Source organism: Coptis chinensis, chromosome 6, assembly GCF_015680905.1.
Source record: "Coptis chinensis isolate HL-2020 chromosome 6, ASM1568090v1, whole genome shotgun sequence".
Classification (NCBI taxonomy): Eukaryota; Viridiplantae; Streptophyta; class Magnoliopsida; order Ranunculales; family Ranunculaceae; genus Coptis; species Coptis chinensis.
The window spans coordinates 42,513,308-42,585,396 of NC_141461.1; the positions used below are offsets into that span (position 1 = coordinate 42,513,308).

General features: G+C 38.2%; 5 protein-coding genes and 1 pseudogene across 11 annotated transcripts; 3 read left to right on the forward strand and 3 right to left on the reverse strand.

Moving 5' to 3' along the window:
• The first annotated feature begins 9,464 nt into the window (after positions 1 to 9,464).
• LOC147493059 (uncharacterized) lies at positions 9,465 to 13,529 on the forward strand. 3 transcript variants are annotated; one of them, XM_086564967.1, is made up of 4 exons: positions 9,465 to 9,886; positions 9,970 to 10,034; positions 10,133 to 10,245; positions 11,185 to 13,529. In XM_086564967.1, the coding sequence occupies exons 1-4, from the start codon at positions 9,798 to 9,800 to the stop codon at positions 13,336 to 13,338; spliced, it is 2,421 nt and encodes an 806-aa protein (XP_086421093.1). In that variant the 5' UTR covers positions 9,465 to 9,797; the 3' UTR covers positions 13,339 to 13,529. The 3 variants fall into 3 exon arrangements, with proteins under 3 accessions (XP_086421093.1, XP_086421094.1, XP_086421095.1); XM_086564968.1 differs by having other exon boundaries at positions 9,767 to 9,861; XM_086564969.1 differs by having other exon boundaries at positions 9,782 to 9,886; positions 10,133 to 10,570.
• Positions 13,530 to 13,856: 327 nt separating this feature from the next.
• Positions 13,857 to 28,364, forward strand: LOC147493060 (transmembrane and coiled-coil domain-containing protein STS1-like). 4 transcript variants are annotated; one of them, XM_086564972.1, is made up of 16 exons: positions 13,859 to 14,223; positions 14,330 to 14,411; positions 15,289 to 15,786; positions 16,294 to 16,462; positions 16,582 to 16,734; positions 18,406 to 18,503; positions 18,655 to 18,746; positions 25,685 to 25,755; positions 25,845 to 25,980; positions 26,244 to 26,303; positions 26,409 to 26,491; positions 26,580 to 26,656; positions 26,738 to 26,808; positions 27,407 to 27,464; positions 27,553 to 27,577; positions 27,676 to 28,364. In XM_086564972.1, the coding sequence occupies exons 1-16, from the start codon at positions 13,997 to 13,999 to the stop codon at positions 27,684 to 27,686; spliced, it is 1,911 nt and encodes a 636-aa protein (XP_086421098.1). In that variant the 5' UTR covers positions 13,859 to 13,996; the 3' UTR covers positions 27,687 to 28,364. The 4 variants fall into 4 exon arrangements, with proteins under 4 accessions (XP_086421099.1, XP_086421098.1, XP_086421097.1 ...); XM_086564971.1 differs by having other exon boundaries at positions 27,655 to 27,881; XM_086564973.1 differs by having other exon boundaries at positions 13,857 to 14,223; positions 15,276 to 15,786; positions 27,553 to 28,364.
• A 10,061-nt stretch (positions 28,365 to 38,425) lies between these two features.
• LOC147493061 (uncharacterized) lies at positions 38,426 to 43,546 on the reverse strand. The gene is made up of 2 exons (XM_086565959.1): positions 42,258 to 43,546; positions 38,426 to 38,839 (listed from the first exon to the last, which is right to left on the reverse strand). The coding sequence occupies exon 1, from the start codon at positions 43,544 to 43,546 to the stop codon at positions 42,824 to 42,826; it is 723 nt and encodes a 240-aa protein (XP_086422085.1). The 3' UTR covers positions 38,426 to 38,839; positions 42,258 to 42,823.
• LOC147493062 (uncharacterized) lies at positions 38,713 to 42,494 on the reverse strand. The gene is made up of 5 exons (XM_086567732.1): positions 42,265 to 42,494; positions 41,502 to 42,181; positions 41,093 to 41,250; positions 39,182 to 40,533; positions 38,713 to 38,839 (listed from the first exon to the last, which is right to left on the reverse strand). Exons 1-5 carry the CDS (start codon positions 42,492 to 42,494, stop codon positions 38,713 to 38,715), a joined length of 2,547 nt encoding a protein of 848 aa, XP_086423858.1.
• Positions 43,547 to 46,459: 2,913 nt separating the features above from the next.
• Positions 46,460 to 48,485, forward strand: LOC147493063 (polygalacturonase non-catalytic subunit AroGP2-like; annotated as a pseudogene). The gene is made up of 3 exons (XR_015199495.1): positions 46,460 to 46,574; positions 46,653 to 47,507; positions 47,722 to 48,485. The product of XR_015199495.1 is annotated as a polygalacturonase non-catalytic subunit AroGP2-like (transcript).
• A 424-nt stretch (positions 48,486 to 48,909) lies between these two features.
• LOC147493064 (uncharacterized) lies at positions 48,910 to 49,620 on the reverse strand. The gene has a single exon (XM_086567733.1). It carries the CDS (start codon positions 49,618 to 49,620, stop codon positions 48,910 to 48,912), a length of 711 nt encoding a protein of 236 aa, XP_086423859.1.
• Between the last annotated feature and the right edge of the window lie 22,469 nt (positions 49,621 to 72,089).

The window sequence follows — 72,089 nt, forward strand, 5'->3', positions numbered from 1 at the left end:
ACCAATATATACACAAACCATACGGCAGTTAGTTCCTCCACCGAGGCGCCTTAACTTTCAATAACTAATACAACATCCTTAAGTACAATAATCTCGGCAGGTAGTTCCTCCACCGAGGCACCTTAACTTCCAACAACTAATACAACATACTATACACATCATAAATAAGGCATGTAGTTCCTCCATCGAGGCGCCTTAAGTTCTAACTAAACAAATAACCAACCAAACATATTACCATAATTAGATTATTTAAGGCTTTCCTTGAGTGTCCCTAAAATTCACGTCGTATCTATGTCTTACCTAGTTTCCCTGGCTACTACAATCGCTACCCAACGCCGAACATGTACATCCACATGCCTCCCCTTACATAATGAATCATTCCGTGCGTAACCACCCTGAGCGGGATGCCGCACACCAGGTAAATCCTCACACGGAAGCAATTATGTAAGTAATGCCACTATTCGACATAAAATATTGCGCGTCATCGTTCTATTTTGCGAACGGAATAATCAAGCCACTATTCGGCTACGCCAGGAGGGCCATTCAGCTTTACTGAAACGCCAGGAGGGCCAATCACATTACTTACGCCCGAAGGCCATTCAGATTAACGAAGCGCCCGGAAGGGCCAATCACATGAGTTGTGGTAGCTAGGTTCTAGGATTTTCGTTACGTAATTTATTCAAGTGTCATACATTAATGACTCATAATAAATCCACTATATCACGTGCAGGTCAATTGCCTTATTGCACTAAGCCACAATATATAGAAATACCTCAATATATCTCATAACCATTTTCATACTTTCACGTGCCAATAAAATACATTTTTAATTGATTTTTACACTATGGTTAAATGTGCATGGTTTCTATCACCGTGGAAAATATGAGGTATTTTCCATTGTTAATTTATTTTTTTTGTTAAAAATATTTTAGACTCAACTTTATTAGTTATTAAGCTAAAGGATTTTTGGGATTTTTTGTACTTCTTATTGTGGACATTGAATATCTAAAAATTTCTCATTTGGAGTCTAAAAGGAGGGATAAAATACATTTTTAATTGATTTTTACACTATGGTTAAATGTGCATGGTTTCTATCACTGTGGAAAATATGGGGTATTTTCCATTGTTAATTTATTTTTTTTGTTAAAAATATTTTAGACATAACTTTATTCGTTATTAAGCTAAGGGATTTTTGGGATTTTTTGTACTTCTTATTGTGGACATTGAATGTCTAAAAATTTCTCATTTGGAGTCAAAGAGAATAGAGGATTTAATTTAATATTGAGATGTTTTATTATGTTCTTAAAGTTATATTTTCCACTAATTCTAGAACTAGCATTTAAGATTTAGTGAAGTTTAGGAAAAATTAACAAGAGGTATAAAAATGAAATACAAGAATTGTTGGTGAGTTAGTAACTTTCTACCAAGGGTTTTGATAAATTGATCTTTGAAAATTAATTGTTTTAGTTAGTCATTATTTCCTACAAGTTACTTTTATTTTAGTTTAGATAAGAAATTAGAAATTCTCAACAATTGTTTTAATATTAATCACCAAGTTACCTATTGGTTTATCAAATATCTTTTCCCCCGTTTATTCACTTCAAGATGTGGATTGACACCTCACTTACCATTATTCTAATCATATTTTATTGATTATTTTGCAGTTTTTGAGATTTTTGTTGATTAACAAGTTCTAGATGACAGAATTAGATATTCAAAGAATTCGTCCAAATTAGTAGTCATTCCCAAAAATTATACAAGCTTCAGCAAAATAGGGAAACATCCTCCCTCTTAGGTGCCTCGCTACAGGATATGCTTATAACAATAAACAATTTCTAATAAGCACGCTATGGCTATAAACATAGTAATAATTTGTTACAAGATAGTCAAGTAAATTACCATGAAATATGCATCCCATGTTTGACGATCAACGTCAATACACTTGGTTTGTTAGTTGTATAAAAAACCAAAGTCAATACTCTCGACAAGTTCTTTGATAGCTATGTAATCTCTTTTCAATGTTTTCATCCTAGAACGTACATTGTCATCCCCAACTAGGGGTGGGAATTTGGCCCTAACGACCCTAACCCGGCCCTGACCGACCCGACCCTAAGCCCTATAAAGCCCTCACAACTAAAGCCCTCACAGAGTTTAGGGCGGGCGGACCTAATGCCCCTAAGAGGGCAGGGCTAGGGCTAAGATTCTAAAACATAGGCCCGACCCTAACCAAGCCCTAACCAAGCCCTAACCGGCCCTGTTTCATACTTTCACTATAAATACACATACCATAATTGTCCAACTCTTTATTAAATATTTTCAATTAAAAAATAACATTGTCCTTTGTAATTTATCACTTACACCCAAGGGTACTTCCAATAACTTGTTTTATATAACAAAACTTGTCAACTTAGCAGCCATGAAGAACAATGAGCACTAGCCTAATAAAAATAAAACTTTATTCTTTTTGATCATCAAGTCAAAGTCCATAGCTTATTATTCTCAATTTCTTTTTCTCACTTATTTCTTATAAATTATATTTTTATTCACATCCAAGTCAAGTCTAAAACTAAAGGTTTCCTTCCACACCATTAAAGCAAAATCTGAGCGGACATTTGTAACATAGAAACCAAAAAACACCCTTTGTCAGAAAAATGACATTTGTAATCTCAAACCTTTCTCCATCACTTGTTCAAAAGCCAATATTTTCATTTCCATATACAAAGCTTGAATCACTTTTAAATTAGAAGAAAGGTAATATTATATTTGTTTGAATCTATTATAGAAATAATTTATGATATTACAAATAGTTTAACAACTTCCATGACCCTTAACCAAAACTATTATGTTTCTTTTTTATATCTATTACTTCTTCCTTTAAAATGATAATATAATTATTTGTCTATGTATTTCAATGTTAAATGTAATTTTAGTGAGGTTTGAGTACAAGGAAGAACAAATTCGAACTCGATGTACTTATTCATTAGATTGTGGATGTGCATTTTAAATTTTGGACTTATACATGATTATTACTAGATTGGTTGGACTTTGAGTTTGTAGATTATTGTACATTTTGTAATATAAATGAGTTTTAAAACTGATGTAGTAAAAAAAAAAAATATATAGGCCGCCCTAAAAAAGCCCGCCCCTAAAGCCCGACCCAAAGCCCTTAAAAGAGGGCTAAAGTCGGTCGTGGCTTGAGATTTAGACTTGTGACCCGGCCCGACCGGCCCCTATATTTGACTTTAGGGCCGGGCCGACCCGGCCCTAATATCTGAAGGGCTTTAAATGTTTAGGGCCGGGCTAGCCCGACCCGGCCCATTGCCCACCCCTATCCCCAACTGACAAGTTCAATCGTTGATTCAACTCCCTAGCCGCCTCTTTAACGGTCTCAATCTCCCACCCATTCTTTGACATTCTGCCAGTACCATTTAGAGTATGATCCAACAACAACTTAACTAGGATCTCGTCCATCATGGGAGACCAACGGGTTTGTTGCCTACTCGCCATAACTACGAGAAAAGAAACTTAAAGGTGAATTAATCAAACTACGTATTTAACAAGTAATCAAAATAACACTTATAACCATTTTATATATACACTAAACAACATTGTGTATAAAGAATGATAATTACTCTTACAACAAACACTTCGTTCAATTCTGACCCTAATCCTTGCTAATAATTAATTAATAATCCATTAAAATATAAGCCACATTCACACATTTTGTTAAACAGCAACTTTGCATAAATTTCATGAATCATTGTGAATGTATTAGAATCCGGAAAATTATTCATAGTTATAAAATATAGCTCTCTTATAAGTCGAAAATCGTATTTCCGGACAACAATGAATACCAGTGACTATACACACTAGAAGTTCAAGCAATCAATAAACAACATGGAATATTTGAAAAAGGAGGATCTACTCACAGGTTTCCAACAAAGATGTTTTGACTTCAAATACCACGCAATCCTGTGATCTCTGAAGCTAGCTCAAAATTACCAATCACAGCTGAGAGACAAAACAATATTAGTATTTCACCTAAAATCTCAAAGGTGACGGAAATTCCTAAAACTTAAAGATCGAACTGATAAATCTTAAACAGACCCTGACAGATAAGCTCCTATTTAAGTAGCCTACAGATTCTATAAAGCATAGAAAAGATGCTAGCGAAAAGGATAGAAACACTAGTGGTGGCAGGAAAAGAGCAAGCAAATAATACCACCTGTGCAACTCAAATTACACATTGTATTGTGGGCATGAGCTCTAATTAACGAACTAACTAGCTGAAGTAAGTATGCACCAAACTTAGCAATATAGATTAATTCACTTGAAGAGATTACTTCACTAGAGCTAACTAAACCAAAAAAAATCTTAACCTCCTAACCAAGAAAAAAGTTTGGTTACTATGAATTAAGAACAAATATAGTTCTTGCACATATGATATGGACTGTCACCTTAACATAATACAACTTCCAAAAAACGAATCATTTCTTAGACCATATTCACTTTCTAGGTACATAAAATCAGAAATTCCACATCTTAACCAACAGGTGAACAAATTCCAGAACTTATATCTACTGACAATAATTCAAGACAAAAGAAAATGATGTCTAAAACACACTCAAACAATTAAGCTGGATAGTGAAAGAGGAAGGGCTAACCTTGCTTGCAAAGAGAAGTACGTTCTGGAGTGTGAGAGACTCGACTAGAATTCAGAAAGGGAGAGAGAATTGAAGTGGCTAACCTTGACAGAGAGAGAGTGAGAGAAACGAATGATCAAAACTGGTGTTGAAATTAATCAAAAATTATTTTTGCCGAATTTGCCGATGGCAAAAATTGTGTTATTCAAGTAGCGGCTAGCTAGGTAGTTTGCCGCAAATTTTTAAGTGGGAAATTGTTTTCTCTTTACATATTTGAAAAACAAGCGGGAATTTTTATCAAGAAGGCCCCTTAACTTAGGGGTTTACTTTGAAAGAGCCTACCCGCTTCAACTATTGATAGAACCCCTTCCTATTCAAAACACGTTTCCAACTTAATTATTAGTGAGAACGAGTTACCTTTATGTCTTTTGGGAAATGCTTCCAAGTAACTAGCGCGTGACAAGTATTTAATAAGTTGTTTTTTTTTCCAATAACAAATCAATTCACTTTTCCCTCCAAAATGCACGACCACCCCTCCCCCCCCCAAAGCACGTTTCCACTTAAGCTTCTTTCTTACAATATGAGTCTTAAGTTACCCAATTTTCTTCACTGCTTTCATCATTTGAATTTTTCTCACTTTTATTTTAAGATTAACTTTTCAATGGAAAATTTCGACAATTTATACTCATTTGAAAAGCATTTGTGGGATCTTAACTTAGACATAGTTGAAACTCAAGAAACGATTGATATCGACGATGAAGAAGGTACAAATTATTAGAACGATTGTCAAGGCGCAACTGAAAATGAAGAAGCTATTGGTATGGACGAGGAAGAAAATGCCGAAAATTCAATTGATTGTCAAGACTCCATTCCTAAAATTGGTATGATTTTCAACAGTGAAAGTGAAGCTTATAGCTCTTATAATCAATATGCTTGGATTGCAGGTTTTAGTGTTAGAAGATCTCATCAAAAGAAGATAAAAAATGGGCAGATTCGAAGATGCCAATATGTTTGTTCAAAAGAAGGTGTTCGAGCAAACCATCCTAGAGGTCCCGCAAAGCATCCACGAGAAAATACATGAATTGGTTGCATGGTCAAAATATTGTTCAAAGTGCAAGAAAATGAAAATCGGGTTGTGATCAAGTTTGTAGAAGAGCATAATCATCTTCTAGCAAGTAGTGAAGAAGCACACCTCTTGAGATCACAACGGAAAATTGACAATGTGCAAGGCACTTATATGGATTCCTTGTATTCAGCAGGGTGTGGCCCAACTCAAGCTTATTCAGTCATGAGTTCTGAACATGGAGGTCCCCAAAATGTAAATTTCACACTAAAAGATTCCTATAACTACTATCAAAGAAGGCGGAGAGATATATATAAAGATAGGGACGCTCAAGTGGCTCTGAATCATCTTAGGCGTATGCAAAGAGAGAATCCAACATTTTCTTATGCTACAACTAGATCGTGAAAGCCAGCTGTGCAACTTGTTTTGGGAAGATGCCAAGTCGAAGATTGACTATGACTTCTTTGGTGATGTAGTTTGCTTCGATACGATATTTCAAATGAACAAATATAACATGCCTTGTGTACCGTTTGTTGGGGTGAACCACCATGAGATGACTGTTATCTTTGGGTGTGCATTACTCTTGGATGAATCGGCTAAATCTTTCGAATGGGCGTTTGAATCATTTTTGAATGCAATGTCAGGAAAAAAACCCAAGACAATTCTCACCGATCAATCAAGCCCCATCAATTGCAAAAGCTATAGAAAATGTTATGCCAGAACCAGAAACTCATCATTGCCTTTGCTTGTGGCATATTTTTAAAAATGCTGCCAACACCTTTCCCATGTTTATGAATGTGATAAGGAATTCAAGACAGAATTTCAAAGCTGTATTTATGATACTGAGACTAAAGAAGAATTTCAATCGAAATGGACAGCTATGCTTGAACGATTTAATTTGACTAAGAATGAATGGTTGGGAACTCTGTATGGGCTGCAACACAAGTGGGCTGCTGCTTATGGTCGAGAACATTTTTGTGCAGGGATGACCACTACGCACCGAAATGAAAGCGTAAATAGTTTATTTAAGGGTTTTGTGAAGGGCACAATTTGCAATTCAGAATTTATCATACAATATGATAAAGCAGTGTAGGCGTGCGAAAGAGGCTGAGGAAGATTTCTAGTGTAAGCAAGCCAACCCAGTCTTAACGTCCATGTCATCTTTCGAAAGACGAGCATCAAAAGTATATACAAGACACGTGTTTAATATATTTCAAGATGGATTTAAAAACTTTGCTTGTTATCTTGATCATGTTGAACGCGAAAGTGGAACAACTTATATTCACAGGGTTGAATTGGTGGATAAGATATGGCGTGATAGAGATCGATATGTGACTTTTGATTCTAAGGAAAACACATTGGAGTGTAGTTGCAAAAGTTTTGAATTTACAGGAATCTTATGTGTGCATGCACTGAAAGTATTACTATCTAGACGAGTTTTTCAAATTCCGTCACAATATATTTTGAGGAGGTGGACAAAAGATGCGAAGGTGGGTGTTGTAGTGGGTGAAAATGTCGTGTCTCCAAATTATACAGGTTTGAGGTACAGCAATTTGGCCCTGCAGTTAAGGGGGCCGCAGATGAAGGTTCCGAAGAAATAGTATAAAAAAAAGGCGAGTACGACTACCATTCCTACTGAAGAACATAGTATATCAAACGGAAGAGACGAAAGTTGTCGTGTTGATGATCATATTACTATAAGAGATCCGCCGACACAAAGGAAAAAAGGTGAACCGAGCAAAAGGATAAAGGATGCACTGGAGAAAAATTCAGTCAACAAAAGAGCAAAAAAACAAGTGAATTTAGGTACCAACGATGCCCTCGCACAGCCAGAAAACATGGATAGTAGGGGCCATTTGTTTTTGCCTCTTATAAGACCTTGAGGTCTTATAACCTCTTATAAGATGTGGCCCAGTGATTTTGGACATTTTTTTGGTTTGTTTTTTGCCTCTTATAAGAGGCATTCTACTAGAAATGTCTTATAAGAGGCTCCAATTCTATAAGTACCAAAAATTAGATCTACTTCAATTCTATAAGTCTTATAACTTGAAAAATGACTCAAACACCCCCGTCCATATACCCCTAGCCTCATTTCTCTCTTCTTCCCTTTTCATTATCTTATTTTCCAAATAACTCCATTACCCTAGCCACCACCACCACCACCACTGCCGCCATTACCACCACCACCATCACCACCATCATTACCTCCACCACCACTACCATCGTACTATTAAGACTATCACCACCACTACTGTGCTATTAAAATCACCACCACCACCACTACCACCGTACTATTAAGACCAATATCATCACCTTCACTACCACCACCACCGTACTATTAAGACTATCACCACCACCACCACCGTGCTATTAAGACATCCACCACTTCTACCACCACCACCATCACCGTGCTATTAAAACCAATAGCATCACCTCCACTACCACCACCACCACCACCACCACCACCACCACCGTGCTATTAAGACCACTACCACTACTACCGCCAATTAAGGTAGTTTTCTAAAATCGATATTCTAATTATCAAAATTGATTTGAAACCGAAAATCAAACTATACATTTATTTCAAATTAATATATTCAAGTTAAATGTGATGTAAAGTAGGATTATATTTGTCAAATAACCATCTATAAGATGTTATGTATTTGTTTTTTCTATTTTTAAAAGTGCTTATAAGAGGAACTTAAAATTAAAAACAAACCACTTTATAAGACCATATTATAAGACCCTCTTATAACTTAACTCAAAAAAACAAATAGCCCTTAGTGTTTGTCATCTGTTGTCAGTACCTAGTTACATATATCATTTGGCATGCTGTAGTACTTTTCCATTCATCTCTAACTACTAGTTTTTCGTTGTAATTGACTCTTTTCTTATCTCAAGTGTCATTTGTTCTTAGCATTTATCAGATTATATAGATATATAACCTTGTTCATTTCAGAACATACACATAATCTTGGTGGATTTGAACCACCACCTCTCAAGTGCTCTTCCTATTTGAGCTAAAGATCCAGATGTAATTTAATAAATAGTTCTGTCAAACTTATATCTATCTGTCTTTTATTAAAACACTTGGTATGAATATACAACCACAAAAGCTTTTCTAGTTTCTAATAAACAGTTGAACTGTTCTTCCTCTTTAATAATTTGTTAAAATTGCTAATTAGTAAGAATCATTTAGTCGAGTAACTTTGAAATGTAAACAAAGAAGACAAATTAAATATGTAATATATAGCATGAAAACGAAAATAGCCCCAACTCTTGTCTTCTTGCTTGGTATGTTACTGAAAAGAGCAAGGAAGAAAACGGCTTCGCCAGACAGAAGAAGTCAAGTCACAAAGTCTCACTTTAGGAATAGTTTTAAATCCCAAAAGACAAAAAGGTACTAAGAGCATCTCTAGGTGGACGTATCCGTGGTCGCATTCTTCAAATTTGAAGAAATGCGTCGGAATTTCTCGGAATTCCAACTCTAGGTGGTCGATTAGGTGGTCGTGATAACCCAATGCGTTTCAGATTCTTGTTCGCAAATCACGGAGGTTTGGATGCGGATCGCGAGGCGACAATAGTAATGTCGCGCGCCAATACTAATGTCGCCCCAAGTTTTTTTTTGACTTTGACCAACACCACGCCGAAGATACTAATGTAAGCCCCAAGTTTTTTTGACTTTGACCAACACCACCACGCCATGAAATCTTGGCTAGCGCCACTACTAATGTCGCACAAATTATTTTTTTGAACTTGGGGGCGACAGTTGTAATGTCGCTACGACATCTTGATCTTGGCCAGCACTAATGTCGTAGCGGGGTCATCTCCAATAAATTTTGCGACCACGAATTTGCGACCACCTAGAGTTGGTCGAAATTTGCTATCAGATTATGTGGTAGCATTCTTCAAATTTGAAGAGTATGCTACCACCACCTAGAGATGCTCTAATAATTAAGTTGGAAATGTGTTTTGAATAGGAAGGGGTTCTATCAATAGTTGAAGCGGGTAACGGGCTTAACTTATGTGAAGATATTTGGTGTATGTCCGAAGCTATACAAAAACAAGAACGCTCAATTCAAAGATAAAAAATGACGGTGGGTGTAAGTAGTAGTACGAGGTTTAAAGGCAACGGAGAACGGAATAAAGATTATGGTGACCTTATTGTCTGTAACATAAAGTAGGACTTTTTTTTCTTTCTCCCCCACTCATTTTTCTTTTTTCTAATTTTTAACCATTCTTTTTATTTGTTTGTTTTTTCAGGTCATGTCACAAGCCTTACCATAGAGGTTGTATGGATGAATCTTTATTAAAGGGATGGAGATGCGGTAATTTTTCATTTTTTCATTTTTTTTTTGTCTTAGTGTCACTGTCATCCTATAATTTGTCCCTAATTAGAATGTATATGTTTCTGTATTTTGGTCAGATCGGCATACTTGTACATATTCCTTGTGCAAAGGATGCATCCAAGAAGCTGAGTTTACACAAGGTTTTTGCAGAAGATGCATGGAAAAGAATGAGCATGGAAACAAAGAAATGGTATTTAAAACTCTTCTCTTTTCGTTTAGTTGGGTTACGTCTTCTTTAACAAATGTACATATGATTCAAATAACAACTGCTTTTGTAGAACGCTATATGTTTCTATTAATCCAAAATCCAAGATAGATGATATTGAAATGTGGTTAGTAGTGGACTAGTGCCATATTCCTATATTACTTGACCTCTCTGGCTTCACGCCTTCATGGAGGTATGGATAGTGTCCGAGATCGATGCTATGCTCCTTCTATAGTGGGAGACCAAACAACTGGCTGGGTTGAATTACTAGTCGAGTGAATCTGTTAACAACAATATGACCTATTTTCAGGTATCATTTCATTATTTTAATTTTGTTAGTATAACAAAATTACAAAGTAGTTGAGGGAAATCAGTCTAATCACAATGAAAACAAGAAGTATAGGTTATAGGATATCAGCGTATTCAGGCTTTTTATGAGCATCCAGGTCCCAGAGGTACACCTCTTTCACGTCATTGAACAATTCACGACTTGGCAACTCGGCAAGTATTGCATTTGGCTGTATCTCACTCCATCCATGGCTTCATTATTTTTTTAAAGGCCAGTTATCATATGCTTTTGGTGTCATATAAAAATATTTCTTTTCTGAAAAGTTAATGTCGCTCATCTTATAGATTTATTTCATTGAGAAGTTAATGCACTTTTGAGATTGCATGTGTAGTTAAATTCTGTTTTCTTATTGAGAAGAAAGAAAGATGAAAATGTTGAGAAGGAGAGAGAAAGAGAATACGGACGTAAGCCCTATATAAAGGAGAATACGGACAACATGGGGACAATTACCCTAGGCTGGGGCTTTGGCCCTTTGGATGCCTTCTGGAAATGCCCATTAAAAAAGAATTCTAACATGTGTTGTATTCTTTTAACCCATGCACTGTATATTTCTGATGCATGTCCTTTTCTTGAAGGATACCGGGGAATATTTCAATGTTATTCACAAAGAGGAGCCTGCTGATCGACTGTTTGAGGCTTATGCTGATCAGGTCTCCAATTCCAGGAGCTACTCTGAGCAACATGAAGTAATTAGCTCTGCAACAAAAAAAGCCAGAAGACAGGAGGGTTCTTCCATTGAGGCAATACCTCGTACTGATGAAGGGATGCCTGTATCAAATGGTACAGAGTGGGCTAGTAATGAGCTCTTGGAGTTTGTTTCTCACATGAAACATGGTGATACATCTGTTCTATCTTACTTTGATGTTCAGGCTCTCTTGGTAGAATATATAGCACGAAACAATCTTTTTGTTCCTCATCAGAAAAGTCGAATCCTGTGTGATTCAAGGTTGCAAAGGTTGTTTGGGAAAACATGCATGGGACAGTTTGAAATGTTTAAGCTTTTGCACTCGCATCTCATGAAAAAGGATAATCATGCAGATCATATTCAAGGGAGATTATTCGATGCAAATCGTAGTCAGATAGAGGTCAGCAGTGAACCCCTAAGGAAAGTTATTCCTGATAAATTAGCTAAAATTATCAAAACTGGTGGGCACGCATTACCAGAAACTAACTATGATGATTGTGCAGCCATTGTCATACAGTTGGAGACTCAGTGTTTCTTGGACAATGGAGATATTGCTAATGGTTCTGGTGAGAGGACAGATGGATCATCATGGAATCGAGAAATAGATGATCCCCAAATCAACAATTGGGATAAAGTTAGAAACCAGGTGCCTGCATCTGAAACTGTGCAGGCATCTCTTGTCAGTACGAGAGACAGATTGTGGTGTTACCAGGATCCATCTGGGAAAATTCAAGGACCTTTTTCTATATTGCAGCTATGCAAGTGGAGTACAACTGCATCCTTCCCTGCCAATCTGAGAATATGGAGAACAATGGAAATGCAAGAAGACTCCATTCTGTTGATTGATGCATTGAATACCACTTTTTCACGGGCTCAAAAAGTTGCTGCTGCATATGAGGATGAGAGTGTAAATGGTTGCAAAGGAATAGATAGTAGCTTAACAAGAACAGACAACCAGCAAATTGACTTAACCTGGGATTCAGATTTGAAGGGTGCTATTGGTCTTGCTAGTTGTAACTTGGAAGCAGGTAAAAGTGATGGGTTGAGCTCTGAACCATCTGGTTGGACTGCAGAAACAGTAGAGTTGAAAGTGGTGTTTTCTGGAAACTCATCACTTGATTGGGGATTATTGAATGGTAGTGATACTGTGTCGGCTTGTCAAGAAAGGATCTCTAAATCTACTCTGGCAGATGCTTCACATGCTGTCTTACAGGATGCTCTTGATCCTCAAACAACGTCTGAAACATGTTTTCCTACAATGTCTGAATTCGATGGCGAAAAGAGTCGGGATATGTCGACAATCATTTCAGTTGAAATCCAAGGTTTTGCAGAGCCTCCTCAACCTGCCTTATATGAAGCCTTGATGGATGTAGGTGTGAATTCGGAAACTTTACCATCTGAACTTGCTAGTTCGAGTGGCTTGATTGGAAACTCATCTGGGAATTGTGATAATCTTCCAAAAGAGAATCAAGGATGGGATTTTTCAGATAAGAAATCAGAACAGGGTCCTATAATTAAGTCAGAATCACTCGAATGGAGCAATGAATTACCAGTTAACCAAAAAATGCGTTTTGGTTCTATCGCTGCATTTGCTGCTGAAAAACCTGTGTTACCTTTTGAAAAATGGAGAAATGATCCATGTGTTGTTAACAGTTCTGCTGCATATGTAAGTACACATACTATCTCGGAATATAATCTGGATCCAGACTCAAAACCTTCTTGTGGCTCAGCCAACCCCCCAAAGTTGAGTTGTGGAGGACCAGCACAAGAAACAGTGACCATGGATTTGGTAACAGCATCAGAGGGAAATGAAGCAACTAATTGGGGAATGTCGCAGCTGGGAAATGTCAATAATGGGTTGGGTACACCAGCTGGAAACACTGCCATGCGGCGAAACTATCAGGAGATTTATGAAAACAGGTATTCTAGACATCAGAATAGGGTTACTATGTTGGTATCACCGTACTGGAAACCTTACAGAAACCAACTGTGCTGGTATCACCAGAGGGGTTATTGCAAAGAAGGAGGTTTCTGTCGTTTTTGACATCCATCGTTGTGAGAGTACAGAACTAAACAGAAGAATTGATTGAATGGTATCCGATTTATTGGTATCATTTTAGTTAAATTTTTATGTTATTATCCGTTTTTCTAATGATTTGTTGTCAACTCAATAATTTTAGTCTACGAAATAGAAAACCTTGCTATTCCACAGAAATAAAGGATCACATTTTGTTCGTTTTTGGTACTAATATAAGGAAATTGTAACTCGATACGATTGTATATTATGATGGCGTATTTCAGGATGTTATTTGTTGCACCAAATGTACCAAGAGCCATATATTGACACTTATGTTGTTATGATCGCGCCAATATAATGACTATCTAACTGCAAATTGTCGTTCACTGCTTGTTCACAAAATGTTCCGGGAAAAACAGTCCCCGGATGCAGTTTGGTCCATCACTCCCCAGTAAAGTGACTAAAGTCATAAAGAGACTAGCACTCCAGTTGCTAAATAAAAGAAACTGCAGCATAAGAATCCACATGTTGTGATGTTGCTGTACAACGTGTCAAATGAAGACTCATAAAACATGGCAACCTAGTAGGCTAACACCATGCATCTTGTCCTGCGTCATGCATTTTTTTCCTAAGAAAAATTTCTTTGGTTGGATTCTCAATCTCAGAACTTCAGAAGTTAAAAAACATGTCAATATTGACGAGTACACAGAGATATGCAGCGGGAGGTTTATTTGCGCTGGCTCTTCACCAGTCTCAAATTCACCAAACTCGTTCAGGAACTTCTTCTATATTGCCAACTGATGAAGATTTATGTAAAGACAAATTAGTTGAAGTAAGCAATTGTGATTCCATCACTCAGAATTCTCAACTATGGATCCATGAGGACTCCGGTTTGCTTCGCCCCATTTTCAGGTACTACAGTTGGAATTAGTTTTGCACAATTTTTTTAGTTTTCGAATGATGGGCATTTTTTAATAATGTGTCTAGTCATGATTATTAGCTTTGTGGTTTTATGCAGAGTCTTGGAGATAGATTCGAAAGCGTGGCATGGGCTTGAGGAAACTGGTGGGACATCTTCAGCAAAGGAGCATATTGGAGCTGTATGTCTTTGATGTTATTAGTCTTTGATGTTATGAATGTATGTTTATATTTAATTGTTGATGAAATTGGTATGAAGTTTTCTAGATTTAACAAGCATTATTCTTCTTCGTTCCCCGATTTTAGTGGGAAGAGCCAAAGAGGTGTTAGGAAACTAGGAAGACCCTTTAGTATATCATATAAACAAAGAAGTATACTTGGTAAACAAAATGCGGTTATCCACTCACTCCTTAGAGATGCAATAATAGTTGCCATCTAAATGCATGCATAATAGACGGCGCACAGTAATAAATGCCTAGCTACCTAGCTATGTGCATTCGAGCAATGGATGTAAAGTATCTGCCCCTAACTTTTGGGCAAAAACCATGGTGGTCCTTGACCGCCCCATGAAATTGTTAAGAAATAATGCCTTCACCAATCAACGCCGAAAGTCAAGTGGCCTGCATAAGTTTTGACTGTCCAGGACAGCTAAAAGTTCTGAAGTTGTAGTTGATCCATGCACAAAGTGAGAAGCAAAAGCTTTACCAAAGTAACTTTTGTTTGGATTGGAAAATGATGACTCATCTGTTGAAGCTTAGACTAACAAGGATGCTTCAACTTTGATCTTCAATATATATAATCCCTCAGCTAGCTACTGATATTATCTTTGCCATGTACATTTGGTTCTGTCTCTTCGAGGTATATCTATAGTGCTGAATCATCATTGAAATGATTACGCTTGGAGGAAGTTAGCCCTTAGTAATTAATATTCATCATGTGATTGATAAGAGATTTATTATGATGATTTCTAGCAATCTTTTTAATCATAGTTTAAGTCAGCATCAATGTTTTTCTTCTATCCTAGAACTCATCATTTTCCTTACTAGTGTTTCTATACAGTTTTTGACTGTACTTTCGGAAGAAAGTGATGAAAATGCTTCAGAAAGAATGGATAAGGAAGTTGCTCTTATGAAAGCTGTCGATGCTATGTTAATGAGCGTGGAAACTGATCCTGTTTCTTCAGAATCTGTTAGGAAAAAGGAGTGTGAATATGATCATGAATGTCGTGAGAAGCTATCCATTGGTGATATTCAGTCTACATCTGAAGTGCCAGATGCTCCCTCTGAAACCTTTCCTCGCACAAATTATAAGATATCGAGTGAAGGGAAAGCGGTCAATGAGTCTTGTAGCAAATTTGAAGAAGAACTCGTGGAAGAGGTTACACTACTCAACTATCAGAGGAAAGTGGTAGTTCTATATGAGCTTCTTTCTGCTTGCTTAGCAAATACTCCTGAAGATTACAAGAAAGGTTCTCGGCATAGACAAGGATATGATGCTAGACATCGGATGGCTCTTCGTTTGCTGGCAACATGGCTTGATGTCAAGTGGATGAAAATGGTTTGTCTACCAATTATTTTGTTGTTGTTGTTGTTGGTGGCTCTTCATCATTTTTTTGAAATTGAGTCACGGTTTTGGTAAGTATTTTGTCGTTTTCAAGGTAAAACAATGATATATAGCTGTTTGGACCAAGTTCGTAGTTCTCCCTGCCCTATAGAGTAGCAGTAGTACACTGTCATGTTTTTCATTCATAAACATGTGGATTTCTGAGTTGAATGTGCATGACATACTTGCAAAATATTTAGGATCAAACCAGTGACCCAAAGGCAAGAACTTGGAATACTCTTTAACTGATAATCTTTATGCCTATATCTTTATATTAGGTACAGGATTTATTACTTTCATCTATGATCATTAATGGATTCTACTTGAATGTGTGCTAGGAGTGGAATCTACTTATAGATGGAGTGACTGCAGTTGACAGCTGAAAATGCTGAACAAATTTATGCTCAGTTCACTTGAATAGAAAGTCACGTTCTATAACTAATAAATATTTGTACCTTGTAGGAAGCAATGGAGGTAATAGTTGCTTGCTCTGCTATGGCTTTAGTGCAAAGTGAGGAAGGAAAGGAGGAAGAAATTAAATCATCAGAAAGCTCATGGTCCAATTGGAAACGAGGAGGTATAATTAGCGGTGCAGCATTAGCTGGAGGAACCTTGATGGCCATCACGGGTGGTATGTCATCCCTGATATTTGTACCTTAATATTTGGAGGAATAAAAAGATATCCTGAAATAAAGTGTCTGATGACTGTATTGTTTTTGATCTTTCAGTCTATATTCCATTCTTGAACAGGTCTGGCTGCTCCAGCAATTGCTGCAGGAGTTAGTGCTCTAGCACCTACCTTGGGCACTCTTGTCCCTGTCATTGGAGCAAGTGGGTTTGCCGCTGCAGCAAGTGCTGCTGGATCAGTTGCTGGCTCCATTGCTGTTGCTGCATCATTTGGAGGTGAATGCATTTCTTTTACACAAAATTTGGCCCAAAGCCCGTTTATAGTTTAAACCTGTAGGACAAAGTCAAACTTGCAATATCGGTAATAGCCTAATAGGACAATTTTGAAAAATCAATTTAGAGGGAGGGAATGCTGCTGAACCAAAACTACTGACTACTGGTGCAAGCACAGGAGCACGCTCAATTAAGACTCTGCACCTACAATCAGTTCGGTCATCTATAAAAGCATAAATAAAAAAGCTATAGAGTTTGATAACTTAAGATTTTTCCATATCTTCTTTTACCATTTAGGCATCATCACGTCAGCGACGCTGTCATTCATGGCCAATATGACTATGTTCACATCTGATTGTTTTCCTCTTGCTAAAGTTGTAACATCCATGTTGCTGTTCGTCCCTTCTCTTCCTCTCATCTGTTGTTCAAAACTTATCTCTTTATGGTTTCAATGCAAACTTTTATTCCACTTAGATTTGTGAAGGAGAAGTTGAAACTAAGGTTGTTTAAGGATAAAACAGGCACACAGGAAATTGTGAAAGCAATTTTTCGTTGAATGGAGAGAATAAATATAGCTACCATGCATCAGCTATAAATTATATTTGTGACTCCTTGGTACGCATGAAATTTCCCTTGGCTCCAAGAGGCCTACAGTAGCAAAGCCAAGAATTGATTTTAAAATCCAATCCTCTTCTTGTATGTGTAGATGATGCCAACAACAGCAACAAAAGGATGAAGAGTAATAGAATATGGATCAAAAAGCAATCCCAGAGTGCAGTACTCTATTAAGTTTAGAAATCACTAAGAGTCCCACTGGTCCATGGTGAAATGGTGATCATACTATATTCTTGAATATTAAACTTAGTTCATGCCTTAAAAATCTTTGTGATTCAATTTAGACACATAAATGAATCCTTTGTGTTATTGAGTTGACCTAGTCGCTTTTCCACCTTCCTATGCATTGGCAATGGTTTGGCACGTGACTTGTTCTTCTTCAGTACTTTGTAGTATATTAGAAGTAGAGGTATTCCTGAGTTTCCTTGTATTTTTCTCTTAGTTTTACCATGAATTCACTAGAATTCTTCTACACGTCACTGCTACCATATTCTAATGTCATGTATACGAATAGCCAATAGCTCAATAGGAAATGTTCACATATCTATTTTATGTTTTCCCTGATATTCCCTATGAGTTATCCATGATGAAAGGCATCTTTTGTCTTCCTTATTCCTCCAAGCAGCTACAGAGTTGCACCTTATACAAAGATGTTCCAGAATTTCTATGTTTGCATCCGTATACAGTTAAGTCAGTGGTTTCTTGGCTGGGTTCAAAAATCTCATCCTAGACCCTAGCTTAAGCTCGATATGTATCAGTCCAATCCCGACACAGTGTCACGTTGACCCATTGGGTTGGACACATTCCTACTGACGTTCTGATTATACTCTGTCCTCTCCATCAAGTCTACTTTTACACGTCTGTAGTTGTCCCTTTTCTCTATGTGAAGATTCCTATGAAACAATTTGAATGATGGACTAGAAATTGAATTTGTCTTATATTAGAGTAGAATGTACAGCAGCAATTATGAATGTAATTGGGCACTTACAATAATTTTTTGTGTTGAACTTTATAAATTATCTACCATACTTCACATTTACTATTACTTTGTGAATCCAGCTGCTGGAGCTGGGCTTACAGGGACTAAAATGGCTAGAAGAGTTGCGGACGTTGAAGAATTTGAATTCAGAGCTGTTGGGGAAAACCATAACCAAGGCGTGAGTCATATTTTAATATTAGTATTTCATGGTGGTAGAAAAGAATCGTTATATGATAGCCATAATTACCCGAAGCTTTCTACAATATGGCTGTTTGTTTTTAAGATAAAAAAACTCATGTATCTTCTCTCAAAAAAGTCTTCCTTTTCAGCGATTGGCAGTTGGTATCTTCGTCTCTGGATTAGTTTTTGAGGAGGAAGATTTTGTAATGCCTTGGGAAGGACAAGATTATGATTTGGAGAGGTAAATACAAAATCTAACTTCTTAGAAGATTTATGTATTGTTTGTTTCCCTTTTTATCATACAGTAAAAATTGGTGATTGAGTACTCATATTGAGGCATTTTGCTCTTTAAGAGGATCTCTAGGTGGGTAGCAAAAAAATTCAAACTCTGTTACCAAGTTGAAGAATTCCTCATGCCAAAAATTCCATCTTTATATGAAATCTCAAATGGTAGCAATTAGGGACTCACAAATTGAGAAAATCTAATAAAAGTTGTTAAAGTAAGCCCCCTTTTCTTTTTTAATTATTGTAAGTACCCTCCGTTCTCAGGCATATCACTACAGCACATGTGTCTACAATCTAGGTCGTATCTTCACAGCTCGTACATCACCAACTCGTACCACGCCACCATTAGTTAACAACGACCCAGACTCAGGTTGACCCAATCATCAGTTACAACCATATATGGAAGCAAATGATCTAGCGCGATCCTGGAGCTCAGTCAATGCACCAATCAAGGAGACATTTACTTTGTAACATCAAGAGTAATGACGAATCATCAAGATAGCACAAAATATGGATCTCCGCTTGGCAACGGCCCGGAGCAAATAAGGAAGGTCAGCTCAAATATCTATTAGTAGAGAGAGATGAACTATGTGAGGCTTGATTCAAGTTTGACCCAAGGAACTTGATACGTAGGCAACTCTTATCTCAAGAAAGAGTGCAGCCATTCCCAACCATCTTGCACTCGCTAGCCGAACTGAGACATCAAAGTATCAGGTAATACACCAATGCCTGGGTTAAGCACGACTCAACTACAACTACCACGCAGTGGTCAATTATCAATCACATCCAATCCAGGGTCCCCCAAAAGGACCACAAATTAACTTAACACCAACGCCAGGGTTAAGCTTGATTTAACTATAATTGCCGAGCAAAGGCCAATTATCAGTCAAATACAATCCCAGGGACCCCCAAAAGGCTCCAAGTCAACTTAAGGCCTTTGAAAGAGTTAAGTTTGGTTCAACTATAATTGCTATTCAAAGGCTAATTATCTGTCAATAAGGAGTTTCCCCAAAATGAGCGACTCAATCAATACACATATCTAAGGACACGAGAAAACCTAGGTGCCAACTACGCACATCTATCAGGTCGTACACAAACACTTACAAGCATCAGACTCTAGCAAAGTGTTAGACAATCTACAAGCATCTGCTACTATGCAGCACAGGTCGTCAAATAACAAATCACAAAGTAGGAGAAGCAGTCACATTCATACAAAATTCAAACACAATCTCAATGCAAGACAAATAAGTAATTTAAATATTTTTACTTAATACAAATTCGGTTAGATACTAGAGGCCCCCAGGTTACTCTGGGAAAATGACCTCAACATCCCCATAAAAAATATGAGTTATCAGTATCAGAAGGAAATATAGTTCAAAAATTCATCCATCATCATTCAAAATCACAAGAAGACACAATCAGGCAACACGGGGAAGATTCTCCACATTCAAAGGGTCCAGTGGGCAGCCCTCTTCACCAACAGGTCCACTAGCTGGATTACCACTTGTATTCAAAGACATCCGTGGGCGATATCTTGATGGTCCGAGTAGCCGGAGCAAAGACACCAGTCGGATGGTAGATCAGGTTGTCTACTAGCATCTACAACAACACTTTCCACAGCTACTGCTATAGCCCCACTTTCGACCGACCTCTTGAGGGTTTTGTACTTACGTTCTAGTTCCATATAATCATCCACTAGAACGTAGACATCCCCACCCTCTACCAGATCGACTAGGTCGTTATATTCAGCTTAAGCTCGTTCAGTAACGTCCTGCGCTTGTTTGCTCTCAGCAATCCAATGTTGAACCTCCACTCTTGAAGCATCAAGTGATGGTTGGAACAAGGCCACCTTCCCAGCCAAATCCCCGACCTGCGACCTCAGCCCCGACACTTCAGCCCTTTCCACCTCTTGCACAGCTAGCAGCTTGTCATAGGCCTCCATGGTAGCATCCAGCTCCTTCTTATACAGGTCGGAGATAGTTGTCATCTCCCTCAACTTCCTGTACATGGCCAGAACCTGACAAACCAACAAAATAAGTCAAAAAACAAAAGCAGTGACACAGATCACAAAACAAAGCTCAGATTGGAAGGACACTTACAAAGCAGATGGAGTAATCCATATTTTTCAGGTTCGCCTCCAAATTTTTGCCAGTCTCTAGTTGGTGTCTATCTCCATCCAAGGCAATACTCTCCAGCAGCCCCCCAGCAACTAGTGAAGACTTAAAGCTGCAGTCTCTATTCTTCACTAGCTTTGTCAACCCACTCACTGGGTCGTAGTAGGTGGCCATCCTATCCAGGACGTCAGACTCAGCAGCCTTATCACCTGGGGTCGCACTCCCCGACCACTTACACTTTTGGGCCCACTGGCTCAGCCTCACCAGCCTTCTTCTTACCCCGGGCATCAGCCACCCTCACATCAATAGCCAACTCCTTCAGATTCATCCTCTTCAAAGGAGCCTAACCTGAAGCAATACAACCTTCCTCCATACTAGGTTGTTCCTCGGACTCAGTTCGGGTTCTCTTTGCCCCCTCTGACTCAACCACCTCAGAGCGCCTCTTCAGATTAGGCCTCCTAAACTGAGCGGGAGCATCACCACCTCCCAAAGCACTCCCACCTTCACGAGCTGCCCTATCAACTTCACCTCCCTCAGGTCGTCCAGAAGCAGAACGGCTACTAGAACCTCCTCCACCCGTTCTCACTCCAGAAACAGGTGCTCGCTTCTAGCTCTCTCTTTTCATCTCAGTATCCGAGCTGGAATCAGAGATATCAAGTACAAGTTTGCGAGCCCTCTTTTTCTGCTCAGCTTTCTTCCTGTTGATTTTCACACCACTTCGTCTCTTGAAGTAGTGTGCAACCTCCTCCAACAAGGACACTTTCTCTTCCCAGCTCAGCCTCGCAAACTCTTCAAGCCCCCGTTGACGTACGACCCCGAATTACTACCTCTGAAAAACAAACAAGTGTCAGAACGTCATCATATCAAACTCATAAACAAAACAAACGACCTACACAAATAGACGACCTACAACATAAAAATGACCCACATAGATAACGACCTACTATTAGTCCTCACACAACAATTCTCCACAACAATGTTGTAGAATCGTAAATCGTATCTTAAACCGTAGAGGTTAAGAGTTAGATTAAATCTTAAACCAAATCGTAAATTGTAAGATTTCTTTCTTCAAGTATTTTAGACTTAAAAAGAAGTGTATGATGAAATTTATATGATTTTTTTTTTATTAAAGGGCAAAAATATAATTGTACTCTTACTGACAGTTTTGGAAGAGCTGTCAAGAGGGCTGTCATTTATCAAGGCTTTGGTTTTTAAAGTCACAAAATTTATGGCTGGTTTGTGCTTTTGGCGGAAATTGGGTGGCACCAGCTTTTGCGCAGCAATTTTGGGAGGCATGCCTCATTATATAATGAGAAGAGATAACTCTGCAGTAGGCCAAATTCACGATCTCGATGAATTTGTTTTTTACTCTATAATCATAGGGTTCTAAATGAGTGGACAAAAGATTTGAGAATATATATATAGAAGGAGATGGGTCAATAAATAAAAGATAAAAGAAAGGGAAATAAAATGGAGAAAGAAAAGAGAAAGACGGAGGGAGTAGACCACCTGTACAATACAGTTTATAAGCAATTCTTACTTAAAATTTTTAAACAAGGCCCAAGCCCAGTCAACTTCATATTTACCCTACCTCTTCTCAAAAATAAATCTGGTGCAAGATGGCCAGCTGCAACTTAGCCGCCAACCACACCTACCAAAGAAAAGAAGAAAGAAACCAGATCGACGAAAACAGAAAAACTTACCACCATTATTCTTCTTCTTCTTCTTCTTCTTTATTTACTACTTTTTCTAGTCTTTTGTGTGCTGTCTTTTCTGGACTAGTAACATGTTTGAACTCGAAGTCCGATCAGTACAGTTTTCCACAAGTTTTCTTTATTCTTGGTCAGCCATATTTCGCCGCTTTTACAAATCGTAAGATTTAAGGTTTAGATCTAGATTTACGATTTTATAGAAACCGTATGCGATTTAGTACGGTTTTCAATATTTCCGGTTTTGCCGACAAGTTGTTTCGTTTTCTCTCCGGTTCGAGTTAACTCGCAGTTGAACTCGCGGTTTTTACTGGTTCCTACAACACTGCTCCACAACACATCTAGGAGGGAAATAACTCCCCACAATCAACAAAGGCTTACGCCACCATTCCTCCTTACTCACACCAACTATCACCGGTGATTTACCCCTCATCACTTGGAAACCAAAGTTCATAGCAGAAGATATTTTCACAGTAAAGTGCTCCAGCACGTCATACAAACAAATATTGTAACCCCTCTGTCTTAACAGATCCAGAATGTGCAACACCCTCTAACTATTACCCACAAACTGCAAAGGTGCCTTCCTACAATAGTTCAGAACGTCCAAGGTCAAACGTGAGAACGGCAACCTCAACCCCGCCTTAAGTTGGCCATACGTAATTACAACCCCACCATCCCGAGGCACATAATCTGAACCAAAAGTGTTCTGCTCACCACTCAGGTCGTATATCATTAGATCGGGGCTATCAATCCCAAACTCTCTTCTCAAGTCCCCAAAGTTATTAAACACCAACCTAGACACAACCACCTCAATCATCGTCTCCAATGAAGAGGACGATGTCGCTTCACCTCTACTATGTGCCCTAACACTATCATCTCCATCACTCACCGTTCTCTCTCTCCACTGATCCAACTTTACTTCACTACTCAAACTATCACTAGTAATTGACATTACAAAAGCAAAAGAAGCAAAAGATCAAATTTTTGAAGTTCAAAAAGATGCACCTGAAGACGAAAGGTTGGAGAAGTTTTTTTTTTTGCTCTGTTTTTCTTCCTTTGTTGATAGAGTGAAGAAATGAAGAAACTTCACACGCGAAAACCCTTCAGCTGCACAAATCTCAAAAGCAGACAAAATGTTTTGCCTTCCCCAAAACGTAATCATAACCTCGCCCACAAACCGCCGTGATTTTGGGCTCATGGATTAGCCCAACAGTTCCCGCACATTTTCCAAACCTTTCAAACCAAACCAGCTGTGCGACACGTGTTAAAAGCTTTATTCCATTTTTTTTCTTTTCACACCACAACTGTCCAAAGAAATAAATAAAATAAAGGGGGGATGTGTAAGTACCCTCTGTTCTCAAGCATATCACTACAGCACACGTGTCCACAATCCAGGTCGTATCTTCACAGCTCGTACCACGCCACCATTAGTTAACAACGACCTAGACACAGGTCGACCCAATCATCAGTTACATCCATATATGGAAGAAAATGATCTAGCGCAATCTTGGAGCTCAGTCAACGCACTAATCAAGGAGACATTTACTTTGTAACATCAAGAGTAATGACGAATCATCAAGATAGCACAAAATATGGATCTACACTTGGCAACGGCCTGGAGCAAATAAGGAAGGTCAGCTCAAACATCTATAAGTAGAGAGAGATGAACTACGTGAGGCTTGATTCAAGTTTGACCCAAAGAACTTGATACGTAGACAACTCTTATCCCAAGAAAGAGTGCAGCCATTCCCAACCATCCACAACATCAGGTTGTAGACCCAAAATACCACTCCTCTACAATTATTTTAGAATTCTAATCTCCTAAAAAAGTGGCAATAGAATACTTGGTTTCTAGATGAAAAAGTTGACGCGACAACTCGTGCGTCGTTTGTCACTTCTTCATTTGTTGCTCCGTGTTTGCAATTAAAGTAGCAAATTTACTACCTGCATGTGGATGCTACCCAGTTGGTATCCACCTAGAGATGTGTTTTTGGGGGTTTCCTTCAAATAGGTGGTTTCCTACCAAGTTGGTTTTCGCCTAGAGATGCTCTAACTTTGCAAAATATTACTTTTCTAGCATTTCCCTTCCTTTCGTACCAGTTTCGACCTCACAATTTGTAATAACAATTGCGGGAGCCTTGAATTGTTTCTATGTTTATTTATAACAATGAGTGGAGAGGTGGGAATACCATCTGTCACATCATGAGATTTACTTAGATATTGATTCCCACACAGTGTACCCCATCCAATGTAACTCTTTAAGGGTAAGTGGAGCAAGAGCTCTGTGGATGTAGTCACTTAGGAGATGAACCACATATTTCCGACTTAGTTTTACCTTTCCCATTTTTTTCCTTAAATTTTGTTATTTCTTAAATGACTAAGTGGTGGATTAAGAGATTACTCTCTACTAGTTTGATACCATGTGATTGCACTATTTGATGTGGTTATGTATACTAGGTAATGCAATCCTTAATTTATAACCCACTTCCCAAATATAATATACTCAAATGACCCCCATATAAATATCAATGTGATACAAATAGATCTGGTCTCATCTCCACCTGCGTCCCTAAAGCATATAGCCATGTAATTTGGTTCTTCATAGTAAGCCTTTTCCATGTATCAAGAGACTTCAAGTGACTAGTGAAAAAGACTAGTATAGTTGATAGCCATATATTAAGTTATTGGAACTCTAAGTTTCCTAGTTATTAATGTATTGGAGATATTATTGTTCTTTGTATATATATATGGGGAAGGGATCAGTATCCCATGGTTTACACCACACCTCTCTACAAGATGAGTTAAGATCTAATATTTTGTGGATACAATCTACTAACCACGGAGAGTTACTCCACAAAAATTCTAATGAGTATGTCCGTATGTGCACTTTGCACCATTTTCTTGAACGGTGCGTTTGATTGTTTGCATACTGTTTGCTAAGTAAACAAGTTTCTCTACAAATGTGTCATTGATCAATAATTTTCTTGCAAAATGATTGAATATTGTTTGATTTCACATGGAAATGTTGGTATTTTTCTGACTATCTGATAACCAACGGATAACAATTTTAGGTATGCTTTACAGTGGGAGTCGAAGAACTTGATTGCCGTGAGCACTGCAATACAGGACTGGTTAACATCAAGTAACTGTCTAGAACATCAATTTCTGCTATTTCAGTTCCTACTATGACATTATCTTTTGTAATGTTAAGTTGTTGTCTCTGTGCTGCAGAAATTGCACTAGAGATGATGAAACAAGGGGCTATGATGACTGTATTAAGCACGCTTTTATCTGCGTTGACCTTGCCTGTTACGTTGCTCACAGCAATTGATTTTATAGACAGCAAATGGGCAATTGCAGTGGACAGGTTCGACTTCTCACTCGTAGGACACTGTGATATTATCTTCTTGTTATGATATTGCACTTGGTAACTCTTTGAAACTATCTTCTTGTTATCATATTGCACTGTGTACTTGAATTTTAGCTGAGTTTGGGACATACATACACATAAATCCATCTAAATTGCCTTGATTGGCTGGTGCTAATTGATTTGCTTACGACATCTTTTTGACAGCCTGGAAGTACATAGATTTATCATATTCCTAAGAATTACATATTTGTTGCTTCCAGGTCAGACAAAGCAGGAAAGCTTCTCGCTGAAGTTTTATCAAAGGGATTGCAAGGGAACAGGTGAATGAGTCCTGAAGTTAGGCACTTGTCATGTTTCCTTGCAAATCTCATTTATCAGAACAAAGAAGATAAGAACATTTCTTTGGTTTTCTATGATTCTTCCAGGCCAGTTACACTTATTGGTTTTTCACTGGGAGCACGAGTAATTTTCAAATGTCTTCAGTCCTTGGCTGAAACAGAAGATAATGGTAGCTAGTGTCTACCTCTTAACAGCATTATTGTGTTTGGTTCAGTTTGATTGATTGAATGTCAGTAACACTTTCCTGCATTTACCAGCTGGACTTGTAGAAAGGGTTGTACTTCTTGGAGCACCAGTTTCGTTTGCAGATGAAAATTGGGAGATTGCAAGAAAGGTAGCTTCTATGTAGGCTGTTGTCTTTTCGTGAGAAATTGTTTCTGCCTCATACCTCCTTAGTACCAGCTTCTGTTTGCAGATGGTAGCTGGCAGGTTTGTGAATGTTTTCTCTGCTAATGACTGGACACTTGGAGTTGCTTTCCGTGCAAGGTATATGCCTGGTCCATAATTCTTTTATGGTGTTTTGTACTACTACTTATCGTCCAGAATTTGGACTTAGGCCCTGATGGCTTGTAGCAAAAACCCAAGCTGCAAAGCAAAAGAATTACTTTTCTGGTGCCTTGTTAAAGCGTCTCACTAATTCTGAAGAAGATAACACCACAACGTTTTTAATTTTTTTTGTAGCTATATTGAATTAGCTGCAGTGCATAAATTGTTTTGTCTCTGTTTCTTGCCCTCTTCCTCCCCCTTTTTGTCTGTTTACTTAAACATCCTTGGTAACAGTGTACCAGATACTCTCACCCACAATATCTATCTTGATCCATACAACCTATATCATGACAGACCATATGATTTATCTGATCTTATCCGAAGCTATTTGGACATTGAAACAGTTTCTTAGCAATATTTATATCATATATTTTGGATGATCTGATCCCTTCGATTCATGACGTTACTAGATGCACTTATTTGTTCATCTTCTGGTGATTTTAGTAGGCAATTGCACCCCACGTTACTTGCCAAGAGTGTACACAACTGCAGCCTAGCTCTTCTTTTTTCATGAAATATTTGTTGTTTCCTTTTACAGCCTTTTAAGTCAAGGATTAGCTGGAATACAGCCCATTGATGTTCCAGGAATTGAAAATGTAGGTAGACTGTGTTCTTGGATTCCATTAGAAAGCTTGATACGTGTCTTCATCTCACATATGTCAATTACGTATAATTTTTCTTCAGGTTGATGTAACAGAACTCATTGAAGGTCATTCTTCCTATCTATGTACTACACATCAAATCCTTAAACAGCTTCAGATAGATGCATTTTACCCTATTTTGAAGGCCTCTTCTGCTGAACCGCAGGAAGAAATTAGCCATCGAGCTTAGTCCAAGCATACATTTGATTTATCGGCACTCATGAAGTTGCGATCATCCTTGTTCACAGAAGCATGAATATGGCATAAAGAGATGTAGGCAACTCCCTTGCTACCAAGTTGGTCGTAAAAGATTTACCTTCTCACCAAATGTATTTGTATTTGTATTTGTATTTAGGCCTGGGAAATTTAGCCGAAGTATCTTGGTTAAAAATGAACTAAACTAGCGCTTTGGTTGTCTTGGTAGTCTCTCCACCAAAATCTCCTCCGAAGAAGCTGCTAATATCAATGACTTTCTGCAGTTTTTAATGGAAGCAATTTATTGTACTAGCTTGCATTTTCTTTGAAGGAGAGTTTGGTGGATAGACTTACCAAGATGAAGCCCTTTTGGTTGCAGTTCATATTCAACCAGTAAACTTTTGCCAAATCTGCAGAATTAACAAACACAACCATTGCCGTAGTTTTCCTCTGTATTATCTTCTTCTTGGTATAGGCATGTGTCGTGTGTACATGCCCCATCCCAGTCACTTCGTGCAAGAAAGTCTTCACTGTAGGAAGTTTCGAAATTTGAGGACTGCTATTAGTCGAACTAACTTAGGAATGTAATGGTTACTTCGTGTTTATTACATTTATTTATGAATTATCATATTAAGCCTCATCAATATCAATTTTGACCAAGACAAGTGTTAGTGAAACAATATGCACGCCAATTATCAATTTCAGTATATTCCTTTTGTTTCTTTTATGATCATCTGTGATTTTGAACTTCGGGTTTTAATGAATAGCAGTGTTTTAGGGGATTATGAAAAGATAATGCAACAAATTGTTTTTATAAGGATTGCACATTGTGTGTGTAATTCTTTGGTACGACAGAATCTGTCTTATTACTAATGCAGAAAGGCCCATAGTACAAAATATTAGGATATGGGTATTTATCGATCTCTGATTTATGGATATGTATCGTGGATATATTTCTCTCTTTGGGTATATTTGACATTGTTTCACATGCAAATATCGTGGATATATTCATATTATCGACAAATATCGTAGATATTTCTTAATATATCATGATATATTATTTATATTTATTTGAAATATAATAATAAATATTAAATAAAATTATTACATATACAAAATATTACCAAATATCACCAAATATCCCCAAATATCGCAAATATTAAAAATATCGTTGAAATATCGCCGATATTTACAGTCGTATATATCTCTAAACATATCGGGATATTTATATATCTTTTTCTGAGATATTTATATATCTTTTTCTGAAATCTGGATAGATATCGACAAATATCGCGATATATCGGGATATTTTGTACTATGGAAAGGCCTACATACGTCATGGTTTAAATAATTGCCGTGAGATTTTATGCTTTTACGGACTTTTTTTTTTTTTCGATAATAACTTTTATGGACTTTTTGACATCATGTTCTCTTTTTATTATTATAATTTTGATGACCCATGATCAATATTATTTTCTTAGAGGTTGGATGAGTTTGGCTTATGATTTTTGGGTGTTAATCAAAATATCGGATTTGAATGAGTTTGGCTTATGATATATATCGGCGATATATTAGATATATCGGTGATACTTTGTTCCTTGTGTTAATGAACCATGAACAAAAGCGGAATATGGAGTTCAGATAGATGAGAGCAAGTGGTGGTTTGAGTATCAATGGAGGGGCATCATCACGTGTTAATATTAATATGATATCTAAATTATGACTTGACCGTTGAGCTCTCAGCTTCACAGTTATCTTTTGTTTTTTTGCTAAAGACTTCACCGTTATCTTCCAAAGGTAGGTTGTTTGATCATGTCAAATAATTAAGAAGATAGGGAGTTCGTGACTTCGTGTTGGCAGCTGGCACATTTTCTGATTAATTAGGAACTAATGATCTTTAATCTTTGTATCGAACTACAGATGTGATGTGATTTAGAAGAATCTCTATTATCAATTTTTTTATAAACGACAATCCCACCAAACAATCTCCCACCATATTTGTCATTCCTGGAATCATTATTCAAACCAAGGCCCAAAATATCAATATCGATCAATATATCGGTGTACCCAAAAACCAATATATATCGGATATATCGGAAATATCCATTTTTTTTGTGACTAGTCAAAATTTTGTTTTGTATATCGATATATCGGAAATATCGTCGATTATATCGGAAATATCGTCTATTATATCGGAAATATCGACAATATATCGGTCAAAATCAACAATATTTAGTCAAAGTCAACAATATCGGCCAAAATCAACAATTTATATCGGATATATCGTATATATTGGTCGATATATATCGTTATATCGGAAATTCCGATATATATCGGGAAAAAATAATTATATATTCGGTGGATATATATTGGAAATATCGATGTCGGTGTACCAAAATACCGATATATATCGGTGATATATCGGATATATCGGCGATATTTTGGTCCATGATTCAAACTCCTTGTTTTTTTAATCCACCAACAGGGTGTCTAGTGTCTTAGGGGCGTTTGTTTTTCTGGACCTCTGAATTCTTCTGAATCCTAAATGGAGTGAATGCTGAATTGGCCACTTTCTGAATGTTGAGTTTGTTTTGTGTGTAACAATGACACCTAACACTGATGCTGAATGCAAATTGTTTTGACTATTTTAACTTTAGTAATTATTTTTTAAACAAAAATAATTTAATTACTTATAAAATAAAACATTTGAACAAAAACTTGGTAAAGTTTTCTCTTTTATTCAACATTTTAAAATAAACTACATCTTACTTATTTAAAAATTAAATAAACAACTTTTTACATTTATATACAAGTTAATATGAAGTACAACTAAAATTTTGATTTTGAACAACCAATTTTTATTTATTTTTCAGTAGAAAACCGAAAAAGGCCATTATGTTATGAAATTCGTGGGCTTATATGGATGTCCACCATTGATATGTGGTATCCTGATAATTCTCTATCTTGGTATTTATCCTGGTAATCTTCTATCTTGGTGTTTATCCTGATCATCCTCTATCTTACTGTTTATCCTGTTAATCTTTTATCTTGGAAATGTGGTTATCTAGTTGTATATAAAGGTAATCTCCTCCCATTCATATTTACCTCAATGAATAAGAATTCTCTCTATCTCATTCTCTCAATGATTCAATATATGTTAAGTGAGTGTGGTGTTATCTCCAAGTCGGTTTAATTCTAACACGTTATCAACACGATAGTCTCTAGCTTTGGATTAAAGGTATGTGTTTTACTTACGATTAATGACATGTGTTTAACTTGTTATTATGAATTGTAATTGATACTATTGAATTTAAATTCGTATTTTGGTATTAAATTCATTACTGTCGAATTCCTTTGCATGTTGTGTAAGATTGAGTTATATAGTAGAGTTATAGTTACCACGTTAATATCCTTATTAAGCTATATAGGTTATATTAGTTCGTTTGTTATGCATGATTAACAACTTCATCTTGCTGCCATTGCATTTTTACATAATGAAGTAAGTAGTATCTGATTCTTTATTATACACGCATTTGGGTAGACATGAATATGGTTTTACAATATGCAAAAGGTAGTATTATGCGATTAACTTGAGTGGATGATATGTGTAAAGGAGTGATATAGTTTTCTTCACATACAAGGGAGGAAGGAGGATGGAATGGGAATTGGATGTGGGAAAAGGTTTAGACCGAGTTCGTTGTTGAGCGAACTGCCTATGTATCTTCTCTTGATTCTGGGAGGAGAGAAGAATCAGGTCTCATGTAGTTCATATAGGTGGTATTTATAGGCATTGGAAGGTCTAGATCCCCGAGACAAGTGTATTGTCATGTACATATGTAGGGTGGAGATTGAGTATGAGTGTTAGGTTGGTTTTGGTTGGAATTGTGTGATGATTGGGAGTGGGTGTAGTAGTTCATATATCACGGTGATTGGAAGTACAAGTATGGCTACTGTGATGATTGCATCTGGATAAGGGATGGTGTCCTTATTCGAAGCGTTCTGCTTTAGGTCGTTCATTCGCCTTGAGGTATTCTTGAGCGAGCTGAAGTGTACCACCTATATGAAGCGAGCTACTCACGAATCGATCTTGGATGTCGATGTCATGAGTTCGCTACGATCTCTGCTTATGCTTAACGAGTGCTTAATATTCTTCAATGAGAATATTACTCCCTTACAATATGTACATGGTGGTTATGTAGTCTAGACTATATAAGTGATGGCTTGGTATTTAATCTAGTATTATTTACTAGATGTGAAACAGAAGCATGTATTCCTTGCTATTTTGAATTTTAGACTATGGGACCCAAAGCTATCAAGATGTGTAGAACTCACTACTAGATTATATTTGTAGAGTAGCATCTCTAATAATAATAATAGTAAATATATAATTTGGCCGGGAATGGCGTCGCTTGGCAGTCCATGTTGCACTACTGTTGTGATATACGTTCTAGTGACCGAATGTATTGCTAGTGCATGCTTCATTGGATATGTGAGCATTTTTCTCGGAATATATAATCGTATATATAATCTATGACGTTAATTATTTTATTCTATGGTTTTCTCTATAAAGGTATGGATCGTGGAATGCATGATTGTGATAATAACTTATGTCTAGTCGACAGTGCCACAACACACACAATATTGACAAACTAGAAGTTTTTCTCAGAGTTGGTTTTTAATCCACAAAATATATCCACCATAGCGGGACCGGTACAAATCATTGAAGGCTCCGGAAGAGCCCATATTATGTTACCAAATGGTACTTATATATTCATCAAAGAAGCATTGTTTTCAAGTAGTTCCAGAAGAAACTTACTTAGCTTTAAAGACATCAGAATGAATGGGTACCATATGGAAACCATAAGTGAAGAAAACAATGAATATTTATGCATCATCACTAGTATGGGAAGCTAGAAGCTTACACTTGAAAAACTACGTGCTTTCTCCTCGGGATTATACTATACCAAAATATTAAATGTGGAATCACACTCCGTTATGAGCCAAAAGCTCAAATTTGGTCAGAAACTCAAGCTAAGTCAGAAACTTAGTGATACTAAAGCGTTGACTCTTTGGCATGATAGGTTAGGGCACCCTAGGATGAATATGTTAAAGAAAATAATAGATAACTCTAACGACCATTCTTTAGCAAACCATCAGTTAATTTTTCCAAATGGATTTTTCTGTACACCGTGTTCACAAGGTAAACTCATCACGAGACCTTCTTTCACTAAGATAACTTTAGAATCACCAACTTTCCTTCAAAGGATACAAGGTGACATTTGTGGTCTTATAAATCCTCACAGTGGACCTTTTCGGTATTTCATGGTCCTCATTGATGCTTCCACACGTTGGGCATATGTTAGCCTTCTTTCTTCTAGAAATATGGTTTTTGCTCGTCTATTGGCCCAAATCATTAAACTTAGAGCTCATTTTCCTAACCAATCTATTAAGTCTATAAGGCTTGATAATGTTGCTGAGTTTACTTATCAAGTTTTTGATAACTATTGTTCATCCATAGGGATAGATGTTGAGTATCCTGTTCCACATGTGCACACACAGAATGGTTTGGCTGAATCTCTCATTAAGCGCCTTCAACTTATAGCAAGGCCACTACTTATGCAATCTAGATTACCAGTTAGTGCTTGGGGGACATGCTATCTTGCATGCATTAATGTTAATAAGGATTAAGCCTACAGCCTATCACAGATTTTCTCCTACACAACTTGTCACAGGTAATCCACCGAATATCTCATACTTGCGCAAATTTGGATGTGCGATTCAAGTCCCCATCCCACCACCTCAGCGCACTAAGATGGGCCCCCAACGAAGGTTGGGGATTTATGTTGGTTTTGACTCGCCCTCTATTATTCGGTATCTAGAACTAATGATCGGAGATGTGTTTACTGCATGCTTTGTAGATTGCCATTTTGATGAAACAGTATTCCCGCCGTTAGGGGGAGATAATAAAGTTCTTGAAGAATGCCTTGTCCTAGCAGGACAACCCGTTCTAGAAGAACGACGAAAATTGAAGTGGAATACTCCCACTCTGTCTCATCTAGATCCAAGAACTCCTCAGTGTGAATATGAGGTTAGGAGAATATAACATCTATAAGAAATTGCAAATAAATTGCCTGATACATTCAATGATGCAGAAAAAGTGACTAGGTCACATGTTCCAGCTATAAATACACCTGCTAAGATTAATGTCCCCGTTGGACAAAATTTGAATATAGCTGCAAATGAATCTGTTGCACGCCAGAAGCGTGGCAGATCTATAGGCTCCAAAGACTCAGCTCCCCGAAAGAGGAGGTCCAATGAAAAATTATGCCCCAATAATACTCTAGAAGAAGTTATGCACAACACTCCAGAAGAGGTTATGCACGAAACACCCACTTCTTCTAAAACCCCGGAAGAGGTTATGAACGAATTAACTATATGGAAACCCATGAAGAGGAACTGGTACCTGAAAATGATGAGATCTCAATATTCCATGCGTATTTGGGAGAAGTGTGGGCCAAAAAGGATATGACCATCGATGACGTATTTACATATACGGTAGCTACTGAAATATCCAAGGGCAATGACGATACTGAACCACGTAGAATAAAAGAATGTCGATAAAGATCTGATTGGCCAAAATGGGAAGTTGCTAGCTATCAAAGTAGAATTAGAGTCTCTCAATAAACGTGGTGTATTTGGACCTATAGTACAAACCCCAGAAGGTGTTAACCCTGTAGGTTACAAATGGGTGTTTGTTTGAAAACAAAACGAGAAAAATGAAATTTCTCGATATAAGGCACATCTTGTGGTGCAAGGTTTTCTACAGAAACCTGGGATTGATTATGAAGAAACATACTCTTATGTTATGGGCATTACAACTTTCAGATATCTAATAAGTTTAGCAGTTTCCAAAAGCTTAGATATGAGACTCATGGATGTAGTGACTGCCTACTTGTATGGGGACATAGACAAAGATATTTACATGAAAATCCCTGAAGGATTTGGTTTGGCTGAAGCAAAATCAAGGAGTACATACTCAATTAAACTACGACGTTCATTGTATAGTTTGAAACAATCCAGAAAAATCCCTGAAGGATTTGGTTTGCCTGAAGCAAAAGCAAGGAGTACGTACTCAATTAAACTAAGACGTTCATTGTATGGTTTGAAACAATCTGGAAGATTGTGGTACAATCGTCTTAGTGAATATTTGTCTAAGGAAGGGTATGCAAACAATGAAATTTGCCCATGTGTCTTCATAAAGAAATCCTTAAATGGATTTGCAATACTAGCCGTTTATGTAGATGACATAAATTTGATTGGAACTCTGGAAGATCTCGAGATAACTGCTCAATACCTAAAGAAGGAATTTGAGATGAAAGACCTTGGGAAAATAAGACTTTGTCTCGGCTTGCAGATCGAGAGAAGTTCTAGTGGTGTATTAGTACACCGAGAATGTTTTGAAACATTTTCATATGGACAAGGCACATCCATTAAGTACCCCAATGGTCGTCCGGTCACTGAATACAGAGGAAGACCCATATCGCCCCAAAGACAAAAATGAAGAAGTATTGGGTCCTGAAGTACCATACTTGAGGGCAATTGGTGCATTAATGTATCTAGCACAATGCACTAGACCGGACATTTCTTTTTCTATATATAAATTTGTTAGCCAGGTACAGCTCAGTGCCTACTAAAAGACACTAGAATGGTGTAAAACATGTCTTAAGATATCTACGTGGAACCACGGATTTAGGTTTGTTTTACTCAAAGGATTCTAAAGGTTCTAAGTTTGTGGGATATGCAGATTCAGGATTTCTGTCAGATCCTCACAAGTGTTGCTCCCAAACAGGTTATGTATTTCTTAGTGGTAATGCTGCCATTTGTTGGCATTCCACTAAACAAACTTTAGTGGCAACTTTCTCTAACCACTCTGAAATTAAGGTTATTAATTGGGCATATTCGTAGTTCTTGTCAATTACCTTCTATAACAGGTGTTCCCAGCATTATTTATGAGGATAATGTAGCTTGTATAACCCAGATTCAAGAAGGATTTATAAAAGGAGATAATACAAAACACATTGCGCCAAAATTCTCTTACACTCATCAGCTTCAGAAGAAGAAGCAGATTAGGGTCAAGCAAGTTCGTTCTAGTGATAACCTTGCTAACCTCTTCACTAAATCACTACCAAAGCATACATTTCAAAAGCTTGTATATGGGATCGGCATGCACAGAGTTCACCACCACGCCATATAAAGACTTGTCTTTATCAGGGGGAGTAATAGAATAGGGGGAGCATCCTGAAGAATGTGTCCCAGGACATATGTATTGTACTATTTCCCTTATCTAGGTTTTATCCCACTGGGTTTTCCTAGTAAAGGTTTTAATGAGACAGTATTAAGCAAGTCACAATGATTCTGAGTAATGTTGTACTCTTTTTCCTTCGCTTTGGTTTTTTCCCACTGGATTTTCCTTAGCAAGATTTTAATGAGGCAACTATTATTGGATAGTTATAGAGCATCTAGAAGAATGCTAAAAAAGATGCATCCACCATAATTTCCACAAGAATGGTGGACATCCAAGGGGGAGTGTTATGAAATCCGTGGGCTTATATGGATGCCCACCATTGATATGTGTTATCCTAATAATCCTCTATCTTGGTATTTATCTTGATAATCTTCTATATCTTGGTGTTTATCCTGATCATCCTCTATCTTACTGTTTATCCTGTTAATCTTTTATCTTGGAAAGGTGGTTACCTAGCTAGTTGTATATAAAGGTAACCTCCTCCCATTCAGATTTACCTCAATGAATAAGAATTCTCTATATCTCATTCTCTCAATGATTCAATACATGTTAAGTTAGTGTAGTGTTCTCTCCAAGTCGGTTTAATTCTAACATATTACTTATTTAATGGGGTCTTGTTGTCTTGCAAAACAAATGGGCGCTGTAATAAAAAATACCCAACCCATTAAAGTTTTGTGTAAGCATCGGTACCACTAGATCAAACCTATTATTATTTCCATCGTCTTCAACCTTGGTAAGCCGATCAATTTTGTTTTTCTATTTTTTTTTATTAGTTTCGACTTTCGACGAGAACTCTTTTTCGATTTCTCTTTCTAGCTATTAGAGAACTCCTCTATCTCTCCTAGATAGATGAAGGGCATGTTGGTTATACGTTTCAACCAAGAAACAGATTTAGCATTCAGGAGGTATTTTATAGTGGAAGGAACACTGAAGACAAGTTTTTCCATGGACTCTTGGAAAAACAAACAACTCTCGTCGTCACTAAACGCTGAAAACTTATATTTCAGCGCCTCTGAATGCTAACAAACTAATAAACAAACCCCTTAGACTTGTTCAATGCACATCTGCACTTACAAGTGATTCTTATTACTGGAATAGAAAAAAAAAAAAAAAAAAGTTATTCTTATACTTCGCAAAAACCTAAACCATACATGTAAACTTGGACGTGAGCATTTGTTTGTAAAGAATGTTCTTGTTCCTGATCATTTAATGTCGTCAATGAAAAAAAAAATGAACTTATAATTAAGGGTTATTTAGGTTTTAGTCCTAGTTGATAATAGGTAATTAGACTTTGAAGACAAAATAATGTGTATTTAGGGATTGGTCCTAATCCCATTTAACCAGTTTAATTGTAAGTTGAAAGTTAAATAATCTTTAATTCCCATAGTACCCTTTAATGTGGGTTTGCATGTGACCAATTTCTCATTCATGAGGACAAATGTCAAAAACTTGCCTATTGTAAACTTGTAGTCTAATTGTGGAAAACATTTAAATGTCAACACTTCAGAAATTGAAATTTTGTTCAAAAATAGGGCGGTGGCATTAACACCCCAACTAATGGGATTGACACCCCTTTGACAAATTTCAAGGTATTGGCACCCCTCCATACTCACAACAGCGTGTTACTGTGGTTTTGGACACATCGCATCCGTGCAGTATCCGTTTGCCATGGGTTTTTGGATATCAAGGCATTCGAATGTCGTGGGCATTCAAAATTTGAGGTAAAAAACAAAAAAAAATTCTTTGTGGCAAAGTTTTGCCGTGGGATATGGAAACTCACGGCAATGCGCTACAGTGGAATGTGGAAACTCATGATAACTAGATGTCGTGGGACTATTGAGGATGTTGGGGGTGTAAAAGGACATAGAAAAAAACCATTATTCTTCTACCCTTTTGCCAAAGGGGTGTCAATTCCATAAAGCGGAGTGTAGATACCGCGCCCTTTATTTTGTCATCAATGTCTAATTACTTATTATCAACTAGGACCAATCCCTAAATAACCCTATAACAAAAATGTCGATAATGGCTAACGAAAACCATGAAAGCTTGTATGCCATATGAACATATGGTTCAGCTTTACCATCATACCTCCCATGTTTACTACACCATCTGAAATGGCAAATTTAGTACTTTTCTTTTGTTTGATATCATCATGGTGGCCCGAATGGCAAAGGGTATCACGATTCACGACCATAAATTTACCATATTTCCTCGAATAATTATTCAAGTAAAAACTCCCCAAGTAAGGTTTAGTTTCAAATGGTGGAACCTAATTATAATTATAAACAAGTGGAGTAGTGCACAATTGCAGAGCTACATGCTCATGTGCAAATATTATATGTACAATTATGCCATATCGGTTTTTTTTTCGATAAACATCTCCCATATATTACTTAATTATAAAACCATAGGTACCAGATTCTGTTCCAGGATACATTTTGGAAGATTACTCATGTTCAGTTGATGGTGAGCCCATCGTGCCAACTCATGAGCATCCCCATTCGACTCCCTACTTACCCAATTAAAACTACTAGAATTGAAAGACAACAAAAGATTGTTTACTGAAGCTCTCAAACTTTCCAAGGCCCATAAACATGTGTGGCCAGACAAAGCTCTGATTACCTCTGAGCAATCCCCTTCAAATCTTACTTCTTTCCATCCAGATGAGATGGCCAAAATCACAGCAACCTCTACCGCTACCATTTATGCTTCTTCAGCAGTTCTGGCTTTGTACCTCTTGGTCGATGTACCCACTATGCTACCTACATCATCCCATGCTAAGCATCCAGCTGCCGCCCATCCTGTCCCTTGTGAGAAAGCAGCATCAAACCTGATAATAACACAGTCATTATGTATGCTATTAAAAATATTATTGTAATGTAAATCTGCATCAGGGTTAGAGAGATCCGAACAATCTTTAGTATAAGCCTGAATACATTTCATAGCATCCATGTTACTTCTACTAATCACCCTCTCCCTATTCTGATTTCTTCCCTCAAACTTTAACTCATTCCTAGTTTTCCAAAGGTTGTTGAGGAGGCAGCATGCCAAAATTCCTGCCTATGCCTTCTCCTCATCAGCACTTTGACACCACTTCATAAAATTGCTCACCCACTCTTTGATAGACCCCTTCCCAGAATCATCCACTCTTAATCCTAGCTCAGATGCTTACCAAACAATTTTAGACCAGTCACATTCAAAGAACAAATGCAGGTCAGTTTCCAGAGTTTTGAAGCAGAAGGGGCAAGAGAAGTCCCCTGGTATCTTCCTTCCTACCAGTCTATCCCCCATAGGCAGAGCACTCATATATAACTTCCATAGAAACATCTGAGTATTAGTTGGCAACTTAGATTTCCATATTGTGTTGATAGTACTGGAATTGAAACTGGAAGATTGCCCTTCCCACTCTTGTTTATGGAGATATGTATACACTGTTTTCACAGTTAAAATTCTAGTCCTATCCTCACACCAAACCATCTTATCCTTACCAGCCCCAGTAGGTATAATAAGAACCTCCTGGATTTTTTGTGACATAAAAGGGTCAAAAAGAGTGTTTAACTTGGTTGGATCCCAGCCAGAGCCATCCTCCTTGAACAAGTCAACCACATGCATGTCCTGAAGCTGAGGATTCACCACCCCCAGTTCATGGAGGGTCCTTGGTTTACCATTGCAAATTAACCATGGATCCCTCAGAACTGAGGTAGTATTCCCATTATTGATATTCCATACCAACCCTCCACTAATCAAATTGAACACCCTATTTATCCTTTTCCAGAAGAAAGATGCATAGTCAGGAGGTTTCTCCACATCCCTAATCCAGTTTTTACTGTATATACTATATAGGGTTTTCGTCCACATAGAGTTCACATTTTTTGCAACTTTCCATGGCAGCTTAGCCAACATGGCTATGTTCATATCTCTAGTTTTTCTGAACCCCAGTCCTCCAGCTGCTTTGGGTTTGTTTATGTGCTCCCACCCAATGGTGTTGACACTTTTTGACTTTTCAGTGCCATTCCAAAAGAAGTCTCTACAACCTTTATCAATTTTCTCACAGGTTGAGACTGGGAGCATATAAGTGGACATGGCATATATTGGTGTTGCTTGTGCCACAACTTTGATCAGAGTAGCTCTGCCAGCTTGTGACAGAACCTTGGCTTTCCAACCCTTGATTTTCTTATGCACTTTGTCCACTAAATACTCAAAGTCTTCTGATTTCTTTTTGGAAAGCATGACAGGAATACCAAGGTATTTCTCCTTGGTTTCAAATTGCCTCATGTTCCAGAACCTTTTGAGCTTGATCTTGTATCTAAAGCCCACATTTCTACTAAAGAACATACTGGACTTATCATAGTTTATTTTCTGTCCAGATGCCTCACAGTACCTACTTAGAGTCTTTTTCAGATGCCCCCCATCCTCAAGGTTAGCTTTAGTGAAGATGATAAGATCTGCATAAAGTAAGTGAGTAATGGGGAGATCCTCTCTTGACCTTAATCCCATATATCTTGCCTTCTTGTTCATCTCTGGCTATCATTCTTGATAAAGCCTCAGAGACGAAAATAAAAAGGTAAGGAGACAGAGGGTCCCCTTGTCTGAGCCCTCTTTCAGGCTTAAACTTATTGAGAGGGGACCCATTCAACAACACTTGAAAAGACACAGTGGATAGACATTGGGGAATCAGAGACCTCCATCTATCACTGAATCCAAGCTTGGCAAGAATATTATTGAGAAAAGACCACTCCACTCTATCATAGGCCTTAGCCATGTCCATCTTCAAGGCAACCTAACCATTATGTTTCTTATTTCTCATGACCTTCATATTATGAAAAAGCTCACAAGCTAACCCAGTATTATCCCCAATATTTCTCCCTTTGATAAAAACACCTTGAAAAGGAGAAATAATTTTATTAATATGACACTTAAGTCTATTAGCCAAAATTTTCGAAATGATTTTATAACAGAAATTATATAGACTTATAGGTCTAAATTTGGAAATATGATCTGGGTTAGAAATCTTGGGTATCAAAGCTATGAAAGTCTCATTAAATGAGGGATTAAGAATCCCAGATATGAAATTTTTTTGTACAAAAGCAGTAATGCTAGTTCCAACAATGTCCCAACACTTTTGAAAGAACACCCCCTGGAATCCATCAGGTCCAGGGGCATTAAGACTCCCAAGCTTCATGACAACTCTCCAAATATCATCTTTGGTAGGTACAGCAGTAAGTAAATCATTTTCCTTATCTGTTATACAAGGGGAAAACAAATCAAGAATGCTCTCATTTGATTCAGGAGAGTCAGAAGCAAAAATATTGGTGAAGTAGTCATTAACATTGACTCCTACTTCTTCTTCACCAATGCTCCACTCTCCCTCATCATTTTTGAGTTTTTATATTCTGTTTTTCCTCCTTCTATAGATAGTGGAAAGATGAAAAAACTTAGTGTTCCTCCCTCCATCTTTGATCCAATGATTGGTTGACTTTGTTTCTAAAAACTCTCTTCCTTGATCAACCAATCCATCAGAAGAGCCTTCAGCCTCTTGGGTTCCTCATAGTTCTCCTTAGAGAAAGGTTTTGACAAAACCTTACTCAAAAGTTTTTGAATATCCTTAATATTAGTAAAGATATTGTCAAAGACTTTTTTATTCCAACTAGTAAGATTATTCTGAGTAGCTTTGATCTTATGCAGAACATTCCAGTCAGGCATATCATGCATAATAGACCCCTTAGCTTGATTAATCAAAGGCATGCAAGTGTCATCAAGTAACCGCATGTTATAAAATCTAAAAGGCTTTTCATGCTTCACATCAGTTGGATCATTATTTAAGTTTATCAGAATAGATAGATGATCAGAGGTTGCATTCACCAGGGTTTTTACAATCATCTTAGGAAACAACATTAACCAAGAATTAGTAGCCATATCACGGTCCAATCTTTCTAGAATATGGTCATGAACCTTCCTGTTATTACTCCAGATGAACTTGGGTCCCTTGTATCCTAAATCTATCAAGCCTAAGTCATCAATCATCTTATTAAAATCTATCATGCTTTTATTCATAATACTATTCCCTCCTACATTTTCATCTAAAGATGCGATAACATTAAAGTCCCCAAAGAGACACCAAGGGCCTGGAACGAGCAGAGCCAAATCTCTCAGCTCATCCCAAACCCTTTTTCTGTGACATGCTACTGGATTACCATAGACAAATGTGAAAAACCAAGGCTCATTATGATGATAGTTAGAAAGTTTACCTGTCACCTGGTTCTGTGTGGCTCCCAAGATATCCAAGTCCACATCCTCTTTCCAAATGACAGACAACCTCCACTTAGCCCTATAGCCGGTACACTGAAGTAGTTCCTATACTTTATCATCCTACTAATCTTACTCATTCTACTACTGCAAGCTTTTGTTTCAGAAAGACAAATTATATCAGGATTGTGTTTCCCAATGAGGTCCTTTAGTTGTTGAATCGCCGTGGTGGTACCCATCCCCCGGCAGTTCCAGGCGTGTATACTCATTGGGGTGAAGGCGGCTGTGAAGGGATAGCCACCGCGGACCCTGGGGGAGAACCACACAGACTCCTACTGCTAGCCTTATCATTCCCAGATTCATTCACCATATTTTCCCCAGTACTTGAACTTTCCCCTGTTTGAAAATTATTGTTTCCCAGAAAGCTATCATGAACATTATGAAACTGAAAACGTTGTGCTACATATGATACATCCACTGCTAACGGGGTAGGTTGGGTATCAAACCTCTCAGTATCTGTCTCATATCCCAACAGTCCTTGCATACCATAATGATTCTCAACCATCTGTTAATGTGGTTGTTCCAGAACTTGATCACCAACGTTAAACACCGTCATTGAGAGATCAGGGATGTTGTTCTGGTCTTCAGAGATCACCGATTCATCAGACCCTTCCGAATCCGATGACGACAGAGTGTCATCCATCTCATCTGACTGCCATGGTGATGGCTCAGAAGAGGTAGCTTGCCCATAAGAGTCAGATGGATATTGTGACCCCGCAGAGTCACTGGATATTGGAATAATATGTGCATCTTCTGGGATCACCTCATTCCCCAGTCCTCTCCTTCTCATCTCATCAGCATAACGTTTCACTTTCTTAGATCTCCCTTCTATAACTCTCACACTCCTCCTTACCCAATTTCCATCCCCATTTTGTGCCATTTCTTCCTCTTCTCTAATGCCTTCTAGCTTTCTTTTGGTTCCAATGGACATACTACATCCGAATCCAGCCTTTATCCCCCATTTATTAGATCTCCTCTTCACTCCTTTCGATGCCATAGTCTTAAATCCCCTACCACGTGTAGATTTACTGTTGAATCGATAGATGTGTGCTTGACCATCGTGGATAAAGTTCCCTCCTTTTAAAGTATCTGCCTTATCAACTTGTACTGGGTTAACCTTGGAACTAGTAGGATTTAAGAAACCCATCAGATTATCTGTACGACCTCCTCCTAGTTCCAAAGCCTCCTGTGTAGATCTGCTACTAGTCTGACCCAGCATGCTCAACACCATGCCTTGTTCTAGACTGTTCTCAGAGTCATAGCTGAGCTATTGTCCCCCACTAGAAATGGGTAGGTTTACCCTAGTTGGGCCTGCCACCACCATGATACTTGCTGTGCTCTCCGGGCTTCTATCTGATTCTTGGACCATATCGACATTTGGCAGCCCACCCGAAGTATCTGGGCCTGGTTCCTTTGGTCTACTTTCATTTCTGCCTCCCTGTGAACTGTTATGTGCCTTGGAAGTACTAGCCGTTATATTATCCGTTGGCCCAGTACTCTTGGACCCATCTGCTTTGTCAGCTCCTGTTTCTTTATCTTTGTCTCGACTTCCCTTCAAAGTTGGTGACGTGGTTTTCTGCTATCTTTCTTGTCTTGCTCTAACGGTATAATTTCTTCCTCCAAACTCCTGGACTTCTCCTCCGATTGCCGGTATTTCATCAAATTGGAGTTTTTCTGGTGTTCCTGAGATAGATATAGACTGTTTTCCAGTATATGCTATCCTGTTATAGAACATATTGGCTTGAATCTGACTGGTAAAAAAGGGTTTGATATCCTTCGGCGAGCCCCCACACTTAATCAAATCGTATCGGTGTTGTGCCCGTATTCTACAAGTGTACTGGTCGTGTCCAATAACTCCACAGAAGAAGCAAAAGATTTCCAGTTTCTCATACTTGAACCTTACCGTCATCATTTCACTTGTCTCTAGCCCGACCTTTTTATCTTTGGACAACCTTTTTTTGATATCCAGAACCACCCTGACTCTTGCCACCGGTTTGCTAAACTCTGGTGGGCAAGATATATCAGCCTCAAAGATTGTACCCAAATCTGCTCCTATTTTCCACACATTTTCTTTGTTAATTCTAACTTTTGGCAGATCCCAGATATGGACCCAGAATTTAACAAAATCAAAGAGATGCTCCTCAACCTTGTTCACCCTTATCCATTCCTTCACTGAGAAGATATAACCATACAGGACCCAAGGCCCATTCTCTAGAACATGCTTGTGTTCTTTATCATCAACAAAGACAATTTTCACATGTTCTCTATCTATGAGTTCAACTGTTACCTTGTTCTTAGTTTTCCAGGTCCTATGTAGGTCCTCACCTAAACCTTCCAAATTGATAGGATTTCCTCTATACATCTTCCCCACTACCGTAAGAGAGGCATTAACTGGTTCCTCCTCATTCAAACAATTTATATTCACTACTGCTTCCTTCCTTGCAAAGAAGAGATTGTGCATATCCTTCTGTAACTGCTCGATCTTGTCTTCCTTTTCTGTTTTTCCATCAGAGGACTCCCCCCTTATTATCTCGTGACTAGACATATTGGAGCAAAGATCTATAAACACCTTGTCAAGAAAAAAGAAGAAAAACCTACTTAGTCTAACATGGCTATACGCCACTACTATATATTTGAGCACTTAGATAAGGAGCAACAACCAGAAAAAAGTAAAGAAATATAAGAAAAGGGGGAAGAGAGAAAACATGCCATATCGGTTTATATATGTACATCAGTGCATTTTTTTTTTGCTTGCCTTTTTTTGGCTTGGTAAGTTTAAATTCTATTAAAAGGTGAAAAAGAAAACATACAAAAAGATTGGAGGTGCAACAACCTGCTCCCTTCTAAGGTTCAAGCTAAATAGGCACTAGCTACTCCCATTCATAAAGATGGGGTAGTGACAATTAATCAAACCTAAAGAACCTTTGAAAAGGTACTTCATATTTGTGTAATCAAGAAGGTTTTTCCTCGGTGATGATTGTTGCAATTACTAGAAGAGCAACTCCTATTTTGGCTAGCGAATCTGCACTGCACTGCCATTGCCCTCTCGCCAAATAATTGTAATCTTAAAGCCTTGCAACTTATTCGAACAGTCTTGCCATGTTGCTTGAAATTGCCAAGGGCAAACAACATCTATCCCTCGAAGTTGACTGCAATAAGAATCCAAATGACTCCTACCGCGTTTAGTGCTAATATGCATATAGTAAAGAAACCTAGATCAATTCATAATCAAATCAATTAATGATTATGATTAGGATCTCCAATACTAGAATATCCTATTCCAGTCCATTCTAAAATAATATTAACATATCATCCATTATTTCTCCAATATTGTTGACATTCTTTTTAATTTGCACGCACGGGGTTTAAAATTCATAATCAAACAGCTCAATAATTGATGTACTGTTAACTAAGTACAGTTTGGCTGCTCTTGAATATCGTTTCCTTCCTTTTCTATGTATTGATTATATATCAAGGCCGCTTTTCATTTCATTGTATTCAACAGAAAACAAAGTTGCATTACCTGTCTTACTTTAATTTGAGAACAATTTAACATTCTTTTATAGCAAAAGCAAATTAAAATGTCACTAGGCAGCTGATCTTCCATCATCTTAACTGAACATATCGAGCCAGTATAATTCAAGGCAAAATTGAGAGAGAGAAATTATATAAAGAATATCGTTATTGCTTACACAGTACACGTTGGCTCCCCTTGGTATCATGGAATGAGATGCGAATTTGTAAATTTCTGTTTTGGAAACTTTTTTTTAGAAGATTTTCCAAAATAAAATGTTTCACAAATTAAGAAGTGTTTGGTAGCTGGAGAAGATAAAATTGAGATATGTTGAATTGTAGCCGGTTTTAATTTAAGGAAAAGTTTTGACATGATTTTAGAATAGCAAAACTTTATCCCGTTTTTTTTTTTCTTTTTGGTCAAATTTTTTCATGTGCCCACCACCAAATCACCGAACCAAATACCGATAAAATAGAAACCGGGGGAAACTTTTCTAAAATAAAGATTTGCCCTCTTTTCCGGACCAAACAAGCGGAACCGTTATGTTAATATTTTAATATCAGATGAGCGCCAACACACACCACCGTGTCTCTCTTGAGCTCTCTTATTTATTTCTCTGTTGTCCCCCGACAAACTCACCAACATTCTCACACATTTTTCTTCTTCTCTCTTAATCAAAATACTTAAACTACCTATTTCCAATATGTTTATACTCTTCTTCTTCTTCCTTCTGTTATCTATCAATGTAAGTAATAATAATCTAACTTTCCAATATGAATTTTCAATGTATCAATTCTTACTCATTGTTCTTTTCTTAATGCAGGTCACATTTTCGGAACAAGGCGAAAAAACAGTCTTCAAACCAATCGAAAAAAACCCATTCACTCCAAAAGCTTCAGTAATCCGTTACTGGAATCAACAGATTCAAAACAATCTCCCAAAACCATCTTTCCTTCTATCAAAAGCTTCCCCATTATCTGCAATAGACTCTGCTATGCTCACACAGCTCGTTAACAAAAACTCTCTTTCAGCCCACCTAGAATCCTTGTGTTCTTCAGCTAACTTATTCTGTTTCCTGAACTGACACCAAGTTTAGAAAAGCATGATAAGGATGTTAATTTTGCTTCTTATTCCGACAAGAACTTTACCAATTATGGAAATTCTCTACTTGGTGGGGCAGATACATTCAAGAATTACTCTCAAGGGGAGAATGTAGTCGCTGACTCGTTTCGTCGTTACGGTAGAGGTTCAGTTGGGCATGATGAAAAGTTCACAAACTATGAACCTGAAAGTAATGTCGTGGATGGAAGTTTTACAACTTATGGCACATCAACAACTGGTGGTACTAGTGAGTTCAAGAAGTATGATCAATTTGTTAATGTACCTAATCTTCGATTCGCGTCTTATGGATCGGACTCAAATGCGCGAAATCAAGCTTTCACATCTTATGGAAAGAATAGTAATGGTCTTCCAACTGAGTTCACTAGTTATGGTAAAAGTAGTAATGTGATTGGGTCTACTTTTACTGGCTATGGTGAACAAGGCAATGGTGCTACTGAAACTTTTACTTCTTATGCATTTAACAGCAATAATCCTCAGAATAATTTTGCTAGTTATGGAGATGGTGATAATGCTGGAACTGAAGATTTTACTAGTTATAGAGATCAAGCTAATGTTGGTGATAATAAATTTGAAGATACAGATTTGGGGATACTTTCTTCTCTTCTCATTTACAAATGTTAGGCTTAAATAGCCAATAATACAATCATATTTTCCCTGATTCTAGGAGCTTTTCTTTCTAACTTTGTTACATCCCATAATTACAGGAGTCCTAACATATCACTACTAACCATATCACTACTAACCGTAGGACTCAAGCTATATCGCAACAGGTGATGATAACTTTCAATCTTATGGAAAGAATGCTAATGCTGAGGAGGTAAATTTTGCTAATTACGGTAAATCTTTCAACCAAGGTACTGATACATTTAAAGGGTATGGAAAAGGAAATGCAAATCATGAAGTTGGATTCAAGATTTATGGAGTTAACACCACTTTCAAAGATTACAGTCCAACCGATATCACTTTTTCTAAATATACCAATTCATGTCCTGATTCTTTAACTCAGAGTGGTAAAGCTGTGAATAGATGGGTTGAGCCAGGTAAATTTTTTCATGAATCTATGTTGAAACAAGGAACTGTTATGCCAATGCCAGACATTAGTGACAAAATGCCAAAAAGGTCGTTTTTGCCTAGGACTATTTCCTCGAAATTACCTTTCTCCATGAAACGAGTTGCTGAGTTGAAACAGATTTTTCACACAAGTTCTCACTCGAGTATGGAGCGATTTATCGAAGATACAGTTCAAGAGTGTGAGAGAAAACCGAGTCCAGATGAGTCGAAATAGTGTGCTGGATCGATTGAGGATATGATTGATTTTGCTGTTTCTGTATTGGGACATAATCTGGTAGTTAGGAGTACAGAAAATGTCCAGGGGTCAAAGAAAGATGTGATGATTGGTGAAGTCGAAGGAATCAATGGTGGGAAAGTAACCAAGTCAGTTTCTTGTCATCAAAGCTTGTTTCCTTCCTTGGTCTATTACTGTCATTCCGTGCCCAAAGTGAGAGTCTATGAGGCTGATATCTTTTTTTTTTGATGCAAATCATACTATATTATATATATATTTAGCAAAAAGTCACACAGATAGGGGTAAGCAGCAAGATTCTAAAATACACCCTGGGAGATCAGACTGTCCTAACTGTTGATATGCCCACGCAGCTAGTGAGTCTGCATCACCATTCGAGCTCCTCTTGATCCATCTAAAGAAAAAGATCGAGCCCAGATCCTAAACTAAAAATATGGTTTTTTATACATTCCCATTGCCATCTACATGAGCTGCCTTGTAAAGCTCCAATCACTTCAGCATTGTCCCCTTGTAGCACATAATGGTGTCCTCCAAGATGTCTTGCCAGCAACATCATAACTTCGGTGACTTCGAGCCATTCCGGCTCTTCAAGCTGCTTAGAGGCCTTGAATCTCCTAACAATTTGCCCCAACAATTGCACCCTCATCTTTGCCATTTACCCAATAGCCCTAGCTCCAGCCCACCCATTTTGCCTGTGGAAGGATGCATCAAATCTAATGAGTATACTATCATTAGGTATGTAGAGAAAGACATAATCCAAATTTGTTTCATCATGAGCTGAGACAGGGTTAGAGTGAGGATATTCTTCACTATATGCCAGATAACACTTCTCTGCCAGCATGCAGCTTTCTCTGACCAGCCTTTCACAGTTAGCCTTCCTATTCTCAAATTTCAGGTAATTCTTGGCTTGCCAAATCTTTTGAATCAGGATAGCAATGTGGGTTCCAGCCAGCCTAAGCTCTTCATCAGGGCTGCAGCACCAAGCCAAGAAGAGATCTAGCCTCTCTCTTATGGAAGTCTGTTGCTCCTTATGCACTCTCAACCCAACCTGAGATCCAAACCACAATCGTCGACCCGATCCGCGGGTAAAGAACAAATGTTCTGCAGATTCCACCTCTTTGAAGCAGAAGGGGCAGGAGAAATCCCCCTTTATTTTTCTCACTGCTAGGACATCACCTATAGGTAGGATCTGCATATAAAGCTTCCAGAGGAACATTTGTATGTAAGCTGGGAGAGGAGCCTTCCAGATATGTTTAAGAGTGAGGTGGTTACAGCTAGAGCTTTGTCCCACCTCCTGCTTAGGCTTAAGAAAATGGTATACAGACTTAACTGTCATATTACCACCTCTGTCCTGTCCCCATTTCATCTTGTCTGTACTCTTGCCTTCAGGTCTTATTTTAATATCAAGAACCTTTCTGCAGATGAAGTGATTAAGATGAAGACTAAGTTTGGTCTTATCCCAGCCACTTTTATCTGACAGAAACAGATCTGAGACCACACAAGAATCCAAGTTGGGTGCCACCACCCCGGCTCTCCTCCTCCAATCTTGGGTTTTGCCATTCTGATGCAGACTAAGGGTCCTTTAAGGCTGAGATAGAGTTCCCATTGCCAATAGCCCAAATCAGACCCCCACTTATTTCATTAAAAGTTTTATGGATCCCTTTCCAGAAGTAGGATGCTTTGTCTGGGGGTTTTTTAACATCACTAATCCAGTGTTTACCATATATCTTTGAACGAGTCCTAGTCCATAGGGACCTGAGAGGTCCCAGAAAGCAGACTTTCCATGGTAATTTAGCCAACATGGCTACATTCATGTCCCTAGCGTTTCTCAGGCCTAAGCCCCCAACATCTTTGGGTTGACATATGGGTTCCCACCCAATGGTGTGGACACTTTGAGATTGTTCCTTTCCTACCCACCAGAAATCTCTACATGCCTTGTCAATCTTAGTGCAAGTGGAGACAGGTAGCACATAGGTTGACATGGCATATAGGGGGGTAGACTGGACCACAACTTGGATAAGAGTAGTCCTGCCTGCTTGGGACAGGACCTTTGCTCTCCATCCCTTGATCTTATTTTGGATCTTGTCTACCAAGTAATCAAAGTCCTCCGACTTCTTTCTTGATAGCATGATAGGAACACCAAGATACAGTTCCTTAGGGGCAAAGTTCCTAACTTTCCAGAATCTTTTAAGTCTGAACTTTTGCCTATAAGTTACATTCCTACTGAAGAAAATACTGGATTTTTCAAAGTTAACTTTTTGGCCAGATGCCTCACAATACCCATCAAGAATTCTCTTGAGGTTTCCTGACTCTACCACATTTGCTTTAGTAAAGAAGATGAGGTCATCTGCATATAGTAGGTGAGATAAGGCAGGGGAGTTCCTTTTGATCTTAATGCCATGCAGCTCCTCTTCCTGTTCAGACTTTGCAATCATTCTAAACAGGGCCTCAGAGGCAATGATGAACAAGTATGGAGATAAAGGGTCCCCTTGCCTCACTCCTCTTTCAGGGACAAACCTCTCCAGAGGGGACCCATTTAGCATAACTTGGAAAGAAACAGTAGAGACACACTACTGAATCATGTGTCTCCATTTCATGTTAAACCCCAGCTTCTCAAAAATGCTATCAATGAAGGTCCACTCAACCCTATCATAGGCCTTTGCCATATCCAGCTTTAGGGCAATCCAACCCTCATTTTTAGATTTCATGTTCTTCATATTATGGAATACCTCACAAGCTAGCCCCACATTATCCCCAATACTTCTGCCTTTAATAAAGGCCCCTTGGAATGGGGAGACAATTTTATTAATCAGACCTTTAAGTCTGTTGGCAAGAATCTTGGAGATAATCTTGTACCCAAAGTTGCACAAGCTAATGGGTCTAAACTTGGAAGCATGGTCAGGATTAGCAATTTTAGGAATCAGGGTTATGTGAGTCTCATTTAAACTAGGATTTAGATTTCCTTGGTGGAAAAAGTCCTTTACAAGGCCAATCACAGCAGGCCCTATGATGTCCCAGCATTTTTGGTAGAAAATGCCTTGAAAACCATCCTCATTAGTGGGGATGGCAGTAATGATATCATTTTCTCTGGCAGTGATGCAAGGATGAAATAAATTCAAAATCTCATCATTTCTTTGAGGGTGGTCAGAGGTGAAGATCCCCTGGAAATATTGATTCAGGGAAGCACCCACCTCAGTCCTACCCTTCTTCCAATCACCTTCATTGTTTCTAATCTTCTCTATAGTGTTTTTCCTCCTCCTGAAAATGGTGGAGAGGTGGAAGAACTTAGTGTTTCTAGCCCCATCCTTAAGCCATGAGTGAGATGACTTATGTTTCCAGAAGTCCTCTTTTTTGTCATACCATTCCAGCAACTCATCCTTAAGCCCTTTGGCCTTGTTGTAGTTACTAATGCTAAAGGGTTTACTCAACATAGCATCAAGCTTAGCTTGTGTGGCCTTGATATTGGTAAAAATATTTCCAAAAACATGCTTATTCCACAGAGCCAGATCCTTTGTTGTTTTCTCCATCTTTTTTATGAAGTTACTATCAGGTAACTCATGAGATATCGAGTTCCAAGCTTTTTCAATGATTTCCATACAAGTATCATGTTTCAACCACATATCAAAGAATTTAAAAGGTCTGGGAAGTTTCTCCTCTTTTTTGTCCAGGTTGATGAACAAAGAGACGTGGTCAGAGGTGGCATTGGCCCAGGTTCTAATATGAGCATTAGGAAAGGAGGCCAACCACTCCGGTGTAGCCAGAGCTCTGTCCATCCTTTCCAGAATATGATCATTAGGTTTTCTATTATTGCTCCAGGTGTATTTGGGGCCTTTAAACCCCAAATCCACAAGACCAAGCTCATTTATGAAACTGTTAAACTCATGCATACTTTTAGTAAGTCTACTCTCCCACCTATCTTTTCATCTAAACTTGATATGGCATTGAAATCCCCAAAAAGGCACCAAGGGCCAGGGACAAAGGGAGCAATATCCTTCAGCTTAGACCACACTTTATTTCTGTTATGAGCTATAGGATCCCCATACACAAAAGTGAAAAACCAAGGATCATTGTGAAAATAGTTTGAGAGCTTACCTGTCACTTGGTTGCGAGAGGACCCTAGAATCTCCAGTTCCACATCTTCCTTCCACAAAATGGCGAGATCACCACATAGCCCTTGAGCAGGAACCGCAAAATATTTACTAAACTTGAGTTTCTTGCCTAACTTACCTATCCCTTCCTGACTTGCCTTTGTTTCAGCCAAACAAACAATATCCACACTAAACTTCCCAATTAGGTCCTTTAGTTGTTGAACTGCCGTGGTGGTACCAATACCTCGGCAATTCCAGGCGTGGATCGTCATGGATACGAAGGCAGCTGTGAAGGGACAGCTACCGCGAATCCTGGAGGAGTTAGTGACAGACCCCCACTGTTGTCTTCCCCTTGTTTGACCTCATCTTTCTGGACTTGTTCAGAGCTCTCTTCCTTACCATTTTCCTTACTTGTTTCCCCTGGATCTTTTCCATTGCTTCCTTCGTACTTGATCAATTTAACAACTGTGGAATCATCCATAGCCAAGGGGACTGGCTGGCCATCAGAGACTTCACTTTCATATTCAAAATCCACCATGTCCTGAGCTTCATTATTGATGACATCTTGTTCTGGGTGTTCATCATCTATCTCAATATCTGCCTCCCAATCCTCAGACTCTTCTGTTTCCTTATCCTCATCCGATACATTCTCCGAACTTTTTGAGTCATTTGATGATGGTTCCGATGATGTGGCCATACTGTCACCCTCTTCTCCTCCTCCCATTCCTTGCGATTCTTCAGACCCACTTGAGACAGGAATGATGTTTGCCTCAGTTGGGATCAGTAGATGTCCTTCTCCCCTTCGTCTCATCTCATCAGCATCCCTTTTAGCCTTCTTTGAATGTTGAGCCACTCCTCTTATACTTCTTCTTAGCCACCCCTTTTCCCTTTCATCCGCCATGCTCCCACTACCAGCTAAATCCAGAAGCCTCTTCCTTTTTTCACTTGTATTAACCCTCTTAGCTATGTGTCCCTCACCAGCCTCAGTTATACTTGATCCCTTTATGCTATCATGATAGGAACCTTTTTTCTTCTTTTTAGGACCTCGAGATACCATAGTTTTAAACCTCCTGCCACGCATGGCCTTGCTCTGGAACTGATATCCAGTTGATTGATGCGGTATCTTAGATGTGAAGACCAAGGCTAAAATCAATAAAGGGGTCGCAATTTGTCATTTGGATACTGCGTCTTGGAGTCCTACTCATGGAGCCTTTGTGGCTCTCGGTTCAAGTCCTGGTCACACAGAGGTGTGCCATTGGATTTTTGAGAATGACATGACTTGGGCCACTGCTGATAATTGAGTTAGGCAATATGGTTAGGGGTTATCGATGAATGAGCCATCGGTTCCACCCCTATACTACTCAGCTAGCTACCTAGATATCAGTTGAAGCATGCTTTTGTTGTTTTCAATTTTATAATTTTATTGCTTTTAATTATTGTTTGGGTGGGTTAATTATATATCTTCAGGGGAAGTGGTTTGGTGGCTTTTACATTTATAAAATTGTAAGGAAGTTAAAATGATGATTAAAGAAACATGTATTTTGAATTCAAACATAGTATTATAGCTGGGTTTATGTCCCCCTAACAAAAAAAAAAAAAAAAAAACACACTAATGTAAACATGAACATAGCATAAACCGAGCTATATATATATTTTTTGTAGCGAAAAAAAATATAGCTCGGTTTATGCTATGTTCATGTATCTCATTACATTAGTGTGCTTTTTTGGGACTTTTAAAAAAATGGACGTATACTTAATAATTGTACCAAAACCACTAGTTGACCGAAACTTAAAAAACAGGACGTAAAACCAGGTGGTTTCACAGCCCGTTGACCAACATTATAAAAATTAGTATTTTTGTGGACGTGGTTGCATACTACATTTACATTAGAGCATTTGCAATGCAGGGAAATAAGGGGGGTTTGTGACTTTTTTCACCTAGTTGGGTCCAAAAGCGCTGTGCAATGCAAGGTGAAAAACTCGGTGACTATTTTCCCCAGTTCAAAATAAGGTGAAACCTTCCACCGAGATAGTCACAGACTTGTTAACTTCGGATGGGATGTTGGATTCCGTCTGGATTACAAAACTCATCAGACGGAATCCAACATCCCGTCCGGAGTCCTAATGGCTAGTTTACCAACGGTCAAAAAGTCAGAATGGTCAAAAACGGTCAAAATAAAAAACTTTGGTATATATACAACATTTGTTTCATTTCAACTCACACTTCCAACAATCATATATCATATTTCTTCTTCTTTAAAATCAGTTCTTAAAAAAAAATCAAATATCAAATGGCATCAACTCAAGCATCTCAAGCAAGTGGTAGCACTCAAGCAAAAACGAAAACTCACTTTAGCATGTCCGATGATCAAGCTCTATGTCTTGCTTGGATAAAAATTAGTGAAGACTCCATTGTTGGTGCTTTCCAAAATGCAAAAGGATTTTGGAATCGTGTAACAAACGAGTTCAATCAAGCACGTGGGTCGGTTAGGTCTTCCGATTCAATTAGCGGTAGGTGGAAATATATTTGAAAAATGATGAACAAGTTTGTTGCAATTGTGAATGCGGTGGAGGCTCGACATGCAAGTGGTACAACAATACAAAGCCGGGTAATTACAACGTTGTCAATTTGGAATTTATTGATTATCTTAGTCTTAGTCTAATTATTTCCGTCTTAGTCTAATTATCTTAGTGTATTTATTATTTCCATTTTAGTCTTAGTCTAATTATTATCTTAGTCTAATTATTATTTTAGTTTAATTATCTTAGTCCTAGTGATTATTTTAGTCTAATTACCACCATTTTATTTTTTAGTTGTCCGAGGCAAGGATGACGTACCAACTACAAGAAAAATCGGCTTTTTCACTTGATCATTGTTACGTTATACTCAAGGATAATCCAAAGTGGAGTAACGTTTTTTGAGGCAAGGTCAAGCCGCCCCACAAAGGGAAAATGTCATAAAAATGATGGTGAAGATTCAACTTCTAATTCACCAAGTGTTGGTGGAGTTGAATTGGAGGGTTCTCAAGAAATAGAGCGTCCAAAAGAAATGGGCGTCCTCTTGGATCGAAGAAAGCCAAGTCCAAAAGGAACCAAGAAAAATCAGTTGGTATGTTGGAGGGTTACTTTACACGTTTAGAGGATACATTTTCACAGGATGCAAATGAAACACAAAAATGCTTAGAACTTAGGGAAAGGGAACTTGCATATGGTCAAAGAACTGTGATGGCAAGAGAAGAAAAAAATCGGATTCAAGCAGAAAAAAATCAGGTTCAATTGGAAAAAAATCGGCTTCAAAAGATGCAATATGAAGCTAAGATTTTAGCAACCGATACAAGTGTCCTCCATCCCGATACCGCTTTTATAATCGAGCAACAACAAGCTGAAACACGTGCTGAATGGGCAAGGGCAAGAGGTGGTTCTAGCTCTAACTAAGCTTATGTAATATCTAGTATTTTATTTTAATTAAAGCACTATGTATTTTAATTAATGCACTATGAATTTTAATTTCACTGTCTTTTTAATTAATGCACTATGTATTTTAATTTCATTGTATTTTTAATTAATGAACTATGTATTTTTATCTAACTGTTTTTTTTTAATTAATGCACTATGTATGTTCTGTCCAATATAATTATTTTCATAGAAATACAATTACCAATAAAATTAAAATACATTGTAATTACTTCATTAAAACACAACTCATTAAACACATAAGAACTTATAGGAAATACATAGGAAATACATTAGGAAATACATAGGAAATACGTTGGAACTTAATAGTTCACGTTAGGAAATACATAGGAAATACACTTTCATTTCCATTTTAATTTTTGCCTCCTTCTCCCTTATCTGGATCCGACCAATTTGGATCATAAATTGGTACCGGATCTGCTGTTTCTTCAATGCCAGTCCAAAACATGTTTAACTAAGTCCTTTTGAAGATTAGTATGTGTAACTTCATTTCTGATCTTATTTCTTGCTTCAATCATCTGATAGACAAAATGAAAACCATCATCTTCCTGAAAGAGCGCATGTATTGTTTCTTTCCTATGACCTTTCCAATTCCAAACTCCACTTTCATGTTCATTCTCAACAATCATATTATGCATTATAATGCATGCCTTCATTATGTCTCAAAGAACAACAACACTATGACAACGCGCAGAAGCCTTAACAATATGGCATCGTGCCTGCAAAACTCCAAACGTCTTTTCAACATCCTTTCTTGCAGCTTCTTGACGTTGAGTAAAGATCTTTTCATGCTTATTTCTTGGATAACGAATGGCTTGAACAAATGTGCCCCATTTTGGGTAAATACCATCAGCAAGATAATATCCCATATCATAGTCATTACCATTCACATTAAATGCAACAGCGGGAGCCTCACCTTGCTCTAATGATTTAAAACATGAGAACGATGAAGCACGCGTTAATGTCATTATCGCGAACCTCGTAAGCCAAGAAGCAATGCCGGATCCGACAATGTTTGTCGCAGAACGGCTTCAAGTATCAAAGTTGGTTCCTTCTTGTACCCTACATGTGTTCCAGCCCATCCACTTGGACAATTCTTCCACACCGGTGCATACGGTCGATTGATCCAAGCATTCCCTGGAAAACCCTTGCCGCATTTTTAGCTAATATCCTAGCGATTAATGCGCCTCGGTTGGTCATCTCAAGTACTCTTCCTCAAACGCCGTGATAATTGCCTTGCACCAACGCTTCATAGATACATTTTTGTGGAATCTCCAATTTGTAAATACTCATCCGTTGAATCGGAAGAACAACCGGTTGCTAATTGTGCAACTGCAGCTAGTCCCCTTCAGAACCTTAAATTGCTTGCCGACCCAATCCATCCACCTTGTCTTTAAAGTAATCATCGAATGATGCAACAGTATGCAACATATACATAAAAAGCTCTCTTGTCATCCTGTACCTTCGTCTAAACTTATGAGGAGGCCACCTACAAGGTGTTGTGAAGTAATCCCTCATTATCTTTTGTTTACTGAAATCACCACCATCTCTAAACGTGTACTCTCTGCCCTTCACAGAACCACCGCGTTTGTCTGTATCCACATCTTCAATTTCAATGGCTGCTTGAGTCATTAATGCCCCAGCAGTGGATAATAACTGCAACCTCCTCCTCCTCCTTCGCCTCATCATATCATTATGCTCATCTCTTACTCTTTCCATGTAGTCATCTTCAGCAGAAGTACTAGAAGACGACCTGGTGAAACCAAAAGATGAACTATTACTACTAGATCCTCCCCATAACCTTTGGTTATATGCAATTCTTTCTTCTCTAGACATTTTTCCTATTTTTAGCTTGGTTGTGGGGAAGAAGATGGCTGTTTGTTTGTTTGATCTATAAAAGAAAGAAGAGTAAAATGAAATATGAAAGGTAAGGTCACATGTGATACTTCGATTTTGGTCCACTTACCAATTGACAACACATTTTATCAGATTTTTGTTCAGTCTCCAAGTGACAACACATTGTATCCAAATGTCTATCCAAATGTATCCTCAATAATTCCAATGGGCCACCATCCCCATCCATAATTCCAATGTTTGGAATAGTAAAAAGTGTAGGGAGAAGGACTGAAAAACCAGACGGGATTTTACATTCCGTCTCGGTCTAAAAAAACCAGACGGGATGTTACATTCCATCTCGGTATCCCCATACACTATTCCTGTCAAAACCTGCCAGAACCAAACCACCTGCAAAAATGAGTGATATTCCATCAAAATTTTCTGTTTCAACACAGACAGGAAATGAGTGAAACGAATGTGAAATTTTTGGAAACATACGAACTTATAAATTTTTAATTTTTTTTGCCATAACCTCATTTGTTTTATTGACATATTCATATCCAAAACCTGCTAATATACTTTGAAAATAATAAATAAGACAAACAACAATCATGAACAACACCCAAGTCTAACACAGAAACTCGGTAAAAAACTAACTTATAATTTCTAAAAAAAATTGGACATAACCTCCTTTGTTTAATAACATATTCATATCCAAAACTCATCAAAGAAAAACCTGCTAATAAAAAATTCATTACGAACAACAATCCCAAACGCCATAAGACAAGTAATGGCTCAAAGTTATTACAAACTACAAAAAAATATCTACTGAGATCTCCTCCCCCTACGAGAAAGCTCGGTCGAAGAGCTCTCCCCCCTACGTCGTTGTCGCCTCTCTGGTTGAGGTTGAGCTTGAGGTACTCCACTTCCAGCATTCTCCAACTCTTGCACACGTCTCTGAAGCTGCAAAGTTTGATTTCGCTCTTCTTGTAAGTACTCAAAACTGCGACGAGAGGACTCCATGAAGGACTCACGCATGGCATAACTGAGAGAGCTGTAGTTAAGGAGCTCCGACCTTACTTCATCCTGTTTAACAAAACAAATGCATGTTAGGGGTTATAGTGAATACTAATAATAACAAATCATGAATAAATTTAAATCATACAAACCTCGGCTAACTACTCAAACTGTACTGACAAATCTGCTACCACTGCGGCATCTACTGGTGGAATAGGTATTCTCATATCTTGCCCCTGAGAAGTAATCATGCTCCAGTGCCAAAAGTCATCATCATCAAATATCTGTGAAGTTCTTTGCGGCATCTGAATATCATGAAACACCCTGGGCTGTGACTGTGGCAACTCCACTCCTCTTGGGAAATGAATGTCGAGCCTCAATGCTCCAGAAGTAACCCCTTCAAAATTGGTGCCCCGGTATAACGCACCTAGCAAGAGACCTCGACCAACCCTCTTCCAATATAAGTCATAGTTGCCTGTAAAAATGAAAGCTGATGCATCTGGCCACTCATTTGGGTTTGCTCTATAGTGTGAAAGAACAACAAGAAGAATATCAGAGGCTGTCATATCTATGGGTGGTGGGTAAGGTATAACAATCTCTCCAGATACTTGCTACCAACATCTATCCCCAAGGTACCATGCAGTGACTGACCTTATAAGTATCATTCGCCGCTGAGAAAGAAACCTTGCTCTATGACACATATATGATAGTCTACGGTACTTAGTGTTCTCTGGAACATTTAGAATATCCGCATAAGGGATCTGAAAGATGAAGGACTCGGCCCAGGGTTGCCACTCAATTCGAGTAGTTCATAAAAGCTCAATCTGCTGACGAGTGTTATGAATATTATACGATAGGTCCCCATACCCCCTCTGCCTACGATGAAGCCCCCATGCTTGAATACGTGGAATTAGGTCATGAGTCTCATCCTCTTCCAACCTCTTCAACACAGGATGCATCACACGAAAATGTTCGTACCACCAATACTGCCATCAATAGATAAAATACAGTATCAATATATATATAAACATGTCAATATTAATAATTAGATAAATAAATGAAATGAAACAATAACTTAATAAATAAGACTTACCGGTATAATCCAAACAAAGCCGCACAAATTACATTTAGCGGCTTTCGTCTCAACTGCGAGGTCTAGCCAGCGGTAAAGATATGCCAAGATGGATTGACCCCAGTCATAATCCCACATCCTTTCTACGTTTGAGACAGCGACCATCCACCCGATATGCAAATAACTATTAGTATATCCAAATAATACCGCACCAACAAAGTAGAAGAGGAAGGCACGTACATACTCGTGGATCGACTCCTCACCAATTTGATAGTCTTTCAGCTTCTCCTTGAGTCTATTTAAATATCTTGAAGTAAACCAACTCATATTTATAGCTTCTCCCTTAAACTGCTCAGCCAATAATCTCAAAAACCCGTCTGGCTCATCATCTTCAACCAAATCAAAACCTTCAAAGAAACTCATTGCCGTAGTAAAAACCTCTAAAGTTTCATCAAAAGGAACGGCATCTCCATAACCAATTGGGATACCCGTGAGCATTGTGAAATCAAGAGGGGTTATCCCAAGATCACCCCATGGGAAATGGAATGTGTGGGTAGTTTGCCACTACTGCTCAACTATCCCAAACAACAATGCTTGATCATTTTGTCCCAAATTAGAATTCAAAAAGTTCCCAAATGGTGTGGCGGATATAATGTCGGTAACCGTGACAAAATTAGGATCCGTTTTTGATTTCATACAACGCCACCACGACATAACATTTGAAAGTGCACAACGCACTTTCCATAGGTGTACTTCCTACATTCAACCAACATGCAATACGATATAATTACAACTATTTTTTTTTTAAAACAATGCGACAAATTCAAACTAATTACATGATAAGCACCCAAAAGTGTATTATGAAACCCCATTGAGACATATAAATTTGGTTAACTATGTGTTTAATAATCATGAAATAAATATGTTTTCATACTTTTGCAGGTATTCGCAGTAGACATGGAAATATGGTTTAAACCTGCGATAAAGCACGAGGAACGACATATATATGAAATCTTCCAAATCCGCACAGAAGCATCAAACTTCCGAAGCTCCTACCTCTTGAACCAGGACTCCGAATGTGACAAGTGAGCTGCTCAGACAATCAGGGCGATGAACTCTACGCATAGGCGGGAAGTTGTAAAATTGCCCAAAGACCGGACCGCCACTGGACTGCACATAGGACCCACTATACGGGCCCGCAAGATTGGATGAGTCATCAATCATGGAGCATGTCAAGACAAAAATGACAAATTATTGGTGCAAAGTTGACACCTTGCATGTAATTAATTAGATTAGGTGTTAATAGTGAAAAAAAAGGCAAGGTGTCACTTTGTTTTAATGTGGTGGATAAAAATGAAGTAAATGTGGTTTGATGTTTCACATGGGAGGAAATGAGATGTCTCTCAAATGAAGAAGAAAACAAAACAAGGGGGACACTCCATTTACTCCCTTGACTTCTTTTCCTTACCTTGTATTATTTTAGTTCCTTAGTCATTTTTATTATTTAGTTTTAGTTTTTGTAAGAAAAGCTTGTAATAGTTTTAATGGAGGAAACTTTGGTTTTCTTCTAGAAAATAAATAAAAAGCAAGTGAGTTTAGTTAGTTTTTCTTCTTCCTCTTCCTCTTTCTCTTTTTGTTCTTCTAGTTTGTAATCCTTTATCCCAAGGATCATGAGCTAACTTCCCTTTTGGGGAGTTAATCCAACTCATGTGAGGGAAAATAATTATTGTTGGCTTGGTAGGTTGGTAGGAAGAACAACTAGACCTACATCCTATCCCAAAATGATAGTTGGTGTAGTGTCTAGTTAGGAATCAAGTAATGAGCTTAGAGATAAGTCATTACTTGATTCCAATTGCAAATATGTATGAGTTTAGAAATGAGCCATACATGTTAGGGATCAAGTTTTCTTCCATTAGGGCTTGTCTATGAGTCTAGGAAGAATCAAATGAACCTTTTCAAATCAACAACTAAATGTTATTTTCACATGAGAAGGATTAGCTCTCCACTTTTTCTTTAGTAAATTGTATTTTGTCTTAGTTGCATATTTCGAATCTTAATGTTTGTGTAGGAAATAAACCTAGTATTAATATAAATGTACTCACTAGTTCCCTAAGAGTAACAACCAAGTTGTAGTTGTCCTAACCTTTAGATTGGTTCGATCCTTACTTCAACTTTACGAACGCGAAGATCATGAGTAAGGAACTTTGAATTCGCTCTTTCGCCAAATTAGAGAGTCAAATCTCTAACGTAGTAAAAAGCTAATATCAAAATGGCGTCGCTGCTGTTCTAAAGGCATAGGACTTGTTCTATAGATTGGAAGTTGCATCAAGGGGGAACCCCTACTCTCTTCCTTTCTTCCCTTTCGTTTTTTTTACGTTTTTTTTTTGAATTTTCACTCGTAAACAACCTATTCGCTCACGGATTTTTGGCTGTACTTCCAGGTACCAAAAGTTAGGACTGGGAAAGTACACTTCAGGCGATTATAAGAGTTCTATGAAAAGTTGAACTCATTGTGACATCAAAGACACGCGTGCGCGGTATTGGACACGCGTCCGCTGGTCTTACCCGCGTCCGTGGGTGCATTTGTTCTGTTGGTGCTAATAATTTACCTCCAGCATCCCCTGATCTACCTTGATCCAAATCCAGGCCTAAATCTCTGGACCTATACCTGAAATTTCGAATATCTATTGGGATTAATCACGTCGACGATTGAAACGTCTGTTTCACTCTTTGGCGGACTAGCGGGAAGCTACAGGTTCCAACGTTTTTTTGTTTTTTTTTTTTTTTTTTTTAATTGCATGAATGCCATGTACGTAGTTATTATAAATTAGTTTATGGATTATTATTTACGTCTTAGGCTAGAAATATGCATGAATCATATTAATCGCCCAGTAAATATTTATATGCGATTAAGTGGGTATGAATTGCATATTAATGTATATGTATATACCAATGGTACTTGTTTTGCATGGTTATCTATATTTATATGTATAAGTGTCTATTATTGCATGTTTAGTATTTTCTCGATATCATTAATAGTATTGTCTAATAAGTCGATTTTGTCAAGAAAGAGGAGAACATTCCAACGAGGGTTAAAATCTGAGTTGGGTAAGTTGTTTCTAAACCCCACGGGTAAAGTCGCTCTCTATATGACACTCGCAATCTCAATGAGTATTTTCGAAATCGAATTATTATGCAATACAAGAGTCGTATTTTAGTTTATGTATAATACTTTGCATGTTTAGTTTTATCGTATTTATCTGCGTATGTATACTATATTCGCATGCTAATGTATTTAAATATGTATGAATGATTCAAATTTGCCTGTTACTGTTGATATACGTTTACGTAATATCGATTTACAAATTAACATACATATACATTATTATCGATATATATTTGCTGACGCATGGATGGAAGTATTTATCGATGACACAAGCTTGCCTATTAGATAGCTATAATGTATGAGTAGAGTATCTTCACATGCTACTGCACCTAGTATTGTATGAGTAGATCGTATTTGCATGTTTGTATTTTAACCATTGCATAAATCTTAAAAAAAAAAAAATAATAATTAAAAAACAAATTAAATTAAAATTAATACCGCCTTTGCATAAATTTTAATTCCATAAATTTTAATCATATTCCAATGGTGTCTAGGAAACTTGAAAGATTGAGGTTACTTAATTAGAACCATGCTTGCACGGAAAGCCTCCCTCATATCTCTCTTGTGACCTGGCTGTTGGTTTATGCACATGTATTCCTAGCTTCACTGCTACGTTAGCAGCAGTTTAGGCCTATGTTGTTCAACTCTAATGTTTAAGATAATAATAAAATTCGAGTCCTACTAAATTCCTTTTGTAAGTTAGATCTAATTTTATGCTTGCATGAGATTAAGGTCTGGTTCCACTAAAGAAATTGAACATACCTATCGTCGAAAAAAATACGATAAGCAATTGCGTAAGTTTCTCTAAAAAAATTGTTCTTCTTACATTAATTACCTTCATCACGATCATCCTTCGCCGCCCATCAACTCGTCATTATGGCCGACGATCCTCCACTCACTGAGAAGCCCCTCGGACTTCTATACTGCATTACAGGAAGGACCTTCTTCTTGCATCAAACTTGAGGACATTGTCGGTGATTTTCGTATCCCACCAAACATTTTCAGTTTGTTACCTATATATCATGGTTTGGAGCACGAAAAACCTTACAATCATCTTCGTAGGCTTCAACAAGTGGCAACAACATTTCACCATCCAGCAGTCTCTAAGGAACAACTCTTGCTTCGACTGTTTCCATTCACTTTAGCGGAAAAAGCGTTAATTTGGCTAGCAGGACAACAGCCGCAGTCCATAGACACATGGAATAAACTAGTTCAAGCTTTCATGCTTCAGTTTTACACTCGAGAAAAAAAACAACCGAAATGCTTGTAAAATTTAATTCTTTTGTCAAAATCCTCATGAATCCTTTTACGGAAGCATGGAGTCGTTTTTTATCGATCTTACGTTTAGAATGTCCTCATCACCAACCGGACAAAGCTGTCCTTGTTCGTTCATTCTTTAATGGTCTTTCTGATCATCAAAAAGAAACTCTTGATATAATGAACGGCGGTTGCTTCATGGACAAAGGAGCTACTGAAGCTTATACTTTTCTTGAAAAACAAGTGAAAAAAGGTACACACTGGGATAACACTGAGTCGTCTAGGTCATCAAAGGACAATGTTACAAAGGCCACAACTATTTTTGAGGTAAAACCCGATCCCGAAATAAAAAATTTGATAGAATCCCTAACTAAAAAAGTAGATGCCCTTGCAGTTCAAGTAAATGATCAACTACCAAAACCAGTCATGAATGTTGACACCGCCCCATGTGTCCTTTGTCTTAGTCCTGACCATCCTGATGCATATTGTCCCTTGTTATATGCATCCCATACTCAACAATCGGAGGAGGCATGTGCATTCAACATTCCCAATGCACCGTGGAGACAACATCCGAATTTCGCTTGGCGCCAAAATAACCAACAAATGGGGGCTCCTCCAGGTTTCGCTAATCCACCTGTTCGACCTACCAACAATTTTATTCCATACCGCCAAGGAAATAATCAACAATACTAACAAGGTCAATTTCAAAATAATTCCAATGCTAATTATCAAACCAACCGCAGCCTTGTTCCAGCTAATCCAGATCCCAACTATAATCAACAACTTCTCAGAAATAATCGTGAACTACTACCTGTTGCACAACCTGCGCAACCCGTTTCAGATAGGACAAACGAGACTTTCTTAGCTTACATGAACCAACAGTCTCAAATTTTAACGTCTATCCAGCAATCACTTCAACAATTGGTGCAAGAAAAGAGTCAGGAAGGCGTGTTTCCGGACAAGCGGTTCCAAACCCTAAACCAAAGAAACTGACCTTTGAACTTACTAATGCACCAGGTACAAGCACCTCCAATCAAGGTGAGGTGCATGCAATCACTACTCTACGATCTGGAAAAATGGTAGACAATCAAATACGTATGCCAGATGATCAACCAAAGGAATCCGAAGGTTCTAATGAACCTATTTCTAATAATGAACCTACGGACGATTCACCAGATCAAACAAAGTCAACATCTCAGAATTTAGGAAATAAGCAAGAAGACCCATTTTCCAAATTCCGCCCTAAGGCACCGTTTCCTGCACGCTTGGCAAAGAATAAACCTGATGAGAATTTTGTTGAAATTCGAGAGACTTTTAAAAATTTGATGATCAACTTACCTTTTCTCGATGCCTTAAAACTATTACCAAAACATGCAAAATTTATGAAGGATATGTGCACCACAAAAAGGAGAACTAATGTTCCTCAACAAGCGTTCCTCACCGAACAGTTTCCATCCATCACAGAACATAATGGTATAGTCAAATACAAAGACCCTGGTAGACCAACAGTTCCATGCACCTTAGGTGACAAATATATCGACATCGCGCTACTACTAGACCTAGGAGCTAGTGTGAACTTACTTCCATATTACTTATTTAAACAACTAGGTCTTCATGAGCTCAAACCTACCACCATGACTCTACAGTTAGCCGATCGTTCCATAAAGTATCCAAAAGGAATTGTGGAAAATGTCCTCATAAAAGTCCAAGACTTCTTCTATCCTGTAGACTTTGTTATTTTGGATACAGAAGTTGCATGTGATTCCATTCCTATCATCTTAGGACGTCCGTTCCTAGCAACTGCTAATGCTCTTATTAACTGTAGGGATGGTTCAATGACCATGTCCTTCGAAAATCTATCGGTAGAGGTAAATGTGTTCAAGTTGATGAAACAAATTTCAGAGCCTGACATTGATGGTGAGGTGAACAGGGTTGACAACATTCCACAAGAGTATTTAACAAACTCGTTTCCAGAAGATGAAGTGTACCAATTTCTTTCCTTTAGCGAATCCGAGTTTGAGGATGATGATTATACACAAGAAGTAAATGAGTTATTAGAGTCAATACCATTATTTGACCCTACGACTGTGATGTCCAGTAACTTGGATGAACATCAATCTATTTACTGCATGGATGATGACTTTCCTCAAGAATCTTTAATACCCACTCCGCCCACCCCTGATTTAAAACCTCTTCCTTCGGAATTAAAATATGTACAACTTGATCCAAATGGTCATCACCCAGTTATCATTTCTTCACAATTAACTGATGATCAGGAAGCTCGTTTAATTAATGTCATTCAACAACATCGTTCTGCTATTGGATGGTCCCTCGATGACATTAAAGGCATTACACCTCCATCGTGGTGCACCCATCGCGATACACCTTGAAAAAAATGCTAAGACGTCGCGTGAACCGCAGCGTCGACTAAACCTTACCATGAAAGATGTGGTACGAGAGGAAGTTTTAAAATTACTCGATGCGGGTATTATTTACCCTATCTCTGATAGTGTTTGGGTGAGTCCAATACACGTTGTTCCTAAGAAATCTGGCATTACAGTTGTGAGAAATGATAAAGATGAATACATTTCCGCTCGTATCCCAGTGAAATGGCGAATATGCATTGATTATCGCAAACTTAATGCCGTTACTCGTAAGGATCACTTTCCACTTCCATTCATCGATCATATGCTCGAATGCTTAGCCGGTCATGCATATTAGTGTTTTCTTGATGGTTATTCATGTTATTTTCAGATAGTCATAGACCCTGCTGATCAAGACAAGACCACATACACCTCTCCATTTGGTACATTTGCATATAAACGAATGCCTTTCGGCCTTTGCAATGCACCTGGTACTTTCCAATGCTGCATGCTTCACATTTTCAGTGATATGGTTGATCGTTTTATGGAAGTGTTCATGGACGACTTCTCCATATATGGAGATTCTTTCGATAGTTGTCTATCAAATCTTGACAAAGTCTTCACACGTTGTGAAGAGAAAAACCTTGTTCTTAATTGGGAAAAATGTCATTTCATGGTTACAAAAGGAATAGTTTTAGGACATATCGTTTCAAAGGACGGAATCGGTTCGACAAAGCTAAGATAGAAAAAATTGCTTCACTTCCTATACCAAAATCAGTTCGAGACATTCGCGCATTTTTAGGACACGCAGGTTTCTATAGGAGATTTATTCAAGATTTCTCAAAGGTTGCTCGACCTTTAACAATTCTCCTGCTTAAAGATGCCGTTTTTGATTTCAGTTTCAATTGCAAAGAAGCCTTTGAAATTTTAAAAACCACATTAACTACCGCTCCCATAATTCAACCACCTGATTGGTCTAAACCTTTTGAATTAATGTGTGAGTTTGGCGACTATGCTATTGGAGTTGTACTAGGGCAACGCCGAGAAGATAAGCCAGTTGTCATTTACTATGCGAGTAAAACCCTTAATGAAGCTCAACGTAACTATACCACCATTGAGAAAGAGTTTCTCGCCATTGTATATACTTTGGATAAGTTTAGGTCCTTACCTAGTGGGTTCTCCAACTATTGTCTACATCGACCATGCGGCACTTCGTTATCAATTAGCAAAAAGATGCAAAACAAAGGTTGATCCGATGGATTCTCCTTTTGCAAGAGTTTACTCTAGAAATTAGAGATAAAAAAGGTTGCTGTAAAATGTGGTTGCAGACTATTTATCACGACTTGTCGTGATGATGTTGATACTAATCTTGAACCTATCCGTGATTCCTTTCCGGATGAACACTTGTACTCTATTTTTTCGCCCCCTTGGTACCGACATAGTAAATTACTTAGTTACCGAAGAAGTCCCTTCATCTTGGTCTCAGAATGACCGGAAAAAGTTCTTATCCACTGTGAAATTTTATTTCTGGGATGATCCCTACCTCTTCAAGTATTGTTCTGACCAACTAATCCGCCGTTGCATTCCCGACTGGGAACACAATGACGTGTTATCCTTATGCCATGAACAATCTTGTGGTGGTCATTTTAGTGATAAGAAAACTGTGGCCAAGGTTCTACAATGTGGATTTTATTGGCCAACACTGTTTAAAGATGCACATGAGCATTGCAAAGCATGCAATCGCTGCCAGCAGCTAGGACGCATTACTCAACGCAATATGATGCCCTTAAATCCCATTTTAATTGTGGAAATCTTTGATGTATGGGGCATCGACTTCATGGGTCCATTTCCAAATTCACATGGCTTCCTATACATTCTAGTAGCAGTTGACTATGTGTCAAAATGGATTGAGGCATTGGCATGTCGTGCTAATGATCATAAAACGGTCGTTTTGTTCGTAAAAGAAAATATTTTCTCTCGATTTGTTGTTCCAAAAGCTATAATTAGTGATGGGGGAAAACATTTCTGCAATAAATTTTTTGAATCTTTAGTAAAAAAATATGGAGTCACGCATAAAGTGGCAACTCCATATCATCCTCAAACCAGTGGTCAAGTAGAAGTCTCTAATAGAGAGATCAAATCCATTTTGGAAAAAACTGTCAATCCATCTAGAAAAGACTGGTCTCTACGATTATCGATGCCTTGTGCGCATCTGAGCGACTTTTAAGACACCTATAGGGATGTCTCCTTATCGCCTCGTTTTTGGAAAACCTTGTCATCTGCCGGTTGAACTTGAGCACCGTGCTCTATGGGCCATCAAAAGCCTCAATTATAATACTAACGTGGCAGGCGCAAAGAGAAAATTGCAGTTAAATAAGCTTGAAGAAATTTGGAGTGATGCCTATGATCTCTCGAAATTCTATAAAGCCAACATGAAAAGAGTGCATGACAAGCACATATTGAGAAAAGAATTCAAAGTGGGTCAAAAAGTTTTGTTGTACAAATCAAGATTACACATTTTTCCAGGAAAATTAAAGACTCGATGGTCTGGTCCTTTCACCGTCTCTGCTGTAACCCCTTATGGGGCTATTTCTTTGCAAAACGTAAATGCTGACAGCGAATTTCAAGTAAATGGCCAACGCCTTAAACATTATCATGAGTTGCGCTCTCCAGATGTCGAAGAGACTCTTCTCAATGATCCAGTCTACATAGACTAATAGATTTGATGGTGTACTTCTTTCCATGTGTTTAAACAGAGAAAGTACGCCATTTGGGTAGCCGGGCCCTCTTCTATTTTCTTTTCTTAAAATCCCTAGAGTGTGTGGTTGCAAGCGCCGGAACCATAGTCCACAAAAACTCTACTTCAGAACTGAGTATAAATGTCTTCTGATAATCGAGCAAACGTGCCTCCTGGAAAACAATGGGTACCAAAAATTTCAACTCCTTCTTTCTCCTCCCTTTTCTATTCTCTTCCTTGCAAACTCCAACTCATCATTTGGTTCAAATCTCACCCATCTCGAATAGGTAATGGTCGTAGTACTTTTTCTCGAAAGCGACGGGCGAAAAGGATGGGGTAGTGTATGAACCGGTCAAACTCCTTTCTCGTCGTGTCTTGATCTTCTATCCGAGATGAGCGGTATAAGGTATATTATTATTCGACACCAGCCAGGATAAACTTTGTCGCCGTCCCGTTGTTCCCACAGGTTGGGATTCGTCTTGAGGATCTGACGTTAAAAGACTCACATTCGTCTTGAGGATCTGATGTTAAAAGACTCACATTCGTCTTGAGGATCTGACGTTAAAAGACTCACATTCGTCTTGAGGATTTGACGTTAAAAGACTCAACATGTATATAATCGTTTTTCCCTTAGCACCAAGCATGGTGCCCAAAGAGAGTCGTGATATGCAACATCAGACATTTCCTAGTTCGTGCGGGCAATGGATTCCACCAGGCCAACCCCAATCGGTTTTTTCTATGTGGATCAGATCAAGGGCGGTTTGAGGCTATACCATATGTACTAAGGGTAATATTATTACTATACCATTGCACATTGGTCAGGGATGGTACCGTCCTGAACCCTAGGCCCCCATAACATAAAGGTTAAGCCACAGTCTGGCTGGATTGGGTTCGCCCCAGAGCCAACATGAAAGTTGCCTGAGTTAAGCTGTTGTGATGTGTTGTTTTATTTGGACTTCCGGTGTTGTTGACACATTCCTTTCGTCTTGTACATTTGTATATAAATGTGTAAATAAATAAAATAAAAAAAAAAAATTTGAGTTTGAATGTGATTATGTCATATTCCAGTGGATGGAATTTGTAATGCCGATCATTTTGATATCTCATTGGTTCAATTTGGAGTTAAAACGAATCGAAATTCCAAGTTTGAAATTTCTGAACAATTCGGGACATAAGGGGAATTTCTGGAAATCATTTGGGCTTGGGCAAAAAATTGGACCTAACCCAAAATCACTGACCCGGCTACAAAAACCCACACGCAGGGCACCCACGCGTCCACCCCTCTCATTTCTTCCCCCTAAAAATCCTGATCTTGGTCTCCCTCACACTCCCCTCGCGCACGCGACTCTACAGAAGTGAATTAAACCCGCGCACGCGGGCCAAACTCCACCAAATTAAAAATCCTTCCTCCAGCACCATCTCCTCCACCAATCCTAGCTATTTCCACCCTCAAAATATCATCTATACCGCGCTATGGCAGCACGAAGGAGAATCACAGTTGAAAGAAATTTTGAAAATCTCTACAATTCCGGGATGTTTCACCCATTTTTCGATGAGGAAATTGCTAGTAGAGAGTGGGAATATCTATTGCATTGAATTCCAGCTCAGTACTTCGAAGATTTAGTGTTGAAATTTTACAACAATGGAGGTTTCCGGGGTGATGAATTTTGGATTACGGCGGATGGGTTGGAACGTGAACTCACGTTGGAGTTAATATCGAATACAGCACAGATTCCGATAAACTCTGATAGTCTGACCCTATTATTGTCAGAGTATCCGACTACAAGGGATTTGATGTTTGACACGCTTCTCGAGGGAGAGTACAATGATGGCTCGAACTGCGTGTACCAGCACTCGCTCAGACGAAACCAACTAGCCGTCACTCAATGGCTGGCTTGCAACGTCATTGGAACTTCAAAGACGTCTGACGTGAACAAGACATTCTTGCACCTGCTATGGATCCTCTAGGAGAAGAAGCACACTTTCTGTATGGTCCATTTTCTGGGCCACATTCTTACGACCGCGTCAAACAGGTCAGCTCCTCTTGCTGTACTTGTTACTAAGCTTATGCTTAATTTAGGGTTCCAATCCGCTACTCCTTTCATTCCAACAAGGTCTTTCGAGAATTTCGGAATTTTTGAGACTTGTGTTCTGGACCACTGGGACCCAGTAGCTAGAGATGACATTGAGCGTGATAACGTACCTCCTCCTCCCCCTTCACCACCCGACTATTTTAATGAGGCTACCATGCACCGAATCAACACTCCCATGGAAGCCTTGAGACACATGAACACTAGTATGCGCAGGATGTTTCCTCGTCAGGAAGAGATGATTACTTCCCAAAATGACTTCCAGCAAGAAATGCAAAATCGCCAAGGCCGTTTCCAGAGAATGATGATGGCAAATCAGCTGCAATTCCAAGATCAATTGCTACTGATCCTATAGGCCACATTCCGGATTCCCACTCGGCCGAGGAAGTTTCGTCGTGGGCCGATTTTAACGAGAAACCCAGGTTCATCTTTTGCTAACCCAGAGGATTCCCAGTAGCTGTTTATTTCCCTTATGCATTGCATTTTTAATTTTCTTGTGATAAAAATATTATATATCGGTTGATTTCTCATAATTTTGTATCTCCAGACGGTTTGAATGAGAAATTATTTATGTTATGCAATTATTGTAATTCCTACTATATTAGTTGTCCCTTGATGCATTGGGCCTACTCTCAAAGCCTAATGGTCAGATGCCCAACAGTCAGAAATTAAGGTATAAATACAACTCTCCTTTTCCACTTTCACTCATTCCCTTCTCTCCCTCTTCACAAATTC

Coding starts and splice junctions, on each gene's coding strand:
- LOC147493059 (XM_086564967.1), top strand. CDS start 9,798: ATGACGGTGGGTGTAAGTAGTAGTACGAGGTTTAAAGGCAACGGAGAA. Junction 10,035..10,132: donor ATTAAAGGGATGGAGATGCG/GTAATTTTTCAT, acceptor TATTTTGGTCAG/ATCGGCATACTTGTACATAT. Junction 10,246..11,184: donor AGCATGGAAACAAAGAAATG/GTATTTAAAACT, acceptor CTTTTCTTGAAG/GATACCGGGGAATATTTCAA.
- LOC147493060 (XM_086564970.1), top strand. CDS start 13,997: ATGTCAATATTGACGAGTACACAGAGATATGCAGCGGGAGGTTTATTT. Junction 25,981..26,243: donor TGGGCAATTGCAGTGGACAG/GTTCGACTTCTC, acceptor TGTTGCTTCCAG/GTCAGACAAAGCAGGAAAGC. Junction 26,657..26,737: donor ATTGGGAGATTGCAAGAAAG/GTAGCTTCTATG, acceptor TTCTGTTTGCAG/ATGGTAGCTGGCAGGTTTGT.
- LOC147493062 (XM_086567732.1), bottom strand. CDS start 42,494: ATGGGTACCACCACGGCGATTCAACAACTAAAGGACCTCATTGGGAAA. Junction 40,534..41,092: donor GAACTAGCATTACTGCTTTT/GTACAAAAAAAT, acceptor CAAGAATGATAG/CCAGAGATGAACAAGAAGGC. Junction 38,840..39,181: donor GACTGGTCTAAAATTGTTTG/GTAAGCATCTGA, acceptor TGTTATTATCAG/GTTTGATGCTGCTTTCTCAC.
- LOC147493061 (XM_086565959.1), bottom strand. CDS start 43,546: ATGGTGTTGAGCATGCTGGGTCAGACTAGTAGCAGATCTACACAGGAG.
- LOC147493064 (XM_086567733.1), bottom strand. CDS start 49,620: ATGAAATGGGGACAGGACAGAGGTGGTAATATGACAGTTAAGTCTGTA.